Source organism: Triticum urartu, chromosome 7, assembly GCF_003073215.2.
Source record: "Triticum urartu cultivar G1812 chromosome 7, Tu2.1, whole genome shotgun sequence".
In the NCBI taxonomy this organism is placed as follows: Eukaryota; Viridiplantae; Streptophyta; class Magnoliopsida; order Poales; family Poaceae; genus Triticum; species Triticum urartu.
In genome coordinates this window covers 557,303,872-557,375,960 of record NC_053028.1, presented here as the reverse complement: position 1 = coordinate 557,375,960, position 72,089 = coordinate 557,303,872, and the positions used below count along the sequence as shown (strand labels likewise).

The following is a 72,089-nucleotide window of genomic DNA, read 5'->3' as shown; positions in this document are numbered from 1 at the left end:
CCAGTGCCCGCGGGTAACTATAATTTGCTGCGGGCCTAGCTAAATCTGCTCAATCCAAAACCAAACTATATTTTGCTGCTTGATTCGTTCGCAACTTTCACGACTCTGGGCGTTTCCGATTGCTCGACGTGAGCGGGGCATCGCGTCAGCGCTGTAGCGTGATGTAAGTGCCGAAACAGGTCCGCATGTGCCACATGCTCTGGCCATGGTGCCGCGCTCCTGCCACGCCTCTCATCCTCCAGATCAATTTAAATGTGACTCTACACTGCCCGCCAGAGTTCGGGTCCTGAACTCTGCGCTCTGTGCTCAGGTTGTTTCTTCTATAAAAATAAACCGCAGGCCCTGTAGCTTCAGTGCAAACTGAACCCTATGTCGATTGATATACAGTCGATTGATATACAGTCAGTAAAGGTGTCTACAGAATCTGATGGGGATAAAGGGCCGTAATGAGGGCACCTAGTAATCAACAACAGCACTCTGCATCCTAAGCTGGGTTCGCGGCGATCCAGCCTAAGCACTCCTTTCGAAGAGGTGAATCGGCGAAAATTGCTTTGATGAAATTCCGCATCTGCACAAAGAAAACGATCAGTTACAAATTAACAACAGTGAAAAGTTTCGGCTTCGATGGATTCTGAACAAATAAGGCCAAAATGATACAACAGGGTCAACTGATGTCTGAAAAGAGAACCAGAAACAAAATATTCAACACTAAAAATGGATCAAACTTGAATTAGTGAGGTATAATAAGTCTGGCTGTGGGCAAAGGCACACAATATTGATTATAACTGGACTGCTGCTCCTAGACAGCATCGAAGGAACAAATACAACAGGGTCAATTGACGCCTGGGAAAAAACTGTTATGTTGGTTATAATTATTTTCGAGAGCTTTGAAGCAAATAAACTACCTAGTGGCTGTAACAGAGACAAAAGTGCACGTTGTTCTGCCAAGGTTGACCACAGCTTTCACATGATATTGTCCATTTAAAAAAAATTATCCTGATAGCAAGCCTTCCATCTCATTCATGTAACCACTTACTCTAAAAGCTTAATTTAGTTCCTCGTCGTGTTGTTTACCAGTAGGCCTCTAAAATGTGCTAAAATAGTACTCCCTCCAAAAAAAATGTAAGGTGTTTTTTATGCCCTATGCAAAACCAAAAAACATCTTACATTTTGATAAGTATTAACTTAGCAAGTAGGATACACACCAAAGAACAGCATGCACAACAATATGATGGCTGGTATAACAGTAACAGGTTGTACCAACAACAGATGACCGTCCCTCAAAAAAGAAAAACAGATGACCGAGCACTATCAAAACTCCATTTAAAGGTAAAAAGAAAAAGGAAAGGGGGAACTTGCTCACCTCAGATGATGTGAAACCACAGTTAGCTAGCTCCCCGCTTTCCCAAGCAGCTGTGATGGACTTCAACGACATATCAAGCAACTCTGAGCGGCATCAACGTTTTTCAGTATTATTGGAGCGAACATAATAGTGTGACATGTTAAATAAGTTCAAAACTGAGAGAAAATTACCTGCTAGTTTTCGGAACTTCTTCAACGATGGTATACTCTCATCCAGCTGGACCCAGGTATGATGATCCAAGAACTTATCATCATCATTCTCAACCAGGGACAGAAATAGTGAGGAGAGGTTTTCAAGAGCCAAATGTATAAGGCCTTGCAGCTGGAAGTGTATCACATATTAATAAACATCGATAGTGATCAGATCAAACCTTTCAAGCAGAATATTATTACCTGTAAGGTCTCCTCTGCTGCCATGTCATCTATCAGAAGCATGTCCTTTGTAATTCTAGAAAAGACAGGTCCAAGGACATGAAACATACTTCTCCTATAAATTGACCTAGGCAGTACCGATTCCCACATAATGTGTATCTTCTCTAAAATGAACACCACCTGGAAGGAGGTCAATATATATCATTAGTTGACAATCTATAATTTATCACTGTTGAGGATTTTGGCACTATATAAATAATACAAACAAATTGAAGGTCCTGAATAATATATCAAGAGAAATTATAGTAGACTTCTCTTTGCCATATTTCTTCTAGGCACAGCTCATATTCTTTGGCAACGAGACATACCTGCTCAATACTAAATTTTGCTGATTCACAATGCTGAGATTGGTGCGTGTTCTGAAAACCATCAGCACCATCTATAGCCTGAAAAATAATGTGACAAACTTGAAATCGGCTTGACTACTTACGACCAGAAATAAATGATGTGAATTCCACAGTTTTCACCAATGATCATTTTATCCCTTCAAGGATGCCATAAAAGGTATAGGGAAATACCTCGCTTAAGTTAGCCGTTGCAAACTGTATTTGTCTTCTCAGTATACCATCTGCCATCTGGGAGAAGATTGGAGCTAAATCCACAAAAACAACTAGTTTTTGTTGACCACTAGGAAAATCTGCACGGTACTGGACAAAAGCATCAAGAAAGGTTAGGAAAACGCATTGCCGCCTTAAAGACATGCAGATAGTTCCAAAGAAGAAATTTTCTATCAGATATCTAAACATAAGTACAGTTGGTTTTAAAATTTAGGTGAATCATAATGGAACATTAATCTAGGATGCAAAAACACAAATCTGAATTCTCTCATCGAACAGTTTTTTTTTAAAACGACCACATAAAGAGATTTTGAAGATAAAGTTAGTATAGAGAACAAAAGGGGGCTGTTTGGTTTGAGGTTAACCTAGCCACAACTAAGGTTAGGCGAAGTGTTGCTAAAACAAATCACCAACACACTTGTGGCAAAAAGCTGAAAATCTATAATGCGTGGGTTACCAGCCACAGCTATGGTAACCAACCAAACACCCACCGAACAATTTGTGGCATGCCTAAGCTTAGGCTGACCAGACAGACCCTAAGCATGCACATGGGAGGCAATCATTTTCACGTTAATCAGCAACTGAGATAAATGATAGTAAAGAGCAAATAGCAGGACATACAAACCTCAAATGCAAGACCAAGAATTTCTTGGGATAAATGGTAGAAGTCATTGTGAATGATGGCAGCCACCGGACTGATACTATTGAGTTGCTTCTCTAGCTTTAAAAAAACACTAAATTTAATCACAATGGTATTAAGTAAAATGACAGTAACGAAAACAAATAACTGAAGAGTAGAATACAGTGTGATCTCGTAATAGGACAACTTCATAATGCAAATCAATGACAGAATTACTGCAGTAAGTTTATCTAAAATATTTGAAACCATAAGAGCACATTGAGTAAGAATGTAAGATCTCATAAGTGCTATCGCATAAGAGCACAACAGGCACATGATGTATGAAATAGTTTACATCGACTAAGTACATCAGGAACACCCCTACTGGTGCAGCATTGCGGTAAAAATAAGAATTAGGTCTTGCAATCCCATGATTAAAGGTGTAATTTATAGTTTAAGTAAACCACGCATGCTAAGGGAAATCATCAAACGATATAGTCTAAGGCAAATGTTATTTCCCGTAAGTCCACCTTTCACTAAAACTAAATATAACATAAATACAGATCCTTGATCCAAAATACTCTCAGCAGATAAAAAAAAGGGAATCATCACATATCTTCAATTGTAAGCTTCCTAGAAATAGGGAGCTCTCAGCCGGGCTGTGGGTTCATTGTGGGCCCCATGCATCATCGACCTAACAACATTTTTTACCGCCTTGGCCTACACCTCGGTTAATTGTGAGCATTCGTTCAGGGTGTTCTGGCTCACATGCCACTGTGCTGCTGCATTGCAGATTGGGGTCGGGGAGAGACTGGCGCTGTGGGCTGCGCGTGTAGAGTGATGTCTATGTTTCCTCTCACTGCTATGCTAGCATTTGAGGTTAACTCCAGAACGGTGTCTAAAATAGTGGCGCTGCCCTCTTGCCGCTGGTGGGTTGTCAGACGCATCAGAGTGCAGAGAGGACACCATCGCCTCAGACCTAAGAACCAGGGGCGCCTGGATCTTTATGGAAGAGGACACAACACGAAGACTAAATGGCACAACCAAGGTAGAGCAAAGTCATCTGTATATAGTGTTTGTTGAGTCAAACCAGTTGTATCTACTGGCCAAAGCTGGTGACAGCTGTCCGCGTGTGGAAGTGTGGGCTCTTCAACCATGTCTACGCTTACAATGGATCCCGCAGCATGGTCACCCCAACCAAAACCAGAAAAACAGCAATACGGAAGGGCCACAAGCGAATAAACAACCAACAGATAAAGAATAAACAACCAACAGATAAACCCTAGAAAGGAACAGCACCTGCTTCTAATAGTATTCTAAGGATGCCTCTGTTGAAATAATGTGGATTTTATGCACCTGATTATATGTTCATCATCAGAATTTCATTTTTTCAAAAAAGAGTAATAATATGTTAATATCAAGATGATACCAAGTACACCCGACCGCTGCAACAACACAATGTAAAGAACTAGTTATCTGAAATCTGAAGAATAGCGGAACTATTGCAAAATTGTAATAAAATACATTGCATTTGGCTACTAGTTAGCACGTCTAAATAAAATGCACAACTTAATAATGCTCTCAGGAATATCCTAGATGCTCCCAGACACATGATTGCATGACATACATTGCCATCACTAGAGATTTGGTTCAAATATAAATCTCATGACACAATACCAAATTATCATGCAAAGTAAGTACATGCACAAACCTGAACTGGCACAATAGCCTTATACAAGAGCAAGGCATCCCTAGCAGCACAGCAAAACTCCTTTGCGACTCTTGCGGACGACAAACAAGCATCCTGCACTGATTATACAACAACAGAAATGGGTACATCAAATGATTGAGAAATTTTATAACATGCAAATACTGAAAATTGGGAGGCGGTATTTGCAAAAGAAAGGTGGTTATGATGAGAAACGATAATGACATGTTACAGTAGTACAAGCAACAAGCAGTTATGCTAATAGATCCAGCGAGTCTATAAAAACGACTGTAGAGGCAGGCATACCTTGAGGGCTCCATGGACCAATTTCATTAACTGAAGTGCTGATTTAGATATAAAACACTTCTCTGGCTGGAAAAGTAAATCAACAACAGAATCTCCATGGTCATCTGATGCCTGCAATAGCAAGCACTTCACTACAATGAATCCCACATTATCCTGCTAAGTAATTTTCCAATGGCAAAACATAAATTTTGGTACTCACAAGAGGATTTTTGTAGTCATATTGTACAAGAATGTATCTTGCTTTCACTAAGATCTCATTTCTCTTCCTTACAGCAAAATGAACTTCAACATCATCAACAAATTGGGTTAACTTGCCATCCTTTCTGTCAGGCGAAATAAACATCATACCCCTAAGAGTATTCTCAAATTCAGTTGTACCCCTTATAACATCTTGGAACTCAATCAGCTTGGACGCCTCATCCGGAACAGCCTGAAAACATAACAAAATGACCAGACCAGTTATTATGACGTATATAACAGCACTATTTTTGGGAATCATTGTCATTATAGAATAAATCTGGTGGCATCTGTTTCCTTCTACAAACAGAGATTACCAAGCACATGCGCACAAACAAGACAACTGAAGCAAGGAAGCTGAGTTGCTTAGAAGCTGTAATGACAATTAGATCAGTCCAGTCTGATCATTTCCATTTTTATGATGAAATTCCAAATTGTTTTCAGCATGGGACGAAAAATTCAATCTGTCGTCACATTCTCATCTTTGTGATCAGTTTATACTTATACCGAGACATAGAAATTAGAGGGGAATTATGTGTTGTAGTAATTCTAGCGTACTATTCTTGTCTTGTCAAGTTCTCATCATATATACAAGGGAGAAGTGGTCAGTGTTGATAGTAAATTGTTTTCCTCAAACAACCCAGTCACAACTCACAAGTCAATAAATGAACTATAGTTGATGAAATACAAGAAATATTGCCAGTTCAATGGGCACTGAACAAAGAGGATCAAATAGAGACAAGCATGTGTGTCAGCTGAAGGGCTGCTCGCAAGAAGAAAAACAGCAAATTAACAATTGTCAAACTTTTATTTGTTAAACTAGACGATACCCCGCGCGTTGCTGCGGAATTGGATATAGAGTTTCTAAATATTGTGTAGAATACTAATTCAGTCATTACAATTTAAACTATGTGAGAAATCTCTGCATAAGTAAAAAATATATCTTACCATGAAAAGTTATGCATGTCACAATTAAATGCAATGTGATATAAAACTCACTTAGAATGCTCTAATGCATGTTGAATGGTAGAGGATTCTCATGAGTAGATCAGACGGATGCTAGTGGATCAATCTAGTAAATCTAACGGCTACAACAATTTTGATGATGCGGAAGCACACATGTTGAGATAATTAGAAGTAGTGGGGATCACTCTCTTAGGTATATAGGATAAATATAAGCATACCTTAGAGAGAAAATGTGTGATAACCAGATCAGAAATTCTTGACCAGGTTAGCTTTGCAAAGGACTGCGTCCATGTGATATTTTCCACACAAATGAACTTGCGAGCAAACTTGATGACATCAATTATTCTTGAGTAAAGGACTGAACCATCTTTGTAGCCCTTGAATAATAACAAAGCAGTTACATGATTACCCAAAACAACCCAAAAATAAAACAAGAATTAAGCTCACATGGCAGTGTTTTGTCATGAAATCATATTGATTACTTGACGGCTCATAATTCTAGATGTGCAAAGACATAATTTTACCTACTCCGCAAAAAGACAACAGCTTAGTGCTGTTAGAAATGGCATCTTCAACTGAGCTCTTATTTAGCATTCATATTGCGGCAATAACTTGGAATTATAATCAGTAAACGACTGGGAATAAAGCAGATACAGGCCTCGTTGGTTCACAGAATTAAAAGAACGCATGAGTAGGGAAAACATAGGAGTGCAATCCCATGCATTTTTGAATCCCATATAAGATTGAACGCTGCAAGAATTTTCACCAAAGGGCGATTGCTTACCCCAGAAAAACATAGGAATCTTCCCAAGAGATTGGAGTGAATCGAAATTTCCTATGATATGTAGTGCATGGGAAATTCTAGGGAAAAATCATATGGATTTCAATTCAACAAATCAAACAATTCAGATATTGAAAATTCTTTAAGGACTAGAATCTTCGAAAATCCTTTGAACCAAAGAATACTTCGAAAACAAAACATAACCAATATATATAAAGATAGTTCAGAAGAGACAGCTCTGATGAACCAGTAAACACTACGTAGCGCTCACCTGTAGTTCCTCTGAGGGGACTATACTCAAGACTGATGCTGGGTATGTGGAGCCACTTTTCTCAAGCACTTCTACAGAAACTGTGACAGATATGTTGCTGATTGCTGGAATAAAAACATGCTTTACCATCAAATCTGCGACTTTTGCCATCCCATAGTCTAGAGAATCGATTATCTGCATATCCAACAACACAAAGGTATGAGAAAGTGGTTCATTTATTACCCAAGCATTTGTACGAAGGCATTTGACCAAGCTCACTGAACCATTTATTGGTAGAGATAATAACAACCAGAGAATTTGATAGAGCTTCCTAATACATATAGAGAAGCACCCCCTGCATGGAATAAACTGGTTTGGTTTGTTTGGTCTAGTAATATGTAACATATGGCCAATCACAATGTTCTATGGATTCTTAAGAAGACAGCAAAAAAATAGAAAATAGTTCAGTGCAGCGAAGAATTAGCAACTAATCTTTGGTGGGGTATGAGAAGGCCAAATGATAAACTTGTGATGGCACATAGGAAGAACGTAACTCATGGGGTAAGCATATTTTAAAAGCTGCAAGGGCCTTTAGCTGCTGAATGTGATATATCACTATATCAGGACCCCAAAAGTGTCCACCATATCCTTTAATGCATAAATCCTTGGCCGATGATACCCTTGGCGATAGTTTTGTACACTATTTAACGATCATAAGAAAAATGTCCGTACAGACTAACTAAAAAGTCCAAGGCATATAGCATATAGCATATGTAAGGCGATAATGTTCTGTTGATCACTAAATTAATCAATCCACTGTCTTCCAAAATTGTAGACTGAAGACAAGTAAACCTTACTTCCAATGCCTGCAGCGCCACACGAAGCTCAACACCGGGTGTTCCACTTGAACTGCCGCTCGGTCCAGCCCTCACCACTACCTTCCCTCCCTCCGGTGCAAACTCCACGCACTCCTCCACATTCTTCGAAAGTCCTACTTGCAGCTGCATCGTCATCGGAAACAACCAGCACAGCAGTTAGCACAAACACAAATCCTAGCATGCAAAAGGCACCTCAAATCAGCACACCCCTCACCTCGTCTACGAGCTGCTCCCATTCACCCCGAAGAAGCCCAAACACGACTGGCTCGTCCCCACCGGATCCAGATCCCTCAGGGTTCACCAGGAGGGGCTTGAGCTCGGCGGCGGCAGCGGCAGCATCAAGGGGGTTGGCTGAGGCGCGAGCGGCGCGAAGCCGCGCAGAGAGAGAAGCTACGGAGGATGCGGCAGCGAGGTGCTCCTGGCGCTCGCGGAGCTCGCGGCGGGCCGCTACGAGGCGATCGGAGAGGGACCTGAGGTCGGACAGGTCCGGGGAGGAGGAGAGCGGGGAGAGCGCCGACTGGAGGGAGGACTGGAGGGACGCTGACGAGGCCGCGGAGCTGGCGGCTCGGAGGAGCGCGGAGGCGAGCGGCTCGCGGTTGGAGGAGGCGAAGGAGAGGGCGGAGGCGTGCAGGCGGTCGGAGCGGTGGCGGAGGTGGTCGATGAGGAGGCGGAGGTCGGGCGCGGATAGCGGGGTGGAGGGGTCGGCGTCGGCGGTGGTCGAGAGAAGGAGCTCGCGGACGTCGTCGGCCATTGCCGGCTCGCCGACGACAGGGATCCGGGAACTCGTGGGAGGAGTTGAGCTGTTGGTGACTTTTGGGCCCGTTCGGATCTACTGCGGCTTCAGCGCTTGGTATCGAAGGGCGCACTGCGCACACGGCACGACGCCAGGTCCACAGCTCCTCCTTCGCTACATGGGCTAGCAGCCCATCGGTGAGGAGGGCTGGCACGCTTGCTATCCCTCAAAAGAAAAGCTTGTGCTTCGCCTCAAAAAAAAAAGCTTATGCTTTGCTAAGAAAAACAAAGGGTGTGTCTAGGGTACATCTAGATGTGCTTTAGTTATTGCACATCTAAGTGAGTGAATCAAGCATAAAGAGAAAAAGAAAAAAGAGAAAGAAAATATTCATACGAATCTCAATGTACGATCAATGACATATGACTTAGATGTGCAATACTTATGGCACATCTAGATGTGCTTTAGCAAAACTGAAAAAACAAAAAACAAAGCTTATGCTTCCACGGTAAGCACAACTATCCCTAAAAAAACGAGAAGCACAACTATATTTCTCTTTCTTTTGCGATGGATCGTTGATATCCAGTTCACACAAATTTATAACCCTCTCAGTGTCTGATCGTAACCAAACGGCCGACTTAACCTCATGTCTACCCATCTGGACTAAGTGGTGGCTAACATAATTACATACTCTCTTAATAGCTTTAACCACTACCACTCGACCTTCACTCATCATGACGGCGATCTCCTAAATATTAGAGGCATGTTGTGATTTGTTTTCCATTGGTTTGAAAATCATTGCACCTGCTCTGGTACCGTCCGTCTCAAGAATAAACGATAGGGAGCTCCACTCCAAGGCTAACGCAATTCCCTCTCTACAAGCTTCGAGTTCTACAGCAAGAGCATTATCGCATGTGAATAAATGTCGGCAATACGTGGAGATGATGCCTTCCAAACTGTTCCTGAGTACCATACCGGCGCCATCGTTTTTCCTGCTTGTGCTAGAAACGCGTCGTTGACGTTTAGCTTGAGCCATCCCTGTGGTGGCATGCTCCATCTTGCAATCGATGGTCGGTTTAGTGCTGCTCTTGGCGCGCCCTAAACTACAAGAATCTTGTTAATCCATGACGGATTCAGTCTGTCACAAAACAGTGCAAAACCGTCAAGGAGGGAGGTGTGTGACGGATTTAAAATCCTTCATGTATATCGCGTCATAATTTGACAATTGCACGATCATGACGGTCCCTAGCCGTCACCGATCAGCCCAGGCCCGCCCCATGCCCGGTCCTCCGTGACAGACTAGTCTGTCATGGATTTACACGACATTGTACCAATATGTGGACCTCACATGACATCTATGTGGTGCTAGTGTACATCTGACGTGGCATATTGCCTTGTTATTTATGTCCAGCCAGGCCCATTAGTCCATTTTTCATTTATTTTAGTGTGACAGTTTAGTGCAATTATTTTAATAAAGCCCATGATATTCATCCAACTAGGTACAGTACGACCTACCACACATAATCAATCATTCACAACACAACTAATTTCCATCGAACATGCCCGTAATTTGGACCATTTCATAAATTTCTATTCAATTATTTCACTGAGTAAAGGCCTTCTAATATGTGCCCAAGAATACATCCAACATCACTTCACATGCCCTCAATAAGCCGATTACATCAACAAATATACAACATTGTAGAGACCCTTTTAATCATCAACTTCACCTCTACAGCTCAAACTTCCTTTGCAGCTCCCACCACCAAAGAAACCTGTGAAACAAAATGCTTATGTTACAAAGTGGCAAGTTGATTACAAAACAACAATAGTAGTTATTATTTATCATCTAAACCATCATTTTTATTTCACATGATTTGGACATCACTCATGAGGTATATAGGTTAACCTATATACCCAAGAGTTATTCCAGGAATGCTTGTCTTTCATTAATCAACAATAGTGTTTCGTTGCAACAACACAACATCGATGGCTAATCACGAGTAACCTAGTGCCAAACACTTCAAATCATACTGAAGGGCATAGGAGTGCTTACCCATGCCAGAGGGCTGAGAGCTCCACCTTGTTATGCAGCCGCAGGTACCTTTGCAAAATCCATCCTCGCATTCCAGACCACACAAGGGACATATATTAGTGGTTTCCAAGTGCCGGGAAAATTTATTTGCCCATGTACCAAGAGAGTTTGTCACAATATTTCTCGAAAAGAAATAAACACAATTGTGCTTCTATGAGAGATGTGTTTTCTGAAAAAAAAAACAATGCTTTTCATGGTTCAAAAAGGAAAAGGCACAACTGTGCTCTCAGAAAAAGGTGAAAAGGCACAGTTGTGCGTTTTTGTTTGTGGTTTTCGGTCTTTTTCCCAGTTTATGTTCTTTTTATTTTTTTATTTTTGTTTCTTTATTCTCATTTAATTTTGAAAGAACACTTTCAACCTATTAACATCTGATCTAGTTTCGAAGATCTCGACGCGAAAAATTCGATGGTAAAAACGACTCATGACTTGGATGCACGGTTCAAGAGATGAAACGTTTTGACAAAATGAGTCTACGAAAAATAAGATATAAACTCTCATGTTGCAACAAGTGCGTACATGCAGTTCGTCACTTGTCAACATCAGAGAATGTGAGAGTGACATTTGCAAAGGGTACACCTTAATTAGTGATTTTGCTCCAGGAATCCTATTCAGCGCTTAAGGCGCCAACTAAGGCTCTTTCGGTACACATCGCACACCCAATTCCTTCACAAGATTCCTAGATGGGCCAGCCCACATAATAGTCACCAGTTTTGGTAATCATCTAGCAGGTTCATTTTGCTGGGACGGTTTTCTATGTGTTTTTCTTACTTTGTTTACCTGTTTGGTTTTCTATTGGTTTTGTTTTTTTTCTTTTCCTTTTTTTGTATATTTTGTTTTCAGTTAAAAAGACACGAATTTTGTCAAATACAGGCAGTTTTTTCATATGCCAAAACAATTTTTAAATTCTCAATTTTTCCCAAATTTTTGAACTTTTAAAAATCTAACATTCTTTGTCAATTCATGAGCTTTTTAATTATATGAACTTTTAAAATTCACAATTTTTTGAATTCATCCAAATTTTCAAATTCATGAACTTTCTTGAATTCATGAGCTTTAAGAATTTCATGAATTTTTTTAAATTACATTTTTCATTAGGCACACAAACAGTTTTTTTTCCAATTTGTGACCATTTGGTAATTTTTCAGTTCCGCAATTCATTTTCTTAAAGACAGAAAACGGTTTTATTTTCTAAACCAGCAAAGTAGTAGCACGGAAAACGATTGTGAAAAAATGCGCGTAATCAATGGAGCGAGCAAAGCCTGTGGGCGAAATGAGCTATTGGCCGCGGCCCAAGAAGTAGTGCGCGTGGGCGGTATTGCTTTACGTGACGCTAAAGGCAATGTACATGAGGTCTCTGATATCTCATCGATCGTTTGCACAACACCCCTGAGCAAAGCCTGTGGGCGAAATGAGCTATTGGCCGCGGCCCAAGAAGTAGTGCGCATGGGCGGTATTGCTTTACGTGACGCTAAAGGCAATGTACATGAGGTCTCTGATATCTCATCGATCGTTTGCACCAACACCTTTGTTCTTGTTTGGTAATGCTTATGGTGTCGACTATGGATCTTTCAGTACAGAACACACACCGGATTCCTTCATAAGACTAATAAACTTGCACGTGCAACACATGTCTCAACTAATACGTTTTTCAAAGATACGTCTACTCCCGATCAAATACTACCATATGCTTATAGTTCTTGATGCTAGTGTAAGAAAATGACAACAACAAAAAACAACCAATGTAACATTCTTCAAAAGTAACAATTACAATATGGTGGCTTAAGTTGAGTTTGATCAATCTGTACACTCTATTTTTCTTTCTTCTAAAGCAGCATATAGCTCTCTCAAGAGAGGACCACAAGTACGATGTACCACAGATGCTTCTTATCATCGACCCCTCTCTACGAGACTTGGATCTCATATTAAGGTCAAGACAACCAGCTCTGCTCTACAATAGTAGTACAGCCACAGTTACTTTGGCTACATGCGCTACAGATGCTAAGGCTGAAGCGACCATGCAAGCAAAATACATGCTTGCCTCGTCTCATCCAATACTTTTGTTGTTATGCAGGCAATAAACTCCCAAAACACAAGTATGAATATGAATCGACACAAATGGCAATCAAGACCCACTATCAGTCTCATTGACCAGAAGGGATGCATGATTGATGCTATCTTCCGACACAAATGGCTGCCCGTGCATTGCCATAGAATAAAAATATGTTTTTACATGGAATTAATATGTTTTTTAAGAATAAATTTTGTGCTGCTACTTTTGAAATGATGATGTTTGTAGGATAATTGCAATCAACAAAGGTGTTCGGCAGCAGTTTCTTCAATTTGTGAATGCAAGCGTCATAGAAATGTCGTCTTTAGATTAAGACTCAATCAGAAACAGTAATTTTCTTATTTCATATTCTCACAACTCTTTTTATTTAAGTCATGCGTCTCCTCAATCATTTATATCCAGTACCGGATCTTCTTCAACTCAAGTATTTTCATATACCCCAGATTCAACACTCAACGTAAGGCTAGAATAACCACCTTCTCCATCTTCTCTTCTACCCTCCTACTCCACATGCGCCACCCCACATTGCTTCAGTTGAAATGGAAGACGGTCAATAAGTTGTCTTGATTAGATCCACCTGAGGAGCTTGAACCACAATAGATCCACCTGAGCAACTTTGATATATTTGCTTTGCAGCTGTCATGTATCCTGATTTTGGACCTGATCTGTATTGTAGTTAGAAGCATGTATCATCTAACAAAATGCCAATAAATCACAAAGTAAACAAACTAAATTCTAGAAGAAATATAACCGGGAAACTGATTAAAAGATAAAGACCATTCTAGTTACATTGCATTGTGTACAGCAAGCTTAAGCTATTTGATCTCCCACTGATTGATTGGAGCAAAGAGCCTCTGTCACATACTAAGCCATCTGATCCATGACTGGAAGCACTATTATTGTAGAGCGGAGATGGTTACTGGAAGCACTTTCAAAATTACAAATACTGGAAGCACTATTACCCCTGCAGCTTAGCAGGATGAACATCATAAAGTAATTTTATACAAAAAAGGACACCAAATAGACAATGTCACTAAGGGGAAACATTAGTACTAAGAAGGCAATCGGCACAAGATGGGGGAATGGATTTAGACCTCGTTGGAACTAAACAACCTGACGAGGTAACGTTGAAGGTCGATCCCTCTTTCGACTTAAACATGCAACCATAGTCCAACCAAATTCTAGTGATGTGGTCAATATAAGATTTCAAACATTTTACTTGAGTTGGTAAAAAGTAAATGAAAGACCAAAACGCTGGTCAGGCCCTATACTCAACTGATAATGGCAGGCTAACACTTCTGCCAACACAAAGGAAGTTCTAGCTCGTACATGTGAACATGCACCACAATCCACAAGCCTACAAAATATACTTGCACCTCAGGTTTTAAAAGTTTTCGTTGAACCTTTTGCTCCCATATCCTATGCTACTTTTTAGGCCTTAAGGGACTATACTAATGGGCATTTACTACTTCCTCCGATCCATAATAAGTGTCGCAGTTTTGAACTAAGGTTGAACACCTTAGTTCAAAGCTGCGGCACTTATATTTGGATCGGAGGGAGCACAAACTAAGGGTAAAAGGAAATCTACAAAATTGTAACCAGCTAGTGTTGTACTGCAACCTTTAGTATAGATACCTGAACACAAAGGGAAAAAAATGGAAATTAGTAGACATATATCACATCATCATAAAATTTACTTGGAAGTGACCAATATTGCTTAAACATCTCAACTAAATCAAAGCTTGAGAAGCAAAAGTTCATCTCCTCAATGCCTTCATCATAGAGGAGGTCACACATCTGCACTTTGCAAACCAACCAAAAAAATTCAGATCCAGTAAGGGGAAGCCAACTAATGAGATGAGGGTGATGGTTAGTTGTGGGGTCGACAATCCGGTGAGGGTTCGGTGAGTGCCAGCGGCAAGGCCAGGAGGCAGCGCCGTGGTGATCGTGGAGCCCGCAGGTTTGAGCCGCCATGCCTGTCCATCGGACCCATGCACAGCTGCAGGATTTGGAGAGTGAGTGGCCGACTGGCCGCGACAGCGCTACCAGAGAGCACTTCGTGGTCAAGACTAAAGCAACCTCATCCTTCCAAATCATTTTTCCACTAATTTTACAAAGACACAGATGATTCAGATATTTATATGTATAGTTTTTCTAGAACTATTTGACATTTGGAAAATTATTATTCATGCGGGTGCACATATGAATTTCTCCTATGCAGCTTGCTAGTTTTCTTCACCACCCAATTCCATTACCACTGAATCCGATCAGAAAAATAACAAGCTCACTAAATTGAATGCAGTGTGCAACATAATAACTCGTTAATATATAGCTCTCTGATCTCCAAAAATGAATGTAGAGATTCAGTTATAAAGGCTGCATTTCTTTTAGTTCTTTCAAGAGACCGGCAGAAACATTGCCTTTGAATTACAAAAATAGAGTATGTTTAACAGTCATTTACATGTTTATTTCGTTGTAGTGGCAACCCAATGGGAGAACCTTTTCCGTACTTACACATTCAACTCGCGCTTTTTAACAAAAGGACATTCACTGAATGAAAAGGAAATAATTGACGAAACAAATGTTGTGGTTAATTACCTGAAGCATACTACACATACTTAAATGTAAATGTGTTTGTCAACAGATTGTGCCACACATTTAGTCAAATCTAGATTGCAATGCACCCCTTCATTTTGTCCGCAATAATAACTTGATCTGCATGAAAGCATCCAAATTGAGAACAAACAAAGGATACGTAAAAAGACATTTAAATATCTGGAACAAGTCTCCACGCTACAACAAAGGTGAACAAGTGCCCATCTGCCAAAAAAAAAACAACAAACCCTTTGGTCAAAGTTGTATTAATAACAGCCACAATGTAACGTTGTCTCCTGCTGTTGATCCTGGTCGCAGGCCTGCACTCGGTCCTAGCCTCCTTCAATGATGCAGTTAAGAGAGGAAAAACAAGTGAGAGAAAGAGGGCATGGGAGAGATGGGGGTATGTCCTAAATCGATCAATCTCTATAAGTGTTAATCTCTCTCTCTAATCAGCTTTGGGGACTCTGAAATTTCATATGCATATATATAGGGATTTATGCTTCTATTGTAATTGGATCGTGTAGATGTTAGACGGGAACAATTCATAATGCAGAAACGAATCGGTGGGTTGAAGAAAGGACCTTGGGCTTGAAGACAAGAGCGGTGAGGGCAGGGCGGCCAGGAGGGAGGAGACATGTGGCGAAGGGCGGCTCCGGCGGCGGCGACCTGCGGCGAAGGGTGGCTCCAGGGCGGCGGCTGGGGAACCTGCGGGCCGCGTCGAAGGGCGGCTCGGTGACCTGCGGGCCACGGCGAAGGGCGGCTCCGGGGCGGCTCGGGCGCGACGGACGGGCTCGACGGCGGCTCTCGCGACGAAGGGGATCCCGCGGCGAAGGGCGTGGCGGGCGGCTCCGGAGGAATGGAGGAACGGCGGGAGGCTCGGGAGGAGCGGCGAGGAACGGGCAGAGGGCGAACGGCGGGGGAGGAGGAGCAGGGGCGAGAGGTGGAGGTCGTGCGAGAGGACGTGGAGGCGTGCGTTGTTTGTTTTTTCTGAACAGCGGGGCAGTTTTATCGATGGATGGCTTGAAGTGTTAAACACTGGATGCGTGGTTTGTTGCGTCAATCATCGAAAGATTAAGGACCATTAGATTTTATTGATGAATGGATCTGATTGTTTGGTTCTCCGCCCTCTCTTCCTTTTATAGGAATAGATAGATAGTAGATAGATTCCTAGATTCCTAAATAGGCTGGCCCACATAATAGACCACCGCTGACCAGCTTTGAAAATCATCTAGAAGGTTCATTCTTTGGGCTGATTTTCTCTGTGGTTTTTTTACTTTATTTACTTGGTGAGTTTTCTATTGGGTTTATTTTTCGTTCTTCGTTTTCATTCTCCCTTTTCTTTTTCATTTTGTTTTTTATTTTAAAATACGTGAATTTTTTTCATATGCCCGAACAATTGTAAATCCTCAAACTTTTTTCAAATCCGTGAACCTTTTAAAATACCATGAACAATTTTTCCAAATTCATGAACTTTATAAATTCACAATTTTTTAAATTCATGAACTTTTTAAATTCATAATTTTTCCCAAAATTATGACTATTTTGTCATTTTTCACATTTTGCTAACTCAGCAATTTTTGAAAAGAAAAGCAAAAATCGGTTTTATCTTCTGAATCAACAAAGTAGCAGCACAGAAAAAACAACCGTAAAATAACCGTGCATAATCGATGGAGCGAGCAAAACCAATGAGTGAAACGAGCCATCGGTCGCGGCCCAGAAGGTAGTGTGTGCGAGCGCTATAGCGTTACTTGGCGCTAAAGGTGTTGTACATAGGTCTTTGATATCTCGTCGATCATTGCCCTCCTTGCTCCCACCCCTTCGCCGGTACCCAATAAGCTTGCAATTCTTCTTTCACGAATACACATGATGTGTATCGCTCCATTGACAGAGGGTGGAAAATGAAGGAAATATACCCTAGAGGCAATAATAAAGTTGTTATTTATATTTTCTTATATCATGATGAATGTTTATTATTCATGCTAGAATTGTATTAACCGGAAACTTAGTACATGTGTGAATACATAGACAAACAGAGTGTCACTAGTATGCCTCTACTTGAATAGCTCGTTAATCAAAGATGATTAAGTTTCCTAGCCATGGACAAGAGTTGTCATTTGATGAACGGGATCACATCATTAGAGAATGATGTGATTGACTTGACCCATCCGTTAGCTTAGCACGATGATCGTATAGTTTGTTGCTATTGCTTTCTTCATAACTTATACATGTTCCTATGACTATGAGATTATGCAACTCCCGAATACTGGAGGAACACTTAGTGTGCTATCAAACGTCACAACGTAACCGGGTGACTATAAAGATGCTCTACAGGTGTCTCCGATGGTGTTTGTTGAGTTGGCATAGATCGAGATTAGGATTTATCATTCCGTGTATCGGAGAGGTATCTCTGGGCCATCTCGGTAATGCACATCACTATAAGCCTTGCAAGCAATGTGACTAATGAGTTAGTTGTGGGATGTTACATTATGAAACGAGTAAAGAGACTTGCCGGTAACGAGATTGAACTAGGTATTGAGATACCGACGATCGAATCTCGGGCAAGTAACATACCGATGACAAAGGGAACAACATATGTTGTTATGCGGTTTGACCGATAAAGATCTTCGTAGAATATGTAGGAACCAATATGAGCATCCAGGTTCTGCTATTGGTTATTGACCAGAAGTGAGTCTCGGTCATGTCTACATAGTTTTCGAACCCGTAGGGTCCGCACGCTTAACGTTCGGTGACAATCGGTACTATGAGTTTATGTGTTTTGATGTACCGAAGGTAGTTCGGAGTCCCGGATATGATCACAGACATGGCGAGAAGTCTCGAAATGGTCGAGACATAAAGATTGATATATTGGACGGATATGTTCGGACACCGGAAGTTTTCCAAAGAAGTTTCGAATAAAACCAGAGTGCAGGAGGGTTATCGGAAACCCCAGGAAAACTAATGGGCCTCGATGGACCTTAGTGGAGAGAGAGAGGGGCGGCCAGGGCAGGCTACGCGCCCCCTCCCCCTTGAGTCCGAATTGGACTAGGAAGGAGGGCGGCGCCCCCTTTTCCTTTCCCCTATCCCTCTCCTTCCTTTCCCCTCTCTTCCTTTTGGTGGAAACCTACTAGGACTTGGAGTCCTAGTAGGATTCCCCTCTTGGGGGCGCGCCAAGGAGGGTCGTCCGGCCTCCCCTCCCTCCTTTATATATGTGGGGAGGAGGCACCCTAGAACACACAAGTTGATTGTTTAGCCGTGTGCGGTGCCCCCCTCCACAGATTTCCATCTCAGTCATATCGTTGTAGAGTTTAGGCGAAACTCTGCGTAGGTAACTTCATCATCACAGTCATCACGCCGTCGTACTGATGAAACTCTCCCTCGACCTCAGCTGAATCTAGAGTTCATGGGACGTTACCGAGCTGAACGTGTGCAGATCGCAGAGGTGCCTTACCTTCGATGCCAGGATCGGTCGGATCGTGAAGACTTACGACTACATCAACCGCGTTGTCATAACGCTTCCGCTTACGGTCTACGAGGGTACATGGACAACACTCTCCCCTCTCATTGCTATGCATCAACTAGATGGATCTTGCGTGTGCGTAGGTTTTTTTTTTAAATTACTGTGTTCCCCAACAGAAAAGTACATGTGGTGGCGATCCTCGTATACGACGCATACGACATGATCGAGCATAGAGAGAGGGGTTGGACAGCCCCCATAGTTTCAGGTTACAGGGATGATTATGATTAGCCCTCTAGCACCTGCTCTAGCCCAAGTATGAGCTTCCTCCTGTATTGCGGTAACCAGGCGAGTACGTGAAGGAGTGGTGTCTTCAAAGATGCATGCGTTGCGGTGTTTTCATATTATCTAAGCGGCCAAGGCAACAAGCATCTCAAGACCTTTGTGATGGCTAGTTAGGGAGTCTAGTTTAGTTCATCCTTCAAGCTTGTGCACGGAGAACCCACTCTCGTATGTGATAGTCCTGATTCTGGACCATTTGTTCATGTTTAGTAATATAATGTCTGCCCAGTAGGCACTCAAAAAAATATCCTATTAGTAAGCCATCACACAAATTGGTTAAATATATTTCAAAAAATCACTTTCTATAGAACACCATGCATGGAAACCTACTCGTCCTTCTGACAAAGATAGGATCATGCATGGATCTAATTGATGCCCTTGATTTTCGCAAAAGAGAAGAAAAAAAATTGAGGGCATGCCGACTCCCAAATCAAACACCATATTTGTTTGCGGACTGGTTCGAACTGGTGTCCGGATACTGATACAGGAACCGACCATCTAACAATACGCCTCAAATGTTTGTTTTACCCGTTTTGAAAAATAGCAGCAAAAACACTCTTCGCCAACTCCTTTCGTCAAATTAGTAGCCTTCTGCGTGATTACATGTGAAAAGCTTTCGTTAGAAGCTTCCGCCATCTTGCTACGTGATGTGCCCTATTTGATTAGGAGCTTCCATCATCCAGCGAAGCAAAGCAAGAAGTTTCCGCCATTATTCCTATGTGATTAGTAGTGATTAGGAGCTTCCGCCATTGAAGTCCTGTCTGTGATTCATATTCCACCCCCCTCTCCCCACGTCGTCCGCTCTCGGGCGACTCGGGGGCGAAACCCTAGGCACCGCCGGTCCCCCGCCTCCCCTTCTCCTCCTTCCCCGCTGCCGCCGGCAGCCGTCGTCGGGCTTGCCCGCGCGGCGGTAGGCGGCGGCGGGGGCTTCCCCGCACACCCGCCTCGACCTCTGGAGAGCCGCCCCCCACCTCGCATCGGGCGCCGCCACCCGCTTTTCCCTGGTGGCCGCCGAGGCCGGCCCTCTGCGGCGGCTGCCGCCGGCGTTGTCGCCCCGCGCCTGTCGTCGGGGACGGCTCTGCCCATCAGATCCGTCCGCCTTGCTCCGATCTGGCGGCTGGTGGGCCGGGGTTCGCCGGATCCGCCCGGATCTGGCCGGCGTGGCCTTGCCTCGTCCTGCCCGGCTTGGATGTTCGCGGTGTGGTGCTCCCTGGTGGCGGTGGTGTGGGTCGTTCCCCATGTTTCCACGGAATGTGTGCGGTGGGTGGATGCCGGGGCGGCGGCCTCGGGCGGTGTGGACGGCGTTGCCTCTTCGGCGGGCGACGGTCGTGGGTGCTGGTGGTCCGCGACTTCGGCCGTGCGGGCGGCGAGGTCTCGGTGGACGTCTACTACCGTGGGTCGGGGTGCCCCGTCACCCGGCGTGCCTGCTTCGATGAAGTCCAACTCTTTCTCCGGCTGCGTGCGCTCCCCTGGCCAGGTCTTTGGCTGGGTGGATGGGATGGGGGCGGGACCGGGGGAAACCCTTGGCCGTCGGCGGAGGCCACGACAATGGCGGCGTCTTTGCTGGGCGTCGGTCCCCTTCTTGGAGGCCTTGTCGAGGTCCTCTCTCGTCTTTCACCGTGATCTTCCTTTGGGCGAAAGCTCTAGTTCCCCTTGCGGGCGACGGCGTCGTACCCTCGTCGCGCTCCTTCTTGAAGGCGTCGCCTGGGGTTCCCGGAAGCATGGTGGGCGCTTTGCGGTGCGTGTGAGGTGTTTGGCGGCGGCATTGTGTGCAGCGTTTCACCTATTCTCCGCCGGTCTTCGTCCTGTGGTAGCGCTCCTTCTGCTTGGAGATGGACTAGCGTAGATGGTGGTCGTCGTTTGGCGTCTTGATGGCGTCGATGGCGGAGGATCCTGCCAAGGTTGGCACCTCAATCTGCTCTGAAGATGGATTAATGGAAGATGGCGGCGACGACACATATGAGTGCGTCAGACCGGATTGTGCCCCGGACCCGGTATGTGGCTCGGTCGGGGCCTCCGGCTTTAGATGTTAGGCTTAGGTGAGAGGTCTGGGTATTTGGTCCAGCTTACACCCCCTTCATCATATGGATAGGAGTAGTGGCAGATGTTGCCAAGATGACAGATTCAGGCATATTGTTGTATTATTTTGTAAGGTCCTCGAGAATAATCAATAAAATGGCAGTATGCATCTACCAGATACAGAGACCGAGGGTCATCTTCCTTTTCTAAAAAAAAGGAGCTTCGGCCATCATGCCAAACTAGCTTCCGCCAAATCCGTTATATGCTTGCGTCAAATCCTAAAGTAGCACTACTAGGTTCTGCCAAATGCTACACTAATTACTGTCATCACGTGTGGTTTCCGCAATATCAGCGGCCCATCCGGACAGAGAAAACATACATGATGGCTTTTGGTTCGTCCTATGGATGTTCAGACTTCCGCAAAACTTTTTTTTGTTTAGTTTCGTTTTGCGGGAAAATGAACGTCCAGACCGATCAGCATATGAATGCAGGATTGCATTGAATAACGAACTGAGTCAAGACAACGCGATCCGAACACTTGCTGGAGTTTTGAAGGTCCAAAATGCCCTTGAAATGAAAGGAAAAGTAACTTTCATCCTACAAAATGAGCTCAAGGCAGTCTCAAATTAGGGCGACGCATGGCAGTTTCTCGCTCAGCTTGGGTCGATCGCGACGCTTGGTTGCTAGCACGGTGCCCGGCTCCGTGAGACGCTGGCGACCTAACACCTAGCGTGTCGAGCGATACCAACCGCCCCCCGCCACCAGAAATCTACTGCACTCATGGAGTGAATAGCAAAAAACTACCACATTACGGGCTATCGTTCCGAAAAACTACCGCTTTTTTTAATTTTTCAAAAAACTACCACAAAAGTGGCTGGCTGTTCCAAAAAACCCAAGTGGCCGAACGGTTAAGTTTTAACTGGGGTTATGACATGTGGGGCCCGCCCGTCAGGGTTTTGTCGGCCACAGTGCTCACGGCGCGCGGGTGACGGCCGTTAGGGCGCACGGGCCGTCCCGACCAGGTCAAAACGGATCCGGCCCTCACTCTGTCTCCCTCTCGCTCACTCACTCTCTCCCCCCTCACTCTCACTCTCCCCCCTCGCTCTGTTTCCCCTGGCCGAGCTCTCCATCGTCGCCGACCACCTCAGTTCCTCGTCGCCGGCCAGGATGCCTTCTTGGAATGATGGGGATGAAAGCTCCGACGACAGCATGGGGGGCAACCTAATGGACATGGAGTACTTTGTAAGCCTCATCCTCCTCCTCTCTGTCATTATCTAGGGTTAGGATTAGGGTTGAATCGATTTGGGAATGAGGGTTGATGAGATGTATATTTGTATGGATGGATTCGTTTGGTTTGGTTATCTATTAGTTTTGATCTAGGGTATGGATGGCACTATGATGTCTGATCTGACCTTGAGCAAGGCAAAGCTTGACTCAAGTTGAACTAGTTGATGCATTGGTTCTGATCTACCTTTTACTGCATGTAGGACACACCTGACACCATCCCTGAGCCACTCTGGTGTGGTGCTCCCATGGAGGAAGTTGCCAAGTGTACTCTGCACGATATGAAGCCTAGGAAGTGTGTTGCTTTTGAAGGTGCTAACACTGGGAGGAGGTTCTATGGATGCCCTGTTCAGGTGAGTAATTGAGTATGCTGGGTGGATTCAGTTATGCCTAGTGGATTCAGTTATGTCAGTTCAATTATGCCTAGTGGATTCAGTTATGCCCGAGTGGTTACTGAATTTGTACATTAACTCTGTTTGAACTGAATTTAGTACTGAATTTATGGTTACATGTCCTCCTTGTGTACCAATCCTCTTTTTGAATTGAAGTTAGAACTGAATTTATGCATTTTCTGAAGTATGTGTTCTCTGATCAAACTACAGGGAGGTGTGAATTGTGGTGTAGTTCAGTGGGTTGATCCTGCCTGGCCTGATGTACTTAAGAACTGCCTCATCAAGTTGTGGGAAATGTTCCATGAGCAAAACCTTGGAAGGATTCAAGACAAGCATGCATATGAGGATGAGGTTGCCAAGTTGAAGAAGGACTATGATCTGCTCTGCACTGAGTATCATAAAATGGTTGATGATGTTAGCAAGATGTTTGACTGGCAGGATGGTGTTGGCAAGATTGACTACCAAAAAGCAATGGATGCTGAGAAATTTGAGAAGCAGAAGGAAGATCTAGAGCTGGAGATGAAGATGGAGAAGCTAAGGCTAGCAAAAGAACAGAGGTGTATCCTTCAGGCCCAGGCAGACATAATTCACAACACCAGAAAGGCAATGAAAGAGATAAAGGTGGACAGGGATCTTCTTGCATAAGAGAAGACAGAGCTTGAGAAAGTAGTTGCTGATCTGCTGAATGCTGGCCATGGGAGCAAGGAAAAGCTTGAGAAAATCAAGGCCATACTGGAGGCTTGAAGATTTGGACAATGGTGGTTAAGTAAGTAAGGTGGCCTACACATATAACAGGCCTTGCAAGATGATGGTAGGAGTATATTTTATGCAGTCCTATATGAACTGTTTAAGTTATGGTAACTAGAGTGGTGGAGAACCTTTGCTAAGTCTGGCTTATGTTATTGTACTGTTAAGAACCTATCTATCTTAAGTAATGCAGTGAAGAACTGTTTTATTTCTTTAGGTTGTTTTCCTGAAAGTAGCAATGCTGAACTAGTATATTTTTGGGCCTAAAACCATTATGTACACATTGTGGGCCTAGATTGGGCTGTTTTATTACTCCACCTACCTACCACCAACCATTAGTAGTCTATAAAGCCCACCCCTTGAGTGAAACCGCAGTCAATCCCCCCATCCCCACCCTTCTCAACCCCCCAGCCGCCAAAGAAACCCTAGAATCCAAGGGAGAGATGGATCCTGGAGAGGTCATAGATGGAGAAGAAGAGGTGCCCAGGCAAGCCAGGCGCAGAGATGCAAGGAGGAGGGCGAGAAGGCAACTTGCTGAGATGATCCTTGTAGCACGCAACCGCAAGGACATAGAGCAGTTCCTGGAGGCATTCCCCCTGGTTCCAACCCTAGTGATGATGATATCATCTACTGGGCAAGGAGGAGGGCAAATTTGCATCCCTTTCAGGTCACTAGGCAGAGGTGGACTAGGATTCTGTACCCATGATGTTGCTGTTATGTTTCTGTGTTCCTAGATCTGTCTTTCTATCTATGTGATGTTTGAAGTTTGTGTAAGAACAATTTTTAAATGAGCTATGTATGTGATGAATCAAGTTGTCTATGATGCAATGCAATGTATGAAGCTGGTGAAAGAATAATGTTGAATGATCTATCTATGTGATGAATCAATCTGTCTATGATGCAATTTATGAGTGAATCTTTTATCTATATTTGTATGTATGAATGAATTGATCTTGTGATCTTGATGTTTTAAGTTAGATATGTTATGGTTTGGTCAGATGGCCATATCTTATTGTTTTAGGTTTGATCTCTTAGGGTTTGGTGCCTAGATGGGCAAATCTTGATGTTTTAGCTTTGATATGTTAGGTTTTGGTCCTAGATAGCCACTTTGGGGTTGGTCGACAAGTAGCCACCCAAAGTGGCCAAATTTGGGTGGCTTTAGGGTTGGTCGACAAGTTCCACCCCAAAGTGGCCAAATGTGGCCACTTTGGGGTTGGTCGACAACTAGCCATTGTTGGGATTGGTCGACAAGTTGCCCCCCAAAGTGACCAAATTGACCTAATCATATCAATCAATTATCAACAGAATAAATCACTTGATCTACATAACAATGCTCAGCATAAGAAATAATTTCATATGAAACAATTCATAACCTAGGACATATCAAATCAAAATAGAGCTTGACAGCAGATAACTTAATTGTTCCAAGCAGTTCAAACACAGACCATATAACTTAATTGTTCCAAACAGTTCATACATAGACCACATAACTTAATTGTTCAAATGAAAACAGAGTTCACTACAAATAACATAGATAGCAAGCATGCCTAACAAGCAGAGTTCAAGGCATAAAGCATAGTTGAGTGCAACACATTCAATGGTTGCCACTGGCTGTGAAATACAAAGCAAGTTTACTTGGGGCCTTCCTCTTCCTCTTAGAACCAACATCAGCTTGACCTGATGTTGATGCTGCGCTTAGAGCATTGAAACCTCTTGCACTTGACCTGGTGTTCTTTGCTGGAGATGATGCGCTTGACCTGGTGTTGTTGGCTGGTGCTGAAGCAGGTGGTGGGTTCTTTCTCTTTCTTGATCCACCTGTTGAAACTGCAGTAGATGTGGTTGCCCTTGTTGTAGCAGATGTGGTTGCCCTTGTTGAAGCTGTTGCTGGTTTCCTGCCCCTAAGTGGTCCTAAAGCTGGAGCAGGACCTGCAGCTGGAGCAGGACCTACAGCTGGAGCTGGACCTGATGATGTGGCCCTAGCTGGAGGTGGCCTGGTTGGTGCTGAAGTTGCTGGGTAGGATGCCCTGTTTTCCTACAATTAAAAACAAGTTGTAGCTCACAAGATGTATGCATTAAAAACAAGTAGCAGATTTTCCTTGTTGAACTGGCTTAGTTACCTGGTGGTTGTTTTTCCTTATCATAAACTTGGCCTTAAGTCTATCTCCACACATTGTCCACCTGTGACCTTGCAGACCACAGTTACTGCATGTTATTGTGCCCATCCTTAATGTATCCTTTGGAGCTGGCACCTCAAATTCACCCTTTCTCCTAGCTGTCTGCTTCTTGCCTTTCTTCTCCCTAAAAACCGGTGGTTCTATGTCTGGTGTGTTGGTGTTGGGCTAGAATTCAGGGCCAGAGACAGGGTAGATGATGTGCTGGTATGCAGCCTTATACATTGGCTTCTTAAAGAATGGATGCACATAATCTTCTGGGTGAACTTTTATCTTCTGCATTGCAGATATTGCATGGTGGCAAGGTGATCCAGTCATGTCCCACCTCCTGCAAGAGCAGCTCCCTACATCAAGGTTCACACAATATGTGTTCTCTCCACTAGTTACTTCCCAGATGTTGGGACCAGCCATGTTTGCTTCACAGTATTTAGCCCACTTCTTGCTCTCCTCAAGCTTCTCCATGTAATGTGGGGTTATTTCCCACCTACAGCTCTCTGTTTTCTCTCTGATGCCCTGGTACTTAACCATTAGTTTGGTCCTCAACCCTTCAAACATGGTTTTAATTGGTTTTGACCTAACATCTAGAATCATTTTGTTGAAAACCTCACTAAGGTTGTTCACTACCAAGTCAGTCTTGCACACATGATCCATTACATATCTAGCCCAACACTCCTTAGGGATGCCATTCAACCACATGTAGGCTGGTTCACATGCTGCTTTCAAACCTGCCATTCCTTCTTTGTGATCATGTTCAGTGAAGGAATAGCTAGCTTTGTCAACCTATTTCTTAAGTTCTTCTGCTCTAAAGCCAGCTGACTGGAAGTTGGCATATATGTGTCTTAGGCAATATCTTTGTGGGGATTGAGAAAATACTTCATTAATTGCTTTAAGAAGGCCCTGTTGTTTGATTACATAAGGTAGTAATGAGATAACTATAGCAGCATTGCTATGTGCATAAGAATAATACAGAGTCAGAGAAAATACCTTCTGCCTGTCAGACATGATGGTGTAGTTCCCAAACTGGTTGCTAGTGCCAATGCAGACTCTAAGTTGGTTTAAAAACCAAGTCCAGCTAGGCCCATCCTCTTTGTCAACCACCCCAAAAGCAATTGGGAACACATTGTTGTTCCCATCTCTCCCAGTTGCTGCCAATATTTGCTGGCCTGTGGATAACTTGATGAAGCAACCATCAAGTCCTGCATAAACAGAGATAATTAGGGCAAAATTGAATAACTTGATTACATTTCTAACATGATTAAATCACTGATTTGTACCTATGGAAGGCCTACAGCCAGTAAGAAATCCATCTTTTGATGCCTGGAGGCAATAGAACATGTACTTGAACCTTGGTGTGGGGGCTGGGTTCAAAGAATCCTCAAAAGTTGTCACTATGCACCTACTTTCAGGGTTTGTGTCAAGCACACATTGTAGGTAGTCCCTCAACCTCAGATACTGCTTTCTATGATCACCTTGCACAACATCAACAGCTATCAGTTTTGCCCTATATGCCAAACTCCTAGGTACATGCACCCCAAACTTCTTCTTAGTATGTTTGAGAACTGTCTCTACATCAGCCTTTACATTTGATCTAACTGTGTCCTCCACAGCTTCTGCAACCCATTCAGCAGTAACCTTTTTACTCTCTCCACAAGCTCCACAACTATGATTCATGTGGCACTTCTTGATTGTGAATGTATCTTCATGGGCTACTTTGGATGCAGTCATGAAAAATTCACATCCATTCTTCCTCTCTAGGCACCAAACAATAACCCTTGATGGTTCATTCCTATGGTACTGAAAGTTTCTCAAAGTCCTAACATGAAAATTTCTCAATGCCTTTCTAAACTCATACACATTGGTAAAGCAAAGGTCCTTGCACAGCTGCTCATGTGCATCAGGTACCTTTGGGCCATACCATTTCCTCTCTTTCTTCTTCTTCAATCTTCTCTTCCTTCCAGAAGGTAGTCTTGGAGTCTCCCCATCTGAGTCAGAAATGCCCACATCACCAGGGAAGCAATACTCATCAGCTTCAGGTACAAAATCTTGAAACTTTGGGATCTCTGGCTGACTGTGAGCTCTGGAAGTTGGACCTGGATTTGCTGCTGCTCTTCTCACAGGCTTGAGTTTCTCAGGCCTGCATTTTTCCACAACTATTTCCTCTCCACTGTCAGCCTCTTTCTCCTCCTGCCAAAACTCTGAAACATCACTGTCACCTTCAAACTGTGGTCTGTCTTCTACAGCATCTCTTTCTTCTTCATTTCCAATATTTTCTTCACCTCTCTTCCAAGCCTTGTAAGACATCTTTATCCCTCTATAGTCACCCCTATCAATCTCAAAGTCTGAGGATGATTTGTCAATATCATCATCCTCTTGACCAGCAGCCTGTCCATCATCATCTCCACCATTAGCTTCTGAAATGTTGAAGTTACAGCTTTGCTGTGTGTTCAAATTAACTTCAAGAGGGTGGACCACTCCATCTTGTGACAGACTTAACACAAAACCAGGACCCCCCACTGGACTGCCTATTGGAATTTGTTCTTCACAAACATTGTGAGCCCTGTTACAATCAACATCTCTATCTTCATTTGCCTTGGAAACAATGATATTGAGCACTGTGAAATCTGAGTGGTCTATCATTTCTTCAACTGCATCTTGACTGTCCAGAAGAAATAAACCTTCCTGTCCAATCCCTTGTTCTTTTACCCAGTATATGTAGTCATCTGACCCATAGCCTTCAGTCTCAGTAAGTGCTATCAAGTTCAGAAAATGTGATGTCTGAAACAGAAAACCTCCTTTCCATATTATCTCTGCCCTGGAAATGCAGCCTAACCTCCCAAATTTCATCATCCAGCCTGCATTACATAATATGTTATTTGAAAAGCCCAACTAACTAAGTGTTTTTTGCTACAAAAATTCAGTGCACACTAACTATAAAGTATAGTAAGGAATCTGAATCCAACAAATGCTTCTCTGAATCCACCATGCATTTCTACTAAATCTAACTAATCCTTCAGTGCTAAGTGATACTGTTGCATCCAAAACATGCCACAGAGTGTTTGCTCAACTATTATTCAGTGCATGTTCATGTTCTAAGATGAATCACAGCAGCATCAACCTAGGGTTTGGTCAAAAAACTAACTAAATTATGCTATGTTGTTTGAAATGAACAAGCAGAAATGCAGAAACTGTTGAAGGAGCTCATAAGAGGAAAAAAACTTACTCCACCCCTCCAAATGCAGAGGCCCAGTGCTGGGAGTTGGCCGGATCTGCCTGCACAGCGCTAGCAAGAGACCTCGCTGCTCTGTACTCAAGCGAGAACTGGCAATCATCAGGCGACGGCGGTGTAGCATGTGGCGTAGGAGCCTGCATCAGAGCTGCAGCCTGTGGTGTCCGCTGCGGCGGCGACGGCGGCGCCGCCTGGGTTGCGAAGCTACCACTCCCCAGCCAGTTATCAACCTCTGAGAACTCGCCGCCTCCATCCCCCCTTCCACCTCCACCCGTTGAATGGCCGCCATCGCCTAGTTTCGCCACCGCCGCCGCCATCGGAGAGGGAGGCGCGCACGAGAGAGAGGGAGACAGAGAGGGGGAAGACAGAGTGAGGGGGCGGGCCGGATCCGTTTGACCTGGTCGGGACGGCCCGTGCGCCCTAACGGCCGTCACCCGCGCGTCGTGAGCACCGTGGCCGACAAAACCCTGACGGGCGGGCCCCACATGTCATAACCCCAGTTAAAACTTAACCGTTCGGTCACTTGGGTTTTTTGAAACAGCCAGCCATTTTGTGGTAGTTTTTTGAAAAATTAAAAAAAAGCGGTAGTTTTTCGGAACGATAGCCCATAATGTGGTAATTTTTTGCTATTCACTCGCACTCATGAGCACGGACAAATTTTCTCCAGTGCCGATTCGGTCCGTCTTTTCACTTTTGGAGGAGGGAGACATGCATGCAATGGGAACCTCTTTCCGTCCGCACATAGTTTGATCTCCACGTGCATCTTTAGTTTTGAGCGGAAGTTCCTCCGTGTTCAACGGCGGGTGCATATCCTTTTGCTGATAGCCTCCTATGCTCCATCGCTGTAGGAAAAGTGCTTACGCTGGGCCACTAAGCCAAAAATCAGAACACGCTTACCCATGGCCATTGATGTCCCGGTTCATGCATGCATCTAAAACAAGTCACTCAATGAACCACTCAGCCATGAGCGTTGTGATCGAGGACAACATCACCTGTCGAAAAGACGTACAGCGACTAAATTCCAGGGAGGAAAAAAAGGAGAGAGAAGCGTCCGCTTGTGTGGCATTGACATATGCAGTACTGGAACAAGGAAAAAAGCTATACGTTGCCGCAGCCCGTGCATCATCATGCTTCGTGGTCGTTTAATTTGACTCGCACGTGCAGGAACGTGTTTAACAAGCCAGAGACACACCGGTCGACCAGGTGGATACGACTTTGCGCGGAATGTCAAGCAGAATCATGCATGTTGCAGCGCCCTGAGCAGTATAAACCGGACCAGAGAAGAGAGGATGTTCGGCCAGTCGCGGCTGAACCACACACACGCCGACGCGCGCACGTCAGTCAGCGTCGTCCCGGCCGGCCCCGGGTGCGTGTCAGCACGTGTAGGCGCGGCTTCTCCCCGGAGCTAGCCCGGATCCTCGTCGACCGATCCTGCCGCTGACTTCTCGGTCACTTTCGGCACCCGCGGAGTACGCAGGTACCACGAACTGTCCGCATCTGTCCGTCCCAGCCAGTGCTTTTCATCGACTGTGGAGCCACGAAATCTAGGCCGAGGCACGTAATTTCTTCAGCAGTCTAGTCAGAGTTTAGACACACAGCGAGCTGAGCTGATGCCGGCGAGAACGGTCCACCGCTAGCTACCCTGCTTGTCAGGTGTCACGTCGGCGTCCGAGTATTCAAAGTCCCACTTCCCGGGCGCACGAAATTCTCGCGGTTGTAACTTCCACGCTAGAATTCCATGGGCACGCACGGCTGGCGACCTAGATGATAGATCACCTCCATCCTCGTACGTGCTACGCCCGGCCGGGGTCCGGGGTCGGTGTCGCTTCCACGACGCTTCGGCCTCCACGCACGCACGCCAGCCCGGGCTGCCTGCCGCTGCCGCTGCCGCTGCTGATTTTCCAACGCTTCCGACCATTCCAAGTTTCCGACGGTCAAAGCCGAAGAGCTAGCCCATCAACTTCGATCCCTATATAACAAGCCCCGGCCACAACACAACGGCAAACAAAGCATCAGAAAGACGACACACGCACGTGCGCAGCTGCGGCGTATTTCTTCTTCACCTGCTTCCCGGTCAAAAGAGAGAAAGAATGGCGACCAGGCTCAGAGCCGGAGCACCGGCGGGCGCTCTCCTCGTGGTGGCGTGCCTGGTTCTTGCGACGGCGGCGGCCGTGAGTGGCGCCAGGCCGCTCGCGGTGCGGGAGGAAGGCGGCACTCCGCGTGCGGTGACGGTGGAATCGCCGGCAGGCGATGCTATCCAGACGGTGGCGAGGGCCGTCGAGCGCAGGTTATTGGTCGACGTCGGCATGCTCCTTGGGATCAAGGACTCCGGGCCCAGCCCCGGCGCCGGGCATTAAGCGCCGGACATGCCATCCCATGCCACGGCTGCCATTGGAACTCGGGAGGAGGCGTAGGATGATTCATGGTTTCATGATTGTTTCTTTAGTTCTTTATTCATGTACGTACACGAGTAACGGAGTAAGCACCATAGTTTAGTGTCTTATAAGTGTCTGATTTTGCAGTGCAATTTAAAGCATTTTTTTATATCAGATGTACTAGACATGGAACACTTTCTTTGAGTCAGCAAGTTATGATGATGAAACTTATCCTTGTTCCTAATGTTTTGAGAGGGTTTCTTATGATCCTGTTTAGTTTTTAGATGCTGATTTCACCTATACGCAAAGCATCCCTGGCTCTCTCTTTTTTTGACAAAAAGAGTTTCCCTCGCTTTATATTATAAGGCAACCACCGCCGAAGGAGAGCTCGTTAATGATGTCACGATCATGCCCGCTTGTTGAGCAGCTTCCACAGCTATGAGAAGCCACACATTTTGTAAATAACAACAGTGGATCGAAGCAAAATCACATGCTAAATCACAAATTTAATGCGAATAGTCCATAGCGTCTAGGTGAGCACCCCAACCCCTACCCAAAGAGATTGAACTTCCACAAAGAGATCCGGAAAGTTAGTATGGCACCACCTACCTCCCAACACTCCACTAAAACAATTCCAAAGGAATTGCGCCGAGGGACACGTGAAGTAAATGTGATTTGAGTCTCCATCTACATCACACAGGGGACAACAACCATTCCCGGGCCCATTACGCTTACGTACCTCGACTCCCGATGGGATAGGACCCTGCACTAACTGCCACAAAAAATCCCAATTCTGAGCGGAAGCTTAATCTCACAAAGAAGAGCTAGTTCATCCGGGCCGGGAGAAGCGGCGATCGCTCTATAAAACGATCCAGAGGAGAAGTGTCCACTAGATTCAAGGTGCCAAGACATGGAGTCCTGGACAAGGCTAGGAGTGTGCAGAGCCACACATTCCAAAAACTCCTACTATTGACCCCGCTAGTTTTGGCCAAAGCTTCTCCCAAACAAGATGTTCCCAAGATCAAAGAGGGCCACCTATACTGATATGAGGGGTAGCGTACAAATGGCGAATAAGTCTGGGAAACGGGAAGCAAAAGCTCGGTGCCTAGACCATCTATCTATCCAGAAGAAGGTGTTCGACCAGATCCTACTGAAATGGAGGAGCCAATTCATAACACCGACGTAAGCTAGATTACCGATTGTCATAGTTGGGAACCTCCAGCATTAGGCGAAAGTTAGCGGCTGGCCTCGTAGATAATCTATGTGAATGATATCTAACTAGAGACCCCCTTCTCCATTAGAAATCTGCCACAACCATTTGGAAAGGAGAGCAATATTCATACGTTTAGTGGAGATGATACACAGACCCACCCTCCCGGTCATTTGGTTTACAAATCTCCGACCATTTGATCATATGGTATTTTTTGCTTGCCTCCTTTTCCTGCCCAAAAGAACTTGGATTGATACTTTGCAATCTCCCAGTGACGGTGAAGAGATTCATGAAGGCTATAGAATCCCATCAAATACATAAGCATGCTAGACAAGGATGAGTTGATCAATATCGTCCTAGCATCCTTGGAAAGGAGTTTACATTGCCAAGGTTCCACCTTATTTTGGGCGTTGGTCACTGTCGGGCGAAGATATTTAATTAGAAGCTTTGAGTCGCTAATCGACATCCCCAAGTAAGTTGTGGGGAAGAAGCCAAGGAGATAGTTAAGGATGTCAACGATCTTGTGACGCTCGTCGTCAGGGTAACCTAGCACCATCACTCCACTTTTACTAAAGTTGAGGTTAAGCCGAACATTTCTTGGTCACTACTCACTACTAGATTTCTCTTTTGAGGGGACATACTACTAGATTTGTTTGAGTGATGTAGTACCCCTACGGTCATCAACATATAGTAGTTTTAGGGATACACAAGCCCTCAGGCGTGTTGGGAAACGTTGCATGGAAAACAAAAAATTTCTACGCACACGCAAGATCTATCCATGGAGATGCATAACAACGAGGGGGAGAGTGTGTCTACGTACCCTCGTAGACAGTAAGCGGAAGCATTTAGTAACGCAGTTGATGTATTAAAAAAATTCGCGATCCAACCGAACGTACGACACCTCCGCGTTTAACACACGTTCAGCTCGCTCATGTCCACGCCCTCTTGATCCAGCAAGACGACGAGGTAGTGGATGAGTTCTGGCAGCACGACGGCGTGATGACGATGATGCTATCTCTGTAGGGTGATAACCCACAAGTATAGTGGATCGCAACAGTTTTCGAGGATAGAGTATTCAATCCAAATTTATAGATTCGACACAAAGGGAGCCAAAGAATATTTGAAGGTATTAGCAGCTGAGTTGTCAATTCAACCACATCTGGAGATTAATTATCTGCAGCAAAGTGATTAGTAGCAAAGTAGTTTGATAGGTTTGATAGTAGTGACAGCAGCAATAGTAACAGTAACAGTGATAGCAATAATTTTGTAGCAAGAGTAACAATGATGATAGCAATAGTAACTTAGCAGCAACAATATGGAAAAGTTCGTAGGCATTGGATCGGTGACTTGTTGGATGATATTCATCATGTGACAGTTATAACCTAGGGCTATTAGGTACTAGCTCCAGTTCATCGATATAATGTAGGCATGTATTCCGTAAATAGTCATACGTGCTTTATTAAAAAAACTTGCATGGCATCTTTTATCCTACCCTCCCGTGGCAGTGGGGACCGTATTGAAAACTAAGGGATATTTGAAAGTGCGTTAAGTCGACTAGAGGGGGGAGGGGTGAATAGGCGATTTTTATGAATTCTTCACTAAGGAATTTCAGGGTGAGGAAATTCTAAGAGAAGAACTACTTGCAACGGAATAAGTACTCAGATGCAAACATAGTAGAACATAAGCATGATCATCATGATGAAATGAATACAAGCACAGAGTACAGAAAGCGTAAACACAGGATAAACAGAATGAAGACAAACAGACTGAAGAAATTGAACTGAGGAAATTGAAAAAGTCTTCAGTCAAAGTCTTCAAACAGATATAAACAAGCACACAAAACAATAATGAGGAAATGGAAGGTTGAGGAAATGGAACCAGTTAGCTCGGTGAAGACAATGATTTGGTAGACCAGTTCCAACTGCTGTGACAGTTGTACGTCTGGTTAGGGCGGCTTGGTATTCAAACCTGAGGACACACAGTCCCAGACACCCAGTCCTGAACGCGCAGTTCAGGACACTTAGTCCTCACCGTATTCCCCTTGAGCTAAGGTCACACAGACCTCGCCCAATCACTCGTGGTAAGTCTTCAGGTGACTTCCAAACCTTCACAAACTCAGTCACTCGGCGATCCACAGTTTCCTCTTGGATGCTCTAGACCATGACGCCTAACTGTCTGGAAGATGCACAGTCTTCAAAGGTAACAAGCGTCGGATCCACGCAGGATCAATCTCTTTAGTGATGCTCAATCACTTTGGGTTTGTAGGTGTTTGGGTTTGGGTTTTCCTCACTTGACGATTTTCGCTCAAAGTCCTCAGAGGATGGGATGCTCTCAAATGACAAGTGTCAGTTTCTCTCGGAGCAGCCAACCGGCTAGTGGTTGTAGGGGGCGGCTATTTATAGCCTAGGGAGCAGCCCGACATGATAAGACATAAATGCCCTTCCACGATATGACCGTTAGGTGGGAAGATATTTTGGGACAGCTGGCGCGTAGCACAACAACGGTCGGAAATTTACTATCAAATTCCTCAGGGCTATCATGTTCCTCACTTGTAGGCAATCCGCACTGGCGAATTCCTAACTCCTCAGTCAGAACAAATTCCTCAGAGACTAGAAGAACTTCGTCTCTGTCACTGAAGAAATTGACTGAACTGCATGAGATTTTCAATGGCTTCACTCGAAGGGATTGGTAGGTGTAGGATTTTGAGTTGAGCATCACTTGGAAACTTTTCCTTTGTATTTCCTCGACCCCCTTTAACAGTATGGTGTTTCCTATGACTCAAGAAAGAGAAAAAAGAAACTACGAAAACAAAATTCTTCACGCTTCATGTTCCTCGAATGAATACCAAATCTTCACGGTCACACCAATTTCTTCACTTTCACAGTCTTTAGAAAGTCTTCAGAAATCCAAAGTCTTCAGTCGAAGAACTTCATTTTTAGGGGTCGACTTTCTCTGTAAATATCAAACTCCTCATAGACTTATAGACCTGTGTACACTCACAAACGCATCAGTCCCTTAACCTATAAGTCCTCAATACACCAAAATCACTAAGGGGCACTAGATGCACTTACAATCTCCCCCTTTTTGGTGATTGATGACAATATAGGTTAAGTTTTCAACGGGGATAAACATATGAAGTGTAAGTACTGATATTGAGGAATTTATTGCAAGATATAGAAGAACTCCCCCCTGAAGATGTGCATAGTGAGGAATTTGCTTTTGAAGCAATGCACATTTGAAGAGTAGAATCATGGAGATCTCCCCCTATATCTTGTAATTCATACACACATTTAACATATAGTATGAAGAATTTGAAATGCATGATGAAATATGGTGACTGATGTAATTCAACATGCGTGCATTAACATATATGAGGAATAGGCATGCAGAAGAACACAACAAAAGTATCAGACCACCATCGGGTTTTAAGTTTACAACTCGATCCAGCAAAGTGTTCAAAAGAACGAGAGTTGTAACTTAGCCAAAAAACGCCCATGTAAGTAGACCCGCTTGAAGACTAACTCAAATTTCTCCCCCTTTGTCATCAAATGACCAAAAGGGTCGAAAAATGAGGACTAATGCCCCTCAAGAATATCATCACTGAGTCGATGAAGGAGTGCCAGCATTGTTGGGGTCGGTTGGTGAGGTAGGGCCTGCCGCAGTGTCGTCCAAATCTTCATGCTCATCAGTCTCACGCAATGAAGAATATGAGCTGGCTACCAAGGAAGGAACTTTGGTCCTCTTGATTTTCTTCGCTGGTGGTTGAGACCATTCAAATTCCTGGTTGAAACCCATTTGCTTCAGATCTTCTTCACCATACAGATGTGATAGAACAGTCCAGGTGCGACCGAAGACTTCATGGAGGTAGTAATGGTTTTTCTTCACTGCATTGTGTGTAGAAGTCATGTTGTGAAGAATAGAACCAAACTGACGCTTAACCCATTTGTGGTTGCGATCGACCTTCTGGTGAAGACTGAGGAGAAGCTCACAATCAGTCATCACCCTTGGAGCTGTGCCTTGAGGATTTTGCTTTGAAGCATTTGCGGCAGAGTCATGAGTGGCAGAGTCATCATTGGTGGAGTAGGATGCAGCTTTGCGGAACTGACCATCCAATGGACGAATGCCTTCATCAATAATAGCAGTAGCCTTGCCCTTTTCATCAGATGAGGAAAATGTCCGCTTGAGAAATTCTATTGGGGGTAGGTAACTGACGTGATTCTGCAAATCAGCCTTGTAGTTGATTGAAGACCTTGTTCTGAGGAATCTCATAATCCAAGGAGCAGAAGGCTTCAATTCAAATGGAGAGAGTGCAACATTTGCCAGAGTCCTCATGAAGAAATCATGGTAGTTGACAAGAATGCCATGTATGATATTGAATAGCAGATACTTGATGATGCCAACAACTTCTTCATCATTCGAGTCGTGGCCTTTTATTGGACTCAATGTCTTTCACAGAATGCGATAGACAGTTCTAGGCACAAACAGAAATTCCTTCACGAGGAATTTGGTCCTTGGGGCTTGACCGGGCTTCAGCGGCTTCATCAACACTTGCATGTAGTGAGCGGTAAGTTCAGGTTCATGGTAGATACAATGTGTACCTTCAAGGGGAGGACTGACAGGCTGGCATGAAGCAATTTAGAGGCTGGTGCTTTGAAGTGAGTATTCTCTGTCATCCAGTCCAATACCCAAGAGTTCACATCAGAAGCATCTCCTGTGATGTGCAGCATTGCATAGAACTGAAGAATTAGCTCTTCATTCCAATCAACAATATCAATGCAAAAGTTGAGCAGTCTAGCATCATGAAGAACACTGAGGACAGGCGTGAAGCAAGGCAGTAATTCCATGTCCACGTGAGGAATATTCTCATGGTCGAAGACTTTGTCTTTGTTGAAAAGCAACAAAGAATAGAAGTTGGCTTGGCTGGAAATCCATAAACGCTTTCTTCTAAGACGAGCAGAGTCATAGGGGTTGTAATCCGTGAAGAATACGTGCTCGTGGAAGAAGTCATCAGCCTTGAATTTTTGCTTCTTTGAGAAATGATCCTTTGGCTTGGGCTGAGGAGTGTCAGTCAATTGCATCACAACCTCAGGAATCGCAATCTCAGGATCCACGGGCTGAGGAATTTCAGTTTGTTCTTCAGTGGTAGCCTGGGTTTTCAATTCTTCAGCAGCAATTTCATCAGCACTAGTGGCTGGAATCTCTTCATGAATAGACAGTGGGGTGTGGTTCTTCAGATCCCATTTGAACTTCAATAGTCACTGGGGACTGAGGAATTTGCTACAGAGGAGTGAACAAAGGAGAATTGGGGTGCTGACTTTCCCAAAAGTCATCATTCATCATTGGTGTAGTGCTCCCAATGTCCACATCCTCGTCTTCTTCCCTCATTTCTTCAACGCCGGCCTCTTCAGCAATGAACTGAGGCATGGGCGATGAGATAATCGGGGTTGAATGGATTGCATCCACTTCAATTTCTTCATCCAACTGCTCTGAAGAAGCAGCAGAAGGAATATCTTCATCGGATCCGCTTGGGATCACATATTTTTCATAAAAAGGAACGAGTTCCTTTGATGGCATGCTTGAGACCAGAACAACATCAATCGGATTCTCAAAAGAGCTTGTCAATTTCTTCATCTTCTTTGGAGCTGAAGATTCTGATGAAGTTGATACTTTCCTTTTCTTCACAGCCGCACACTCCGCAGCCTTGGTCTTCTTCGCTTCTGATGTAGAAGGAAGAATTGGACTTGGTGTAGGTGCAGGAGGAGCAGAGGAAATTGGTTCAGTTTCCTCAGGCGCAACTGATGCAGTTGCCCTGGTTGGTTCAGATTCCTCAGGCTCAGCGGTTGATGCCTCAGCTGGCCTGGCTTGTTCTTCAGGCGCAACACTAGTGGTTGCCCTGGCAATGTCATCAGCGGATGGAATGTAGTCATCAGCTCTGATACTCACATTTTCTTCAGCAGCCTGATTGTCATCAGCGGTGCTGGCATTTTCTTCAGTCGGCTGAGCAGATGCTTCAGCTTGAGGAGATTTAGTTTTTGAAGTGAATTTTTCAGCTAACTTCACAAATCTGACTTTCGCTCCAAGCCAATCTGCACGGTAGACGTTGAATTCATCACTGAGTCCTTTGATCTCAGTTTGGATAGCCAGAAGTTCATCGGATGTCATGTTGACAACATTTTTCTTCAAATATTGCTCTTTCTTGTATTGTGCTTTCTTCAGCTGCCTGGCTTTTTCAAACTTCCATTTTTCTTCGTCAATGAAGTGAGTCAGCACATGACTTTGACCAGGAGTGAGGTTCATCTCAGGAAGAGGTGTGTTGGGGTCCTTGTGCCACAAGTCGATGAAGTCGAGGATCAACTTTGGATCCAGTATCAATGGCACATTACTGCCTTTGGCTCTAGCAGCCTTGTGTTGCCTGTCTCTGATGATTTTAGCAATTCTTCATCATCAACTTCGTCGTCATCGGACGGTACTTGGAAGGCGACCTGCTTCTTGTGAGGACTTGGTCGAGAACCTTGTCCAGCAGTGGCCTTTGTCTTCAACAAGGTGGGCCAGTTGAAGAATGCGGAGGAGCAGAAGAACTTGCAGAGGCTCCTGAGGTAATAGAGATGCCTGTTGTCCTTTGGCACGAGGCGAGATACGCAGGTCCTGAGGATTTGGAAGGAGCTGGTGCAGCATGAGGAATTGGCCGTGAGGGCTTTGCAGAACTTGGCCGTGAGGGCATTGCTGAGGAGCTTGGCCGTGAGGGCATAGAAGTTGAAGCACTGGGCTTGTGAGCAGGCTTCTTGGGCATAGCCTTTTTAGGCCTTCTAGCAGAGGCCTCAGCAGTGGCAGCAGCAGAATCTTCATTAAATTTCTTCACTGTGCCATTTTGGCTAGTTTTGCTTGGTGCTTGGCCCATTCATCAGGATAGTCCTCATCGCGCTTGAGGCTAGTGGGATCATCTTCTTGGCCAGGTGCCAATGGAGGTCTTGGGAAAGGAGGGTGAAGAGCGAATTTCTTCATGTACTTTGGAGTGACATAACTGTACTCCCTCCATTCCCGTGCCCATCTCCTCTCAATTTTCTGGATGTGCACTTTGCGCTCATTCTTGGTTTCCTCAGGGGGTGTGCAATATCCAACATAGATATCTTCATGGATTTCAAATGCAGTGTTGACCTCCAGTCTCTTACTTCCCTTCTGAGGTTTCTTGCCATCTGCCATTTTCTTCAGCTGAGGGTTTTGAACTATTGAGTTCTCTGAAGAGGTATGCAACTTTTCTTCGAGGAACGTTGCAAATGAGTTAAGTTGATGAGAACCTAGAGATTCAGCAACGGACATGTGTACCTATGAATAGAGTATAGGTGCGAAGAATTTGGAGAGGTTATATGCGTTCTCAGAAGTTTTTGCAAAAAGAACAAGTTTGAGGAATTTGACCAGATGAGTCTTGAGGAATTTCACTAAGCGTTCTTTGACTTAGGTTCCAGAGTTGTACATATTTGAAAATCCACACAGTTGAGGAATCTTGAAGAAAAAAGTTGCTTAGGGAAACAGATCAAGAACAGATGATATGTGAGGTGTTAAGTGTGTGAAGATTTGAAGAATAAACACCTTTTGAAGATTTTATAGAAAAGATCAGAATCAACAAGGGCAATAACAGTAACTTTTAATTGCCCTTGACGAAGAACACGACAAACTGTGAAGAGTAGATTTAGAAGCTCGTCAGTTCGGATCTTCCACGCCCTAACTTAGCAGAGGAAGACAGCTACGGCGGCGGCGGAGTGAAGAAATCCGCAGCCAGCGCGAGTACGATGGCGACGAGGTCGAGGCAGTGAAGCTCTTCCTCACCGGCGATGATGGAAGTAGCGACGGCGCTAGGATGAGGAAGAGCAAGTAATGAATCACGCTCCTTCTGAAGATCTTCATAACTCACTCTTAACTGCTCAAGATCTTGCTTTCTTTGAAGAAATTCATAAGAAAGTTTCTCATGATCAGATAAGAGAGTGTTATGATGACTCTGAAGGTTAACAAACTTGGACTGGAGTCCCTGAAGACTTTCAGCCAAAGCTTTAGACCGATCCATTTCTTCACCCAACATATCGCCGCTCTCATCTAGCATGTTTTGAACTTTTTCCAAAGCTCTTTGTTGTTTAGTGGCAAGGGAAACAAGTTTGACATAACTGGGTCCAAATTCATCACCAGATTCATCATCACTAGACTCAGATAAGTAGCATTCAGTTACCTTGGCACCTTTTGCCATAAGGCATGGTGAAGAGGATGATGATTCTAGATTGAAAGTCATAGCCTTGCGCGATTCTGCTACCTCTTGAGCACTGCGTTGGTTTTCCCTTGAAGAGGAAAGGTTGATGTAGCAAAGTAGCGTAAGTATTTCTCTCAGTTTTTGAGAACCAAGGTATCAATCCAGTAGGAGACTACAAGCAAGTCCCTAGTACCTACACAAACAAATAAGAACCTCACAACCAACGCGATAAAGGGGTTGTCAATTCCTTCATGGTCACTTACGAGAGTGAGATCTGATAGAGATAATAATAATAATAAGATAAATATTTTTGGTATTTTTATGACATAGATTGAAAGTAAAGATTGTAAAATAAAATAGATGGGAAACTTATATGATAAAAGATAGACCCGGGGGCCATAGGTTTCACTAGTGGCTTCTCTCAAGTTAGTATAAGTATTATGGTGGGTGAACAAATTACTGTCGAGCAATTGATAGAAAAGTGCATAATTATGAGAATATATAGGCATTATCATGTATATAGGCATCACGTCCGCGACAAGTAGACCGAAATGATTCTGCATCTACTACTATTCCTCCACACATCGACCGCTATCCAGCATGCATCTAGAGTATTAAGTTCATAAGAACAGAGTAACGCATTAGGCAAGATGACACGTTGTAGAGGGATAAACACAAGCAATATGATATAAACCCCATCTTTTTATCCTCGATGGCAACAATACAATACGTGCCTTGCTGCCCCTGCTGTCATTGGGAAAGGACACCACAAGATTGAACCCAAAGCTAAGCACTTCTCCCATTGCAAGAAAGATCAACCTAGTAGGCCAAACCAAACTGATAATTCGAAGAGACTTGCAAAGATAACCAATCATACATAAAATATTTCAGAGAAGAATCAAATATTGTTCATAGATAAACTTGATCATAAACCCACAATTCATCGGATGTTGACAAACACACCGCAAAAAGAGTTACATCAAATAGATCTTTAAGAAGATCGAGGAGAACATTGTATTGAGATCCAAAGAGAGAGAATAAACCATCTAGCTAATAAATATGGACCCGAAGGTCTGTGGTAAACTACTCACATATCATCGAAGAGGCTATGGTGTTGATGTAGAAGCCCTCCGTGATTGATTCCCCCTCCGGCGGAGCTCTGGAAAAGGCCCCAAGATGGGATCTCTTGGGTACAGAAGGTTGCGGTGGTGGAAATAGGGTTTCGTGGTGCTCCTGGATGTTTTCAGGGTATATGGATATATATAGGAGGAAGAAGTAGGTCGGTGGAGCTACGAGGGGCCCACAAGGGTGGGGGCACGCCCAAGGGGGGCAGGTGCGCCTCCCTGCCTCGTGGCTACCTCATTTCTTTCTTGACGTCTACTCCAAGTCCCCTGGATCACGTTTGTTTCAAAAATAACTCTCCCGAAGGTTTCATTCCGTTTGGATTCCGTTTGATATTCCTTTTCTGTGAAACACTGAAATAGACAAAAGCAACAATTTGCATTGGGCCTTGGGTTAGTAGGTTAGTCCCAAAAATAAAATAAAAGTGTATAAATAAGCCCATTAACATCCAAAACAGATAATATAATAGCATGGAACAATCAAAAATTATAGATATGTTGGAGACGTATCAAGCATCCCCAAGCTTAATTCCTGCTCGCCCTCAAGTAGGTAAATGATAAAAACATAATTTTTGATGTGGAATGCTACCTAGCATAATTCTCAATGTAATTTTCTTTATTGTGGCATGATGTTCAGATCCGAAAGATTCAAGACAAAAGTTTAATATTGACATAAAAATAATAATACTTCAAGCATACTAACTAAGAAATCATGTCTTCTCAAAATAACATGGCAAAAGAAAGTTCATCCCTACAAAATCATATGGTTTGGTCATGCTCCTTTTTGTCACACAAGAATGCCCTCATCATGCACAACCCCGATGACAAGCCAAGCAATTGTTTCATACTTTAGTGATCTCAAACTTTTTTCAACTTTCACGCAATACATGAGCGTGAGCCATGGATATAGCACCATGGGTGGAATAGAATATAATGATGGGGGTTATGTGGAGAAGACAAAAAAGGAGAAAGTCTCACATCGATGCGGCTAATCAACAGGCTAGGGAGATGCCCATCAATTGATGTCGATGCAAGGAGTAGGGATTGCCATGCAACGGATGCACTAGAGCTATAAATGTATGAAAGCTCAACAAAAGAAACTAAGTGGGTGTGCATCCAACTTGCTTGCTCACGAAGACCTAGGGCATTTGAGGAAGCACATTGTTGGAATATACAAGCCAAGTTCTATAATGAAAAATTCCCACTAGTATATGGAAGTGACAAAACAAGAGACTCTATATCATAAAGATCATGGTGCTACTTTGAAGCACAAGTGTGGAAAAAAGGATAGTAGCATTGTCCCTTTTTATTTAATTTTCTCTCTTTTTTGGCCTTTCTTTTTTTATTTGGGACAATGCTCTATTAATGATGATCATAACACTTCTATTTATTTATGACTCAATGATTACAACTCGATACTAGAACAAAATATGACTCTATATGAATGCCTTCGACGGTGTACCGGGAAGGGAAATGAATCAAGAGAGACATGTATGATAAATTATGCATGGTGGCTTTGCCACAAATACGATGTCAACTACATGATCATGCAAAGCAATATGACAATGATGAAGTGTGTCATAAATGAAATGGTGGAAAGTTGCATGGCAATATATCTCAGAATGGCTATGGGAATGCCATAATAGGTAGGTATGGTGGCTGTTTTGAGGAAGATATAAGGAGGTTTATGTGTGATAGAGCGTATCATATCACGGGGTTTGGATGCACCGGCGAAGTTTGCACCAACTCTCAAGGTGAGAAAGGGCAATGCGCGGTACCGAAGAGGCTATCAATGATGGAAAGGTGAGAGTGTGTATAATCCATGGACTCAACATTAGTCATAAAGAACTCACATACTTATTGCAAAAATCTACAAGTCATCAAAAACCAAGCATTACGCACATTCTCCTAGGGGGATAGATTGGTAGGAAAAGACCATCGCTCGTCCCCGACTGCCACTCATAAGGAAGACAATCAAAGAACACCCCATGTTTCAAATTTGTTACACAACAGTTACCATACGTGCATGCTACGGGACTTGCAAACATCAACACAAGTATTTCTCAAATTCACAACTACTAAACTAGAACAACTCTAATATCACCATCTTTATATCTCAAAACAATTATCAAGTATCAAACTTCTCATAGTATTCAATGCACTTTTTATGATAGTTTTTATTATACCCATCCTGGATGCCTATCATACTAGGACCAATTTTATAGCCAAAGTAAATTACCATGCTGTTCTAAAGGACTCTCAAAATAATATAAGTGAATCATGAGAGATCAATAGTTTCTATAAAATAAAACCACCACCGTGCTCTAAAAGATATAAGTGAAGCACTAGAGCAGAATTATCTAACTCAAAAGATATAAGTGAAGCACATAGAGTATTCTAATAAATTCCAATTCATGTGTGTCTCTCCCAAAAGGTGTTTACAGAAAGGATGATTGTGGTAAACTAAAAATCAAAGACTCAAATCATACAAGACGCTCCAAGGAAAACACATATCATGTGGTGAATAAAAATATAGCCTCAAGTAAATTTACCGATGGAAGAAGACGAAAGAGGGGATGACTTCCGGGGCATCCCCAAGCTTAGGCTTTTGGTTGTCCTTAAATTTTACCTTGGGGTGCCGGGGCACCCCAAGCTTAGGTTCTTGCCACTCCTTATTCTATAATCCATCAAATCTTTACCCAAAACTTGAAAACTTCACAACACAAAACTCAACAGAAAATCTCATGAGCTCCGTTAGTATAAGAAAACAAACCACCACTTAAGGTGCTGTAATGAACTCATTCTTTATTTATATTGGTGTTAAACCTACTGTATTACAACTTCTCTATGGTTCATACCCTCCGATACTATCCATAGATTCATCAAAATAAGCAAACAACACATGAAAAATAGAATCTGTTAAAAACAGAACAGTCTGTAGTAATCTATAGGTTTATAATACTTATGTAACCCCAAAAATTCTGAAATAAATTGTTTGAAGTGATTAATTTGTCTATTAATCATCTTAAAAAATAATCAACCTAATCCCACTCTCCAGTAAAAAATGGCAGCAAATCTCGTGAGCGCTAAAGTTTCTGTTTTTTACAACAAGATCACAAAAACTTCCCCCAAGTCTTCCCAAAGGTTCTACTTAGCACAAACACTAATTAAAAGCATTAAACCACATCTAAAAAGAGGCTAGATGAATTATTTATTACTAAACAGGAACAAAAAAACAAGAAAAAATAAAATTGGGTTGCTTCCCAACAAGCGCTGTCGTTTAACGCCCCTAGCTAGACATTTACAATTTCGATGATGCTCACATGAAAGACAAGAATTGAAGCACAAAGAGAGAATCATAAAACACATGACAACCACATCTGAGTCTAACATACTTACTATGCATAGGCATCTTATAGGCAAACAAATTATCAAGGCAAGCAAAAACTAGCATATGCAAGGAAGCGGAAAGAAACAATAGCAATCTCAACATAACGAGAGGTAATTTAGTAACATGAAAATTTATACAACCATATTTTACTCTCTCATAATAACTACATGTAGGATCATAATCAAATTCAACAATATAGCTATCACAAAACATATTCTTAACACGATCCACATGTATGCAAAGTTGACACTCTTCCAAAATAGTGGGATTAAAATTAACTAAAGTCATGACCTATCCAAACCCACTTTTATCAAAAAAATCATAAGATTGAACATTCTCCAAATATGTGGGATCTATAGTTGACACTCTTCCAACCCGCTTTCAATAATATTGCAAACACTATTATCAATCTCATATTCATCATGGGGCTTAAATAAATTTTCAAGATCAAAAGAAGAATCACCCCAATCATGATCATTGCAACAAGTAGAGGACAAAGCAAAACTAGCTAGCATCCCCAAGCTTAGGGTTTTGCATATTATTAGCACAATTGACATTAATAGGATTTATAATAACATCATTGCAATCATGCTTTTCATCGAAGGAACTATCAAGTATGAGTGCAATAGCAACGATCTCATGTTTAACATAAGGAACTACAGCAAATTCATCTTCATAAATATTGGCATCATGGCCACAAGAATAGCAAGCATCATGTTCATCAAGGGATATTTCAATGAAATCATCAAAATCATAATTATCTATAGATTCATGCATATCATTATTTTCTTCCAAAGCAACAGTCATTCTTTCAATAAATTCTTTGACATAGACATTATGAGCATAGTTTTCATAGCAATATTTAAGTATGTCAAAATTTTCCGATTCGTAGAGAGTAATATCATACTTTCCAATCAAAGAAGCAACTTCATAAGCACCCTTAAAAGCAACAAATTCTTCAATTTGTTCGATATCGTAGTAACTATAAACACCCTTTGCATAAGAAGATAAGATTTCATTATCATTAAACTCACATAGGTAGGGGAGGTGTTTTTTAGGGTTCTTAGAGCAACAAGTAAAATCAAAAATTTCACAAAGATTCCAAGCATAACACAACAATCTGTTTATTTGATCCCATAAGAGTCTCCCTTTTTCAGACAAACGGTGACGCACAAAATGAGCATGCTCATCTAAAGATTTCCCATCAACTAGGCTAGTTGGGGTTTCAGCACGAGCACATAAGGATCGATGATGATCCAAGTAGAACAATTTAAGTGGATCCATATCAATAGATTTTTAGCAAGCAAATAGAAGGCACAAGGAAACACAAACAAAAAGACAGACGGGAAAAGGGCGAACGGAAAAGAGGGCGAATAAAACAGCAAGGGTGAAGTGGGGGAGAGAAACGAGAGGCAAATGGCAAATAATGTAATGCGAGGGATAAGAGTTTGTGATGGGTACTTGGTATGTCTTGACTTGTGCGTAGATCTCCCCGGCAACGGCGCCAGAAATCCTTCTTGCTACCTCTTGAGCACTGCGTTAGTTTTCCCTTGAAGAGGAAAGGGTGATGCAGCAAAGTAGCGTAAGTATTTCCCTCAGTTTTTGAGAACCAAGGTACCAATACAGTAGGAGACTACAAGCAAGTCCCTCGTACCTACACAAACAAATAAGAACCTCGCAGCCAACGCGATAAAGGGGTTGTCAATCCCTTCACGGTCACTTATGAGAGTGAGATCTGATAGAGATAATAATAATAAGACAAATATTTTTGGTATTTTTATGATACAGATTGAAAGTAAAGATTGTAAAATAAAATAGATGGGAAACTTATATGATAAAAGATAGACCCGGGGGCCATAGGTTTCACTAGTGGCTTCTCTCAAGATAGTATAAGTATTATGGTGGGTGAACAAATTACTGTCGAGCAATTGATAGAAAAGTGCATAATTATGAGAATATCTAGGCATGATCATGTATATAGGCATCACGTCCGGGACAAGTAGACCGAAACATGCTGCATCTACTACTATTACTCCACACATCGACCGCTATCCAGCATGCATCTAGAGTATTAAGTTCATAAGAACAGATTAACGCATTAGGCAAGATGACATGATGTAGAGGGATAAAGTCAAGCAATATGATATAAACCCCATCTTTTTATCCTCGATGGCAACAATACAATACGTGCCTTGCTGCCCCTGCTATCACTAGGAAAGGACACCGCAAGATTTAACCCAAAGCTAAGCACTTCTCCCATTGCAAGAAAGATCAATCTAGTAGGCCAAACCAAACTGATAATTCGAAGAGACTTGCAAAGATAACCAATCATACATAGAAGATTTCAGAGAAGAATCAAATATTGTTCATAGATAAACTTGATCATAAACCCACAATTCATCGGATCTCGACAAACACACCGCAAAAAGAGTTACATCAAATAGATCTCCAAGAAGATCGAGGAGAACATTGTATTGAGATCCAAAGAGAGAGAAGAAGCCATCTAGCTAATAACTATGGACCCGAAGGTCTGTGGTAAACTACTCACACATCATCGGAGAGGCTATGGTGTTGATGTAGAAGCCCTCCGTGATTGATTCCCCATTCGGCGGAGCTCCGGAAAAGGCCCCAAGATGAGATCTCTTGGGTACAGAAGGTTGCGGTGGTGGAAATATGGTTTCGTGGTGCTCCTGGATGTTTTCGGGGTATATGGATATATATAGGAGGAAGAAGTAGGTCGGTGGAGCTGCGAGGGGCCCACGAGGGTGGGGGCGCGCCCAGGGGGGCAGGCGCGCCTCCCTACTTCGTGGCCACCTCGTTTCTTTCTTGATGTCTACTCCAAGTCCCCTGGATCACGTTTGTTCCAAAAATAACTCTCCCGAAGGTTTCATTCCGTTTGGATTCCGTTTGATATTCCTTTTCTGCGAAACACTGAGATAGGCAAAAAACAGCAATTTGCACTGGGCCTTGGGTTAATAGGTTAGTCCCAAAAATAATATAAAAGTGTATAAATAAGCCCGTTAACATCCAAAATAGATAATATAATAGCATGGAACAATCAAAAATTATAGATACGTTGGAGACGTATCAGATTCCATGAGGTCCTCAAACCAGGGTTCATGGAGAGATCGATGGCCTTCATAGACCTCAGAGAGTCGGTCCCAGATGAGCTTTGCATGGGAGAGATGCATAACGTTCCTGAACTGATTTTGTGACAAGCCAGAGCAGATGATGTCCTTCGCCGTGAGGTTGAGTAGTGTGTACTTGCGAATATCATCAGCCTCCGCCATCTTGCATAGGTCAGTAAGACCAATCTCAGTGATGGTCTAGAGTTTGCTGTTCATCGCCATGAGACGCTTCTTCATCATGGCCTTCCACTTGGGATAATCATGATCGTCAAAGATGGGGTATGTCACAGTCTTCATTCCTGCGGTCGGCATAACTAAAACTCCAGGCGGTTAAACCAAAATCACACAGAACAAGGGAGTACCTTGCTCTGATACCAATTGAAAGTGTGTTAAGTCGACTAGAGGGGGGTGAATAGGCGATTTTTATGAATTCTTCACTGAGGAATTTCAGGGTGAGGAAATTACTAAGAGAAGAACTACTTGCAGCGGAATAAGTACTCAGATGCAAACATAGCAGAACATAAGCATGATCATCATGATGAAATGAATACAAGCACAGAGTACAGAAAGCGTAAACACATGATAAACAGAATGAAGACAAACAAATTGAAGAAATTGAACTGAGGAAATTGAGAAAGTCTTCAGTTAAAGTCTTCAAACAGATATAAACAAGCACAAAAAATAGTAATGAGGAAATGGAAGGGTTGAGGAAATGGAACCAATTAGCTCGGTGAAGACAATGATTTGGTAGACCAGTTCCAACTGTTGTGACAATTGTACGTCTGGTTAGGGCGGCTAGGTATTCAAACCTGAGGACACACAATCCCGGACACCCAGTTCTGAACACACAGTTCAGGACACTTAGTCCTCACCGTATTCCCCTTGAGCTAAGGTCACACAAACCTCGCCCAATCACTCGTGGTAAGTCTTTAGGTGACTTCCAAACCTTCACAAACTCAGTCACTCGGTGATCCACAATTTCCTCTTGGATGCTCTAGACCATGACGCTTAACCGTCTGGAAGATGCACAGTCTTCAAAGGTAACAAGCGTCGGATCCATGCAGGATCAATCTCTTCAGTGATGCTCAATCATTTTGGGTTTGTAGGTGTTTGGGTTTGGGTTTTCCTCACTTGATGATTTTTGCTCAGAGTCCTCGGAGGATGGGATGCTCTCAAATGACAAGTGTCAGTTTCTCTCGGAGCAGCCAACCAGCTAGTGGTTGTAGGGGCGGCTATTTATAGCCTAGGGAGCAGCCTGACATGATAAGACATAAATGCCCTTGAATGATATGACCGTTAGGTGGAAGATATTTTGGGATAGCTGGCGCGTAGCACAACAATGGTCAGAAATTTGACTATCAAATTCCTTAGGGATATCATGTTCCTCACTTGTAGGCAATCTGCACTGGCAAATTCCTAACTCCTCGGTCAGAACAAATTCCTCAGAGACCATAAGAACTTCGTCTCTGCCACTGAAGAAATTGACTGAACTGCATGACATTTCCAATGGCTTCACTCGAAGGGATTGGTAGGTGTAGGATTTTGAGTTGAGCATCGCTTGGAAATTTTTCCTTTGTATTTCCTCGACCCCCTTTAACAGTACGATGTTTCCTATGACTCAAGAAAGAGGAAAAACAAACTACGAAAACAAAAGTCTTCACGCTTCATGTTCCTCGAATGAATACCAAATCTTCACGGTCACACAAATTTCTTCACTTTCACAGTCTTCAGAAAGTCTTCAGAAATCCAAAGTCTTCAGTCGAAGAACTTCATTTTTTAGGGGTCGACTTTCTTTGTAAATATCAAACTCCTCATAGACTTATAGACCTGTGTACACGCACAAACGCATCAGTCCCTTAACCTATAAGTCTTCAACACACCAAAATCACTAAGGGGCACTAGATGCACTTACAATATTAATGCCTCCTTTTAATAGAGAACTGGAACAAATCATTAACACATAGTGAATACATGAACTCCTCAAACTACGGTAATCACCGGAAGAAGTCCCGGTTATTGTCACTCCGGGGTTACCAGATCATAACACGTAGTAGGTGACTATAACTTGCAAGATCGGATCTAGAACATAGAATAATGGTGATAACATAAACGGTTGAGATCTGAAATCATGGCACCCGGGCCCAAAGTGACAAGTATTAAGCATGGCAAAGTCATAGCAACATCAATCTAAGAGCATAGTGGATACTAGGGATCAAGCCCTAACAAAACTAACTCAATTACATGATGAATCTCATCCAACTCCTCACCGACCAACGAGCCTATGAAGGAATTACTCACTCTCGGTGGGGAGCATCATGGAATTGGCGATGGAGAAGGGTTGGTGATGACGAAGAACAAAAATCCCCCTCTCTAGAGCCCCAAACGGACTCCAGATCTGCCCTCCCGGGGAAGAACAGAGGCTTGGCGGCGGCTCCGTCTCGTGGATCACGATAATTCTTTCTCCCTATTTTTTTTCTCCGAAAATAGGAATTTATAGAGTTGGTTTCAGGGTCAGCAGGGCCACCAGGTGGGGACAACCCACCTGGGCACACCAGGAGAGGGGGCACGCTCTGGTGGGTTGTGCCCACCCAGGGGCCCCTCTCCGGTAGGCTTTCGCTCCAGAAATTCTTATATATTATTTAAAAATTCCTCGGAAAGTTTCATTACATTCCGAGAACTTTTATTTCTGCACAATAAACAACACCATGGTAGTTCTGCTGAAAACAGCGTCAATTCGGGGTTAGTTTCATTCAAATCATGAAAATTAGAGTCCAAAACAAGAGGAACAACATTAGGAAAAGTAGATACATTGGAGACGTATCACAGGGCTTCGCCTAAGCACTACGAAAATATGACCGAGGGTGTAAACGGTGGAGGGGGCGCCGCACACGGCTAAACAATTGTCGTGGTTATGTGTGGCGCCCCCTCCCACATGTATATAGGTGGGGGAGGCTAAGGGGCGCCCCAGGTAGGCCCGAATCCTACTTGGGCTCCTGCCCTTAGCCGCCCCCTTCCATATTTGCTTCCGGGAGAAAGGAAAGGGGGAGAGAAAGGAAGGGGGAGGCCGAATCGCCCCTTTCCTTTCCTTCCCTAGGCCGGCTGCCATAGGAGGGGCGCGTCATCCCCTTGTGGGATGGTGTGCTTCCTTCTTTTGGCCCATATGGACCATATACTTTCTGGGGGTGCCCGAAACCCCTTCCGGTGAACCGATAACTACCTGGTGCACTCCGAAACTCTTCCGGTGTTCGAATATCATCGTCCTATATATAAATCTTTACCTTTGGACCATTCCGGAGCTCCTCATCATATATGTGATCTCATTCGAGACTCCGAACAACATCCGGTCACCAAATCATATAACTCATATAATACTATGTCGTCAATGAATGTTAAGCATGTGGACCCTATGGGTTCGAGAACTATGTAGACATGACAGAGACACCTCTCCGGTCAATAACTGATACGTCCATTTTGCATCATGCTTTTATATCGATATTTATTGCATTATGGGCTGTTATTACACACTATGTCACAATACTTATGCCTATTCTCTCTTATTTTACAAGGTTTACACGAAGAGGGAGAATGCCGGCAGCTGGAATTCTGGGCTGGAAAAGGAGCAAATATTAGAGACCTATTCTGCACAACTCCAAAAGTCCTGAAACTTCACGAAAGTCAGTTTTAGAATTTATAAAAAAATATTGGGTGAAGGAATCACCAGAAGAGGGCCACCCCCCATCCACGAGGGTGGGGGCACGCCCCCCTGCCTTGTGGGCCCCCTGGCAGGCCTTCGGTGCCCATCTTTGGCTATATGAAGTCTTTCGCCCTGGAAAAAAATCATAAGCAAGATCACGGGACAAAACTCCGCCGCCACGAGGCGGAACCTTCGCCGAACCAATCTAGGGCTCCGGCGAAGCTGTTTGCCGGGGAAACATCCCTCCAGGAGGGAGAAATCATCACCATCGTCATCACCATCGATCCTCTCATCGGGAGGGGGTTAATCTCCATCAACATCTTCACCAGCACCATCTCATCTCAAACCCTAGTTCATCTCTTGTATCTAATCTTTGTCTCAAAACCTCATATTGGTACCTGTGGGTTGCTAGTAGTGTTGATTACTCCTTGTAGTTGATGCTAGTTGGTTTACTTGGTGGAAGATCATATGTTCAGATCCTTTATGCATATTAATACCCCTCTGATTATGAACATGAATATGCTTTGTGAGTAGTTACGTTTGTTCCTGAGGACATGGGAGAAGTCTTGCTGTAAGTAGTCATGTGAATTTGGTATTCGTTCGATATTTTGATGTATGTTGTCTCTCCTCTAGTGGTGTCATGTGAACGTCGACTACATGACACTTCACCGTTGTTTGGGCCTAGGGGAAGGCATTGGGAAGTAATAAGTAGATGATGGGTTGCTAGAGTGACAGAAGCTTAAACCCTAGTTTATGCGTTGCTTCGTAAGGGGCTGATTTGGATCCATATGTTTCATGCTATGGTTAGGTTTACCTTAATACTTCTTTTGTAGTTGCGGATGCTTGCAAGAGGGGTTAATCATAAGTGGGATGCTTGTCCAAGGAAGGGCAATACCCAAGCACCGGTCCACCCACATATCAAATTATCAAAGTACCGAACGCGAATCATATGAACATGATGAAAATTAGCTTGACGATAATTCCCATGTGTCCTCGGGAACGTTTTTGTTTATATAAGAATTTGTCCAGGCTTGTCCTTTGCTACAAAAAGGATTGGGCCATCTTGCTGCACCTTATTTACTTTTATTACTTGTTACCCGTTACAAATTACCTTATCGCAAAACTATCTATTACCGATAATTTCAGTTCTTGCAGAGAATACCTTACTGAAAATTGCTTATCATTTCCTTTTGCTCCTCATTGGGTTTGACACTCTTAGTTATCAAAAGGACTACGATAGATCCCCTATACTTGTGGGTCATCAAGACTCTTTTCTGGTGCCATTGCCAGGGAGTGAAGCGCCTTTGTAGGTGGAATTTGGTAAGGAAAACAAGTGATAGTAGATTTCCGGTAAAGAAGTGACAATAAATTTCAGCACACTATATAAATTACCATGGAAAATAATCCTTTGAGGGGTTTGTTCGGGATATCTTCGCCCCGACCAGTAGAGCAAAGAGTTGCTCCTCAACCCATTGAACCTACTGAAAATGTTTACTTTGAAATTCCTTCGGGTATGATAGAGAAACTGCTAGCTAATCCTTTTACTGGAGATGGAACATTGCATCCCGACTTGCACTTAATCTATGTGGATGAAGTTTGTGGATTATTTAAGCTTGCAGGTATGCCCGAGGATGTTGTCAAGAAGAAGGTCTTCCCTTTATCTTTGAAGGGAAAGGCATTGACATGGTTTACGCTATGTGATCATATGGGATCATGGAACTACAACCGATTGAAATTGGAATTTCATCAGAAGTTTTATCCTATGCATCTGGTTCATCGTGATCGTAATTATATATATAATTTTTGGCCTCATGAAGGAGAAAGTATCGCTCAAGCTTGGGGGTGGCTTAAGTCAATGTTATATTCATGCCCCAATCATGATCTCTCAAGAGAAATTATTATTCAAAAAATTTATGCTCGACTTTCTCTCAATAATCGCTCAATGCTCGATACTTCTTGTACTGGTTCTTTTATGATGAAGACTATTGAATTCAAATGGGATTTATTGGAAAGAATTAAGCACAACTTTGAAGATTGGGAACTCGACGAAGGTAAGGAGTCAGGTATAACACCTAAGTTTGATTGTGTTAAATCTTTTATGAATACCAATGCTTTTTGTGAATTTAGCGCTAAATATAGACTTGACTCTGAGATAGTAGCTTTTTTCTGTGAATCATTTGCTACTCATGTTTATCTCCCTAAGGAGAAGTGGATTAAATATCATCCTCCCATTGAAGTAAAAGTAGTTCAACCTATTAAAGTTGAAGAAAAGACTATCACTTATAATGTTGATCCTATTGTTCCTACCGCTTATATTGAGAAACCACCTTCCCCTACTAGAGTAAAGGATCATGATAAAGCTTCAACTGTGGTTCGTAAGAGTAATACTAGAACACCTACACCCTCTGGGCAAATTAAAGTTGAACCTAGTATTATTATGGTTAAAGATCTCTTGCCGATAATATTGATGGGCATGTTATTTACTTTTGTGATGAAGCTGCTAGAATTGCTAGACCAGATACTAAAAATAAACATAGACCTGTTGTAGGCATGCCTGTTATTTCTGTTAAAATAGGAGATCATTGCTATCATGGCTTATGTGATATGGGTGCTAGTGCTAGTGCAATACCTCATTCTTTATATGAAGAAATTATGCATGATATTGCACCTGCTGAGTTAGAAGGTATTGATGTTACAATTAAGCTTGCCAATAGAGATACTATTTCACCGGTTGGGATTGTTAGAGATGTTGAAGTCTTGTGTGGGAAATTTAAATATCCTACTGATTTTCTTGTTCTTGGTTCTCCACAAGATGACTTTTGTCCCATTATATTTGGTAGACCCTTCTTGAATACTATTAATGCTAAGATAGACTGCAAAAAGGATATTGTTTCTGTTGGTTTAGGGGATATGTCTCATGATTTTAATTTTGCTAAATTTCGTAGACAGCCCCATGATAAAGAATTGCCTAGTAAAGATGAAATTATTGGTCTTGCTTCTATTGCCGTGCCTCCTAATGATACTTTAGAACAATATTTGCTAGGCCATGAAAATGATATGTTTATGAATGAAAGAAGGGAAATAGATGAAGTATTCTTTAAACAGGGACCTATTTTGAAACACAACTTGCATATCGAAATTCTAGGGACCCTCCTCCACCCAAGGGTGATCCCGTGTTTGAGCTTAAACCATTACTAGATACTCTTAAATATGCTTATCTTGATGAAAATAAGATATATCGTGTTATTATTAGTGCTAACCTTTCAGAGCAAGAAGAGGAGAAATTATTGAAAACCCTGAAGAAGCACCGTGCTGCTATTGGATATACTCTTCATGATCTTAAGGGCATTAGTCCCACTCTATGCCAGCACAAAATAAAATTGGAAAAAGATGCTAAACCGGTTGTTGATCACCAACGACGGTTAAATCCTAAGATGAAAGAAGTGGTAAGAAAAGAAATACTAAAGCTTCTGGAGGCAGGTATAATTTATCCCGTTGCTGATAATCAGTGGGTAAGTCATGTCCATTGTGTTCCTAATAAGGGAGGTATTACTGTTGTTCTTAATGATAAAGATGAATTGATCCCACAAAGAATTGTTACAGGTTATAGAATGGTAATTGATTTCCGCAGACTAAATTATGCTACTAAAAAGGACCATTACCCTTTACCTTTTATTGATCAAATGCTAGAAATATTATCCAAACATACACATTTTTGCTTTCTAGATGGTTATTCCAGTTTCTCTCAAATACCTGTGTCAAAAGAGGATCAAGAAAAGACCACTTTTACTTGCCCTTTCGGTACCTTTGCTTATAGACATATGCCTTTTGGTTTATGTAATGCACCTGCTACCTTTCAAAGATGTATGACCGCTATATTCTCTGACTTTTGTGAGAAGATTGTTGAGGTTTTCATGCATGCTTTTTTCGTATATGGAACTTCGTTTGATGATTGCTTAAGCAACCTAGATCGAGTTTTGCAGAGATGTGAAGAAACTAATCTTGTCTTGAATTGGGAGAAGTGCCACTTTATGGTTAATGAAGGCATTGTCTTGGGGCATAAAATTTCTGAAAGAGGTATTGAAGTTGATAAAGCTAAAGTTGATGCTATTGAAAAGATGTTGTGTCCTAAGGACATTAAAGGTATACGAAGTTTCCTTGGTCATGCCAGTTTTATAGGAGGTTCATTAAAGACTTCTCAAGAATTTCCATGCCTCTGGCTAATCTCCTACAAAAAGATGTTCCTTTTGTCTTTGAAGATGATTGTGTAGAAGCATTTGAAATACTTAAGAAAGCTTTGATTTCTGCACCTATTGTTCAGCCTCCTGATTGGAATTTACCCTTTGAAATTATGTGTGATGCTAGTGATTATGTTGTAGGTGATGTTTTAGGACAAAGAGTTGATAAGAAATTAAATGTTATCCAATATGCTAGTAAACTCTAGACAGTGCTGATGACCCACAAGTATAGGGGATCTATCATAGTCCTTTCGATAAGTAAGAGTGTCGAACCCAACGAGGAGCAGAAGGAAATGATAAGCGGTTTCCAGCAAGGTATTCTCTGCAAGTACTGAAATAAGTGGTAACAGATAGTTTTGTGATAGGATAATTTGTAACGAGCAACAAGTAACAAATGTAAATAAAGTGCAGCAAGGTGGCCCAATCCTTTTTGTAGCAAAGGACAAGCCTGGACAAACTCTTATATAGAGAAAAGCGTTCCCGAGGACACATGGGGATATCGTCAAGCTAGTTTTCATCACGTTCATATGATTCGCGTTCGGTACTTTGATAATTTGGTATGTGGGTGGACCGGTGCTTGGGTACTGTCCTTACTTGGAGAAGCATCCCACTTATGATTAACCTCTATTGCAAGCATCCACAACTACAACAAAAGTATTAAGGTAAACCTAACCATAGCATGAAACATATGGATCCAAATCAGCCCCTTACGAAGCAACGCATAAACTAGGGTTTAAGCTTCTGTCACTCTAGCAACCCATCATCTACTTATTACTTCCCAATGCCTTCCTCTAGGCCCAAATAATGGTGAAGTGTTATGTAGTCAACATTCACATAACACCACTAGAGGAGAGACAACATACATCTCATCAAAATATCGAATGAATACCAAATTCACATGACTACTAATAGCAAGACTTCTCCCATGTCCTCAGGAACAAACGTAACTACTCACAAAGCATAATCATGTTCATAATCAGAGGGGTATTAGTATGCATATAGGATCTGAACATATGATCTTCCACCAAATAAACCAACTAGCATCAACTACAAGGAGTAATTAACACTACTAGCAACCTACCAGTACCAATCCTGTACTTGGAGACAAGAATTGGATACAAGAGATGAACTAGGGTTTTGAGAGGAGATGGTGCTGGTGAAGATGTTGATGGAGATTGCCCTCTCCCGATGAGAGAGCGTTGGTGATGATGATGGCGATGATTTCCCCCTCCCGGAGGAAGTTTCCCCGGCAGAACAGCTCTGCTGGAGCCCTAGATTGGATCTGCCAAGGTTCCGCCTCGTGGCGGCGGAGTTTCGTCTGAGGAGATGGCTTATGATTTTTTCCTCATCGAAAGACTCCATATAGCAGAAGATGGCCATCGGAGGGCCACCAGGGGGCCCACGAGGTAGGGGGGCGCGCCCAGGGGGGTAGGGCGCGCCCCCTACCCTCGTGGGCTGGGTGTGGCCCCCCTGGTGAACTTCTTGCGCTTAGTATTTTTTATATATTCTGAAAACGTCTTCCGTGAAGTTTCAGGACTTCTGGAGCTGTGCAGAATAGGTCTCCGATATTTGCTCCTTTTCCGGCCCAGAATCCCAGCTGCCGGCATTCTCCCTCTTTATGTAAACCTTGTAAAATAAGAGATAATAGGCATAAGTATTGTGACATAATGTGTAATAACAGCCCATAATGCAATAAATATCGATATAAAAGCATGATGCAAAATGGACGTATCAACTACCCCAAGCTTAGACCTCGCTTGTCCTCAAGCGAAAGCCGAAATCGAAAAATATGTCCACATGTTTAGAGATAGAGGTGTCGATAACAGTAAAATACGGACATGAGGGCATCACGATCATTCTTAGAACAGCAACTTACATAATTCTTGTCATATGATTTCTTATGCTAGAGTAATAATTCAATCACAATTTCAAGTATGAATCGTAAACTTCATTGAAAACTAACAAACTATAATCTTAGTCATTGGAGCAATTGCAATTTATCATAACATAGGAAAGAGTCAATATATAAGAGCTTTTCAGCAAGTCCACATACTCAACTATCATATAGTCTTTCACAATTGCTGACACTCACGCAATACTTATGGGTATGGAGTTTTAATCGGACACAGAGAAAGATAGGGGCTTATAGTTTTGCCTCCGAACGTTTTACCTCAAGGGTAATGTCAACAATAATAGTTCATGAAAACTCACATCCAATTAGCCATATATACCAGGATCTTTCCAACATACTGTGCTTGCCAAAGTATAAAATGTAAAAAGGAAGGGTGAAGATCACCATGACTCTTATGCAAGGTAGGAGATAAAAGTAAAAGATAGGCCCTTCGCAGAGGGAAGCAGAGGTTGTCATGCGCTTTTATGGTTGGATGCACAAAATCTTAATGCGAAAGAACGTCACTTTATATTGCCACTTGTGATATGGACCTTTATTATGCAGTCTGTCGCTTTTATTTCTTCCATATCACACGATCGTATAAAGCATATTTTCTCCCACACTAATAATTCATACATATTTAGAGAACAATTTTTATTGCTTTCACCGATGACAACTTACTTGGAGGATCTTACTCAATCCATAGGTAGGTATGGTGGACTCTCATGACAAAACTGGTTTAAGGGTATTTGGAAGCACAAGTAGTATCTCTACTTGGTGCGATGAATTTGGCTAGCATGAGGGGGAAAGGCAAGCTCAACCATGTTGGATGATCCATGACAATATAATTTATCTCAGATGTAAGAAAACATAACCCATTACGTTGTCTTCCTTGTCCAACGTTAACTCTTTAGCATGTCATATTTTAATGAGTGCTCACAATCATAAACGATGTCCAAGATAGTATATTTATATGTTAAGACCTCTCTTTGTTTATTACTTCCTATTAATTGCAACGATGACCAAAACTATGTTTGTCAACTCTCAACAACTTTTATTCATCATACTTTTTCTATGTGAGCTCATTACTCTCCATAAGATCCATATGATCTCTTTGTTTCCCTTTTTTATTTATTTCTCTTTTCTTTTATTCACTTAGGATCATGGAAAAATAATCAAGCCCTTGAATCAACACTGATCTTTATTATATATAGCTCACGGACTCGATTACATAGAGGGATCATAAAGCAAAACTAAAAACTAGATCATGCCATAAACTTTATTCTACTAGATCAAGATATTACCAAAAGGATCAAACTAAGAAAAACGGTAAAGATAAAAGTGATGGTGATACGATATCGGGGCACTCCCCCAAGCTTGGCAGTTGCCAAGGGGAGTGCCCATACCCATGTGATTATGTCTCTCTTTTCGGGGATGGTGATGTGATATTCTTGGCGATGATGCCCCTCAGGATACGATTCTCCTCCTCGAGCTAATTGACTTGCCGCTTGAGGTCCATTATTTCCTTTCGGAGTTTTCCTATAACAACCAAAGCTCCCTGCACCCAAGGGTGCTGCATAGCTGCGGGAGAACCAGTGACACTCCTTTTCATATTCTCATAAGAAAGAAATCTAACATTGGAAGGGATAACCGAGTTTGGAATAGCCGAGCTCTGCAGTTCTCCCATTGTGAATCCAGCTCAGAAGCGGGAAGTGACTTCTTGATCCTCTTCCATGGCATCTATCCTCTTCAAATCAGCCTCCATCTCTTCCTTTGTTGTTGGCCCAAAGAGGTCAACATTGTTGTTTGTCATTGATCTCGGTGCCGGATGAGACACCCGGCTCTCCCCGACTAACTCTTGCGAAGACATCTTGCTCTAATCTGCAGCAGCAACAGCTCAAAACACAAACAGAGGATAATTGTGTGATACGGGAGTCAAAACCCTCGGGAGATTATATAATGAATTTTTACCGACCAAAATACGTGCCGTGTAAGAAAACGGAGTCCGGAAAGCGCACGAGGTGCCCACGAGATAGGAGAGCGCGCCCAGGAGGGTAGGGAGCGCCCTCCACCCTCGTGGAGCCCTCGTGTCCTTCCCGGACCGCTTCTTATTTTTCTATTTTTCTATATATTCCAAAACGGAGAAATATTGCCTTGAAAACTGTTTTGGAGTCCGTTTACTTACCGCACCACATACCTATTCCTTTCGGAGTCTGAAACGTTTCGAAAAGTGTCCCTTATGTATTCCTCTGGGGTTACGATTTCAATAACATTGGTTTGAACATTTCTGGGGTTACCTGAGATATAATGTTTGATTCTTTGACCGTTCACCACCTTCGGATTTGTGCCTTCGAAGTTGTTGATTTTTATGGCACCGGAACGATAAACCTCCTCGATAACGTAAGGACCTTCCCATTTAGAGAGAAGTTTCCCTGCAAAAAATCTTAAATGAGAGTTGTATAGCAATACATAATCACCTACATTAAACTCACACTTTTGTATCCTTTTATCATGCCATCTTTTAACTTTTTCTTTAAACAACTTGGCATTTTCGTAGGCTTGGGTTCTCCATTCATCAAGTGAGCAAATATGAAATAACCTCTTCTCACCGGCAAGTTTAAAATCATAATTGAGCTCTTTAATAGCCCAATATGCCTTGTGTTCTAGTTCGAAGGTAAGTGACATGCTTTTCCATAAACCATTTTATACGGAGACATACCCATAGGATTTTTATATGCAGTTCTATAGGCCCATAATGCATCATCAAGTTTCTTGGACCAATTCTTTCTAGACATATTGATAGTCTTTTTCAAAATTAATTTGAGCTCTCTATTACTCAATTCTACTTGACCACTAGACTAAGGGTGATAAGGGGATGCATTTCTATGATTAACATCATACTTAGCAAGCATTTTACGGAAAGCACCATGAATAAAATGTGAAGCACCATCAGTCATTAAATATCTAGGGACTCCAAATCTTGGAAAAATAACTTCTTTAAGCATTTTATTAGAAGTGTTATGATCAGCACTACTAGTTGGAATAGCTTCTACCCACTTAGTAACGTAATCAACAACAACTAAAATATGTGTATAACCATTAGAGGCAGGAAAAGCTCACATATAGTCAAAGCCCCAAACATCAAATGGTTCAATAACGAGTGAATAGTTCATAGGCATTTCTTGACGTCTACTAATATTACCAATTCTTTGACATTCATCACAAGATAAGACAAACTTACGGGCATCTTTGAAGAGAGTAGGCCAATAAAAACCAGATTGCAATACCTTATGTGCAGTTCTATCTCCGGCATGGTGTCCTCCATAAGCTTTGGAGTGACACTTGCGTAGGATCTGTTCCTGTTCATGCTCAGGTACACAACGTCTAATAACACTATCTACTCCTTTATAAACATGTGGGTCATCCCAAAAGTAATGCCTCAAATCATAGAAGAACTTTTTCTTTTGCTGGTATGTGAAACTAGGTGGTATGTTGGCAACAATGTAATTAGCATAATCAGCATACCATGGAGCAGTATGAGAAGCATTTATGACATTTAATTGCTCATCGGGAAAGCTATCATCAATAGGTAGTGGGTCATCAAGCACATTTTCTAACCTAGACAAGTTGTCTGCAACGGGGTTCTCAGCTCCCTTTCTACCAACAATATGTAAATCAAATTCTTGTAGCAAGAGAACCCATCTAATAAGTCTAGGTTTAGCATCTTTCTTTTCCATAAGATATTTAATAGCAGCATGATCAGTGTGAATAATTACTTTAGAATCAACAATATAAGGTCTGAACTTATCACAAGCAAATACAACTGCTAAGAAATCTTTTTTAGTAGTAGCATAATTTCTTTGAGCATTGTCTAGGGTTTTACTAGCATATTGAATAACGTTTAATTTCTTATCAACTCTTTGCCCTAGAACATCACCTACAGCATAATCACTAGCATCACACATAATTTCAAAGGGTAAATTCCAATCAGTGGCTGAACAATAGGTGCAGAGATCAATGCTTTCTTAAGTATTTCAAATGCTTCTACACAATCATCATCAAAGAAAAATGGTATATCTTTTTGTAATAAATTAGTCAGAGGCCGAGAATTTTTTTAGAAGTCCTTAATGAACCTCCAATAAAATCCGGCGTGACCAAGGAAACTTCTTATACCTTTGATGTCCTTGGGGCATGGCATCTTTTCAATAGCATCAACCTTGGCTTTATCAACTTCAGTACCTCCTTCAGAAACTTTATGCCCCAAGACAATACCTTCATTAACCATAAAGTGACACTTTTCCCAATTCAAGACAAGATTGGTTTCTTCACATCTCTGCAAAACTCGATCAAGGTTGCTCAAGCAATCATCAAAAGAAGATCCATAGACGGAGAAATTGTCCATGAAAACCTCACAAATCTTTTCACAAAAGTCAGAGAATATAGCCATCATGCATCTTTGAAAGGTAGCAGGTGCATTACATAAACCAAAAGGCATACGTCTATAAGCAAAAGTACCAAAAGGGCAAGTAAAAGTAGTCTTTGATTGATCCTTGGCTGACATAGGTATTTGAGAGAAACCAGAATAACCATCTAGAAAGCAAAAAATGTGTATGTTTGGATAATCTTTCTAGCATTTGATTGATAAAAGGTAAGGGGTAATGATCCTTTTTAGTGGCCTTATTTAATTTGCGGGAATCAATTACCATCCTATAATCTGTAATAATTCTTTGAGGAATCAATTCATCTTTATCATTAGGAACGACAGTAATACCTCCCTTCTTAAGGACACAATGGACAAGAGGCAGGTATAATTTATCCTGTTGCTGATAGTCAGTGGGTAAGTCTTGTCCATTGTGTTCCTAATAAGGGAGATATTACTGTTGTTCCTAATGATAAAGATGAATTGATCCCACAAAGAATTGTTACAGGTTATAGAATGGTAATTGATGTCTGCAAACTAAATTATGCTACTAAAAAGGACCATTACCCTTTACCTTTTATTGATCAAATGCTAGAAAGATTATCCAAACATACACATTTTTGCTTTCTAGATGGTTATTCCAGTTTCTCTCAAATACCTATGTCAAAAAAGGATCAAGAAAAGATCACTTTTACTTGCCTTTTCGGTACCTTTGCTTATAGACGTATGCCTTTTGGTTTATGTAATGCACCCGCTACCTTTCAAAGATGTATGACCTCTATATTCTCTGAATTTTGTGAGAAGATTGTTGAGGTTTTCATGCATGATTTTTTCGTATATGGAACTTCTTTTGATGATTGCTTAAGCAACCTTGATCGAGTTTTGAAGAGATGTGAAGAAACTATTCTTGTCTTGAATTGGGAGAAGTGCCACTTTATGGTTAATGAAGGCATTGTCTTGGGGCATAAAATTTCTGAAAGAGGTATTGAAGTTGATAAAGCTAAAGTTGATGCTATTGAAAAGATGCTGTGTCCTAAGGACATTAAAGATATAAGAAGTTTCCTTGGTCATGCCAGTTTTTATAGGAGGTTCATTAAAGACTTCTCAAAAATTTCCAGGCCTCTAGCTAATCTCCTACAAAAAGATGTTCCTTTTGTCTTTGAAGATGATCGTGTAGAAGCATTTGAAATACTTAAGAAAGCTTTGATTTCTGCACCTATTGTTCAGCCTCTTGATTGGAATTTACCCTTTGAAATTATGTGTGATGCTAGTGATTATGCTGTAGGTGCTGTTTTAGGACAAAGAGTTGATAAGAAATTAAATGTTATCCAATATGTTAGTAAAACTCTAGACAGTGTTGATGACCCACAAGTATAGGGGATCTATCGTAGTCCTTTCGATAAGTAAGAGTGTTGAACCCAACGAGGAGCAGAAGGAAATGATAAGCGGTTTCCAGCAAGGTATTCTCTGCAAGTACTAAAATAAGTGGTAACAGATAGTTTTGTGATAGGATAATTTGTAACGAGCAACAAGTAACAAATGTAAATAAAGTGCAGCAAGGTGGACCAATCCTTTTTGTAGCAAAGGACAAGCCTGGACAAACTCTTATATAGAGAAAAGCGCTCCCGAGGACACATGGGAATATCGTCAAGCTAGTTTTCATCACGTTCATATGATTCGCGTTCGGTACTTTGATAATTTGGTATGTGGGTGGACCGGTGCTTGGGTACTGTCCTTACTTGGAGAAGCATCCCACTTATGATTAACCTCTATTGCAAGCATCCACAACTACAACAAAAGTATTAAGGTAAACCTAACCATAGCATGAAACATATGGATCCAAATCAGCCCCTTACGAAGCAACGCATAAACTAGGGTTTAAGCTTCTGTCACTCTAGCAACCCATCATCTACTTATTACTTCCCAATGCCTTCCTCTAGGCCCAAATAATGGTGAAGTGTTATGTAGTCAGCGTTCACATAACACCACTAGAGGAGAGACAACATACATCTCATCAAAATATCGAATGAATACCAAATTCACATGACTACTAATAGCAAGACTTCTCCCATGTCCTCAGGAACAAACGTAACTACTCACAAAGCATAATCATGTTCATAATCAGAGGGGTATTAATATGCATATAGGATCTGAACATATGATCTTCCACCAAATAAACCAACTAGCATCAACTACAAGGAGTAATTAACACTACTAGCAACCTACTAGTACCAATCCCGGACTTGGAGACAAGAATCGGATACAAGAGATGAACTAGGGTTTTGAGAGGAGATGGTGCTGGTGAAGATGTCGATGAAGATTGTCCTCTCCCGATGAGAGGAGCGTTGGTGATGACGGTGGCGATGATTTCCCCCTCCCTAAGGGAAGTTTCCCCGGCAGAACAGCTCTGCCGGAGCCCTAGATTGGATCCCCAAGGTTCCGCCTCGTGGCGGCGGAGTTTCGTCCGAGGAGATGGCTTATGATTTTTTCCTCGTCGAAAGACTCCATATAGCAGAAGATGGCCATAGGAGGGCCACCAGGGGGCCCACGAGGTAGGGGGGCGCGCCCAGGGGGGTAGGGCGCGCCCCCACCCTCGTGGGCAGGGTGTGGCCCCCTGGTGAACTTCTTGCGCTCAGTTTTTATATATATTCTGACAACATCTTCCGTGAAGTTTCAGGACTTTTGGAGCTGTGCAGAATAGGTCTCTAATATTTGCTCCTTTTCCAGCCCAGAATCCCAGCTGCCGCCATTCTCCCTCTTTATGTAAACCTTGTAAAATAAGAGAGAATAGGCATAAGTATTGTGACATAATGTGTAATAACAACCCATAATGCAATAAGTATCGATATAAAAGCATGATGCAACATGGACGTATCAAGTGCCCAGAGAAATTATGCTACTACTGAAAAGGAATTTTTAGCAGTTGTATTTGCTTGTGATAAGTTTAGACCTTTTATTGTTGATTCTAAAGTAACTGTTCACACTGATCATGCTACTATTAAATATCTTATGGAAAAGAAAGATGCTAAACCTAGACTTATTAGATGGGTTCTCCTACTACAAGAATTTGATTTGCATATTATTGATAGAAAGGGAGCTGAGAACCCCGTTGCAGACAACTTGTCTAGGTTAGAGAATGGTCTTGATGACCCACTACCTATTGATGATAGCTTTCCTGATGAACAATTAGCTGTCATAAATGCTTCTCGTACTGCTCCATGGTATGCTGATTATGCTAATTACATTGTTGCTAAATTTATACCACCTAGTTTCACATACCAGCAAAAGAAAAGGTTTTTCTATGATTTAAGACATTACTTCTGGGATGACCCACACCTTTATAAAGAAGGAGTAGATGGTGTTATTAGACGTTGTGTACCTGAGCATGAACAGGAACATATCCTACGCAAGTGTCACTCTGAGGCTTATGGAGGACACCATGCTGGAGATAGAACTGCACATGAGGTATTGCAAACCGGTTTTTATTGGCCTACTCTCTTCAAGGATGCCCGTAAGTTTGTCTTGTCTTGTGATGAATGTCAAAGAATTGGTAATATTACTAGATGTCAAGAAATGCCTATGAATTATTCACTTGTTATTGAACCATTTGATGTTTGGGGCTTTGATTATATGGGACTGTTTCCTTCCTCTAATGGGTATACACATATTTTAGTTGTTGTTGATTACATTACTAATGAAGGAAATATGCCGTAGAGGCAATAATAAAGTTGTTATTTATATTTCCTTATATCATGATAAATGTTTATTATTCATGCTAGAATTGTATTAACCGGAAACTTAGTACATGTGTGAATACATAGACAAACAGAATGTCACTAGTATGCCTCTACTTGACTAGCTCGTTGAATCAATGATGGTTATGTTTCCTAACCATAGACATGAGTTGTCATTTGATTAACGAGATCACATCATTAGAGAATGATGTGATTGAATTGACCCAACCGTTAGCTTAGCACGATGATAGTTTAGTTTGTTGCTATTGCTTTCTCCATAACTCATGCATGTTCCTATGACTATGAGATCATGCAACTCCCGGATACCGGAGGAACACTTTGTGTGCTACCAAACGTCACAACATAACTGGGTTATTATAAAGGTGCTCTACAGGTGTCTCCGATGGTAGTTGTTGAGTTGGCATAGATCAAGATTAGGATTTGTCACTCCGATTGTCGGAGAGGTATCTCTGGGCCCTCTCGATAATGCACATCACTATAAGCCTTGCAAGCAATGTGACTAATGAGTTAGTTGCGGGATGATGCATTACGGAACGAGTAAAGAGACTTGCCAGTAACGAGATTGAACTAGGTATTGAGATACCGACGATCGAATCTCGGGCAAGTAACATACCGATGACAAAGGGAACAACGTATGTTGTTATGCGGTTTGACCGATAAAGATCTTCGTAGAATATGTAGGAACCAATATGAGTATCAAGGTTCCGATATTGGTTATTGAACGGAGACATGTCTCATTCATGTCTACATAGTTCTTGAACCCGTAGGGTCCACACGCTTAGCGTTCGGTGACGATCGGTATTACGAGTTTATGTGTTTTGATGTACCGAAGGTAGTTCAGAGTCCCGGATTTGATAACGGACATGACGAGGAGTCTCGAAATGGTCGAGACGTAAATATCGATATATTGGAAGCCTATGTTTGGACATCGGAATGGTTCCGGATGAAATTGGGAGTATACCGGAGTACCGGGAGGTTACCGGAACCCCCCGGGAGGTATATGGGCCTTATTGGGCCTTAGTGGAAGAGAGGGGAAAGAAGCAAAGGAGGGGGCACCCTCCAGGCCCAATCCGAATTGGGAGGGGGGCCGGCCCCCTTTCCTTCCTTCTTCCCTCTCCTTCCTTCACTCCTAAAACCAACAAAGGGAAGGGGGGCGAATCCTACTCCCGGTGGGAGTAGGACTCCTTGGGGAGCGCCTAGAGAGGCCGACCCCCCCTACTCCACTCCTTTATATACGGGGTAGGGGGGCACCCCATAGACACACAAGTTGATCATTGATCTTTAGCCGTGTGCGGTGCCCCCCTCCACCATAATCCACCTCGGTAATATCGTAGCGGTGCTTAGGCGAAGCCCTGTTCCGGTAGCAACATCATCACCGTCATGCTGATGAATCTCTCCCTCAAAGCTCTACTGGATCGTGAGTTCACAGGACGTCACCGAGCTGAACGTGTGCAGATCACGGAGGTGTCATATCTTCGGTACTAGATCGGTCGATCATGAAGACGTACGGCTACATCAACCGCGTTGTCATAACACTTCCGCTTACGGTCTACGAGGGTACGTAGATAATAGTCTCCCCTCTCGTTGATATGCATCACCATGATCTTGCGTGTGCGTAGGAATTTTTTTGAAATTACTGCGTTCCCCAATAGTGGCATCCGAGCCAGGTTTATGCGTAGATGTTATATGCACGAGTAGAACACAAAGGAGTTGTGGGCGTGGGTATATATATATTGCTTGCCATCACTAGTTGATTCTTGATTCAGCGGCATCATTAGATGAAGCGGCCCAGACCGACATTACGCGTATGCTTACGCGAGACTAGTTGTACCGACGTGCTTCGCACACAGGTGGCTAGTGGGTGTCTGTTTCTCCAGCTCTAGTTGACTCGGATTCAACGAACATGGTTCTTTCTGAAGATCAAAAAGCAATCACTATACCGCATTGTGGTTTTTGATGCATAGGTAAGAACGGTTCTTGCTCAGCCCGTAGCAGCCACGTAAAACTTGCAACAACAAAGTAGAGGACGTCTAACTTGTTTTTGCAGGGCATGTTGTGATGTGATATGGTCAAGACATGATGCTAAATTTTATTGTATGAGATGATCATGTTTTGTAACACAGTTATCGGCAACTGGCAGGAGCCATATGGTTGTCGCTTTATTGTATGAAATGTAATCGCCATGTAATTGCTTTACTTTATCACTAAGCGGTAGCGATAGTCGTAGAAGCAATAGTTGGCGAGACGATGATGATGCTTCGATGGAGATCAAGGTGTCAAGCCGGTGACGATGGTGATCATGATGGTGCTTTGGAGATGGAGATCAAAGGCACAAGATGATGATGGCCATATCATATCACTTATATTAATTGCATGTGATGTTTATCCTTTATGCATCTTATTTTGCTTAGTTCGGCGGTAGCATTATAAGATGATCCCTCACTAAATTTCAAGGTATAAGTGTTCTCCCTAAGTATGCACCGTTGCTACAGTTCATCGTGCCGAGACACCACGTGATGATCAGGTGTGATAAGCTCTACGTTCATATACAACGGGTGCAAGCCAGTTTTGCACACGCGAAATACTTTGGTTAAACTTGACGAGCCTAGCATATGCAGATATGGCCTCGGAACACTGGAGACCGAAAGGTCGAGCGTGAATCATATAGTAGATATGATCAATATAGTGATGTTCACCATTGAAAACTACTCCATCTCACGTGATGATCGGACATGGTTTAGTTGATATGGATCACGTGATCACTTAGATGATTAGAGAGATGTCTATCTAAGTGGGAGTTCTTAAGTAATTTGATTAATTGAACTTTAATTTATCATGAACTTAGTCCTGGTAGTATTAGCATATCTATGTTGTAGATCAATAGCTCGCATTTAGCTCCCCTATTTTATTTTTGATATGTTCCTAGAGAAAACTAATTTGAAAGATGTTAGTAGCAATGATGCCGATTGGATCCATGATCTAAGGATTATCCTCATTGCTGCACAGAAGAATTATGTCCTTGATGCACCGCTAGGTGACAGACCGATTGCAGGAGCATATGCAGACGTTATGAACGTTTGGCAAGCTCGATATGATGACTACTTTTAGTGCACCATGCTTTACGGCTTAGAATCAGGGCTTCAAAGACGTTTTGAACGCCATGGAGCATATGAGATGTTCCAAGAGTTGAAATTAGTATTTCAGAATCATGCCCATGTTGAAAGGTATGAGACCTTTGACAAGCACTTTGCCTACAAGATGGAGGAGAATAGCTCAGCTCGTGAGCATGTACTCAGAATGTCTGAGTACTACAGTCACTTGAATCAAGTGGGAGTTAATCTTCCAGATAAGATAGTGATTGACATAGTTCTCTAGTCACTATCACCAAGTTACTAGAACTTCGTGATGAACTATAATATGCAAGGGATAACGGAAACGATTCCCAAGCTCTTGGCGATGCTGAAATCGGCGAAGGTAGAAATCAAGAAATAGCATCAAGTGTTGATGGTTTATCTCAAAAGAAGTGAGTGGGAGGAAAGTAGAACTTGATGAGGTAATTGTACCTTCTCCCGAATTGGAAATTAGTTCATCACAGAAATCAGTCCCAGTGATTCCTACACCAAGTAGTGAGGAAGCTAATGATGATGATCATGAAACTTCAGATCAAGTTACTACAGAACCTCGTAGGTTAACCAGAGTACGGTCCGCACCAAAGTGGTATAGTAATCCTATTCTGGAAGTCATGTTACTAGACCATGACGAACCTACGAACTATGAGGAAGCGATGATGAGCCCAGATTCCGCAAAATGGCTTGAGGCCATGAAAACTGAGATGGGATCCATGTATGAGAACAAAGTATAGACTTTGATTGACTTGCCCGATGATCGGTGAGTCATTAAGAATAAATGGATCTTCAAGAGGAAGACGAACACTGATAGTAGTATTACTATCTACAAAGCTTGAATTGTCGCAAAAATGTTTTTGACAAGTTCAAGGTGTTGACTACGATGAGATTTTCTCACTCGTATCGATGCATAAAGTCTGTCTGAATCATGTTAGCAGTTGCAGAATTTTATGAAATCTGGCAAATGAATGTCAAAACTGCATTCCTTAGTGTATTTCTTAAAGAAGAGTTGTATATGATGCAACCAGAAGGTTTTGTCGATCCTAAAGGTGCTAACAAAGTGAGCAAGCTCCAGTGATACGTCTCCAACGTATCTATAATTTTTGATTGCTCCATTGTAGCGGCCAGACCTCAAACAGTCTGATCTCTGTGCATCAGTGTCATCACTGGATCAGTAATGCTGACACGCACAGTACTTGAAGGATTTATAACAGAGTAGCAATCACACACTTATTACAAATAATATGGCTTAAGGCCATCTAATAACGATAACAGCGGAAGGTTTGGAAGATAAGCGAGTCCATCAACTCCAACGGCATCACTGAGTATAGAACCACGACCTAATGGCACCTTACTCGTCGTCTGAAAAGTCTGCAACATGAATGTTGCAGCCTGAAAATGGGTTAGCACATGGAATATGCTGGCAATGTAACACATAGAGAGTAATGAACAGAAATAGGCTATACTACATGCATATATGGCTGGTGGAAAGCTCTATGGTTACAGTTTTGCGTAAAGCCAATTTTTCCCTACTGCAAAGGAATAAATTTCATTTAACTATCATGGTGGTTGTTAAACATTGAGAGTGTAGACACCCTCTCAATCCCAATTAAGCATAATCATTAAAACCCAACAAAAATGATTAAAGTAACATGATGAGATTCACATGATAATCCAAGTACTAGATACTCAAGACTGTCCATAACCGGGGACACGGCTAACCATGATTAGTTTATACACTCTGCAGAGGTTTGCGCACTTTTCCCCACAAGACTCGATCTCCTCCGTTGGGATTCTCGCACTACATGGTGTTTGAGAAACGGATGACCGAGACATAGTCTTTCAGAAGCGCTAGCACCTTACGATCGGGTAGACCGTTACACCTACTTTCCCCTACATCTGCTAGTCTACCACTGTAAGAGTTCGCACAACTTAATCAACTATGCTAGAGCCCATAGTAGCTTGTGGCTGCACACGGAAGTTTCTAGTATGAATAATCTCATGATCCCTTTGAGCCTGGGTGGCGGTCCATAAAGAAAAACAGGCAATCGCTGGAATACCCAGGTGCCTCAATCCATCCAGATGTGTGTTAAAGTTTCCACCTTAAGTTTAACCATTAATTAACAATCTCACATATGTCATGGATACACTCACCCAATCCACGTCTACTAGCATAGCATGGCAATATAAGCAAACGTAGAAGTAACTCCCAAGGGTTTGATAATGAAACAGGTAATAGGTACTACCTCATCTACTTCCCAAAACCCACAATTTAATTAGATC

General features: G+C 42.5%; 2 protein-coding genes and 1 long non-coding RNA gene across 4 annotated transcripts; 1 reads left to right on the top strand and 2 right to left on the bottom strand.

Annotated features, from left to right (window-relative positions):
* Window positions 1–220: 220 nt before the first annotated feature.
* Window positions 221–8,943, bottom strand: LOC125519784 (centromere/kinetochore protein zw10 homolog). 2 transcript variants are annotated; one of them, XM_048684554.1, is made up of 14 exons: window positions 8,311–8,943; window positions 8,076–8,219; window positions 7,240–7,413; window positions 6,406–6,564; window positions 5,184–5,414; window positions 4,985–5,110; window positions 4,682–4,774; window positions 2,977–3,072; window positions 2,313–2,441; window positions 2,103–2,180; window positions 1,756–1,914; window positions 1,534–1,684; window positions 1,364–1,446; window positions 221–568 (listed from the first exon to the last, which is right to left on the bottom strand). In XM_048684554.1, exons 1-14 carry the CDS (start codon window positions 8,845–8,847, stop codon window positions 485–487), a joined length of 2,244 nt encoding a protein of 747 aa, XP_048540511.1. In that variant the 5' UTR covers window positions 8,848–8,943; the 3' UTR covers window positions 221–484. The 2 variants fall into 2 exon arrangements, with proteins under 2 accessions (XP_048540511.1, XP_048540512.1); XM_048684555.1 differs by having other exon boundaries at window positions 4,985–5,095; window positions 8,311–8,941.
* Window positions 8,944–13,279: 4,336 nt separating this feature from the next.
* On the bottom strand, window positions 13,280–16,574 carry LOC125520888. The gene is made up of 2 exons (XR_007288895.1): window positions 15,833–16,574; window positions 13,280–15,704 (listed from the first exon to the last, which is right to left on the bottom strand). It is a non-coding gene; the product is annotated as an uncharacterized LOC125520888 (long non-coding RNA).
* A 14,533-nt stretch (window positions 16,575–31,107) lies between these two features.
* On the top strand, window positions 31,108–31,825 carry LOC125524751. The gene has a single exon (XM_048689782.1). It carries the CDS (start codon window positions 31,313–31,315, stop codon window positions 31,577–31,579), a length of 267 nt encoding a protein of 88 aa, XP_048545739.1. The 5' UTR covers window positions 31,108–31,312; the 3' UTR covers window positions 31,580–31,825.
* Window positions 31,826–72,089: the final 40,264 nt, after the last annotated feature.

Excerpts from the sequence above, each read along its gene's own strand:
- LOC125519784 (XM_048684554.1), bottom strand. The coding sequence starts at position 8,847 with ATGGCCGACGACGTCCGCGAGCTCCTTCTCTCGACCACCGCCGACGCC. Across the intron at positions 1,685-1,755 it reads CAGCAGAGGAGACCTTACAG|CTGCAAGGCCTTATACATTT; the intron begins GTAATAATATTC and ends ATACACTTCCAG. Across the intron at positions 1,447-1,533 it reads GAAGTTCCGAAAACTAGCAG|AGTTGCTTGATATGTCGTTG; the intron begins GTAATTTTCTCT and ends GATGCCGCTCAG.
- LOC125524751 (XM_048689782.1), top strand. The coding sequence starts at position 31,313 with ATGGCGACCAGGCTCAGAGCCGGAGCACCGGCGGGCGCTCTCCTCGTG.